The 72,089-nt window shown below is 39.6% G+C and overlaps 1 pseudogene; it reads right to left on the reverse strand.

The window, feature by feature from the left end:
- Positions 1-238: 238 nt before the first annotated feature.
- On the reverse strand, positions 239-30,307 carry LOC142436575 (DNA replication complex GINS protein PSF1-like; annotated as a pseudogene).
- Between the last annotated feature and the right edge of the window lie 41,782 nt (positions 30,308-72,089).

Consider the following 72,089-nt stretch of genomic DNA (forward strand, 5'->3'; position numbering starts at 1 on the left):
AAAGATATAGGTGCTATAGAAAAAACAAAACAAAAGAGAATGAAAAAACAACAAACAAAGCCCAAGTAATATACTCATAAAAATTATATCTGTTTGTAATTAATAGATAAAAATTTTACTAGTACATTGCTTAGAACACATGGTAGATAAATGGAATCACAGAATGGAATTTTCCCACTTTTTGCAGTCCATTGTATATTCAATATCTGTAAGTCTTAACATTTACAAAAAGTACAAAACAAGGTGATCTATATTAAACATAATGCCTGTGCTATAAATTGTCATCACAAGGTAATTATTTTACTATTGATTCAAACATTTTCTTCATTCAATACTTTTATTGAAGTTCAAAGTATACATTCTTAAGACAATAAATACCTGGCTGTTTTTTCTTAGTATCACAGAGGTACCATCATCAACTTCAAATTCTCCATAGTCTCTTAGACACCGTACCTGAAAAGAAAATCAGATATTTTATCCAAATTACCTTTTAAAATATGCAGTGATCATAACATGAAGTGGGATTATATAAATGCCCGAACAGTAAAAGTACTGTATTTTATGTGTCTGTTTCCTCCTCTGTGTACTTAGGACCCTTACTATTCCCAGATATTTACTGTGGTCCTAAACCTAAAGATCTCAATTTCCTACGTCACCGGGAAGGGAAACATAAGCTTTGCAAATGTATACATGGATGGTATTACCAATAAGGAAACCAGGGATTTAGATAAAAGGAGACTACATAGTTGGACGTTTTCCTCTCAAACAATGCACTATATTAATCAGAAGGAATAAAAATGAGGGACATAACAGTGGCAAACAAGAAAGAAAAGAGCATTTTACCTCAACTAGATTGACCAGATCCTTCCCATAATCCATCAGGATAAAAGAACATACATCTAAAAACAAACTGTTTTTCTTTTTAACAATTTATTGGGGCTCATACAATTCTTATCACAGTTCATACATATACGTACATCAATTGTATAAAGCACATCTGTACAGTCTTTGCCCTAATCATATTTTTCTCTTTTCCTTTTTTACATTTTATTAGGGACTCATACAACTCTTATCACAATCCATACATATACATACATCAATTGTATAAAGCACATCCATACATTCCCTTGCCCCAATCATTCTCAAGGCATTTGCTCTCCACTTAAGCCCCTTGCATCAGGTCCTCTTTTTTATTTTTTCCCCCTCCCTCCCCTTTCCCCCCTCCCTCGTGTGCACTTGGTAATTTATACATCGTTATTTTGTCATATCTTGCCCTATCCGGAGTCTCCCTTACCCCCCTTCTCTGCTGTCCCTCTCCCAGGGAAGAGGTCACATGTGGATCCTTGTAATCAGTACCCCCTTTCCAACCCACTCACCCTCCACTCTCCCAGCATCGTCCCTCACACCCTTGGTCCTGAAGGTATCATCCACCTTGGATTCCCTGTACCTCCAGCCCTCATATGTACCAGTGTACAGCCTCTGCCCTATCCAGCCCTGCAAGGTAGAATTCGTATCATGGTAGTTGGGGGGAGGAAGCATCCAGGATCTGGAGGAAAGTTGTGTTCTTCATCGGTACTACCTCGCACCCTAATTAACCCATCTCCTCTCCTAAACCCCTCTATGAGGGGATCTCCATTGGCCGACACTTGGGCCTTGGGTCTCCACTCTGCACTTCCCCCTTCATTTAATATGGTATATATATACATATATACATATACATATATACATATACACACATGTACACATACATACACACATATCTTTTTTTTTTTTTGCATGATGCCTTATACCTGGTCCCTTGGCACCTCGTGATCGCACTGGCCGGTGTGCTTCTTCCATGTGGGCTTTTTTGCTTCTGAGCTAGATGGCCGCTTTTTCACCTTCAAGTCTTTAAGACCCCAGACACTATCTCTTTTGATAGTCAGGCACCATCAGCTTTCTTCACCACATTTGCTTATGCACCCATTTGTCTTCAGCGATCCTATCATGGAGGTGTGCAGTCAATGATATGATTTTTTGTTCTTTGATGCCTGGTAACTGATCCCTTCGGGACCACTCGATCACACAGGCTGGTGTGTTCTTCCATGTGGACTTTGTTGCTTCTGAGCTAGATGGCCGCTTGTTTATCTTCAAGCCTTTAAGACCCCAGTCACTACCTCTTTTGATAGCCGGGCACCATCAGCTTTCTTCACCACATTTACTTGTTCACCCACTTTGGCTCCAGCCGTTGTGTCGGGAGAGTGAGCATCATAGAGTTCCAATTTAATAAAAGGAGATATTCATGCATTGAGTGAGTGAACAAACTGTTTTTCAAAGGAAATCAAGTCTTCCAATCTCTTGTTTCTCAGGAATACTTAAAAATACATTTAAAAGATTCAGTTTCATGCTCTTTCATTTTGCTTACACAGTAACTTAGCAATCAATTAATTTTCATTTAGTATTTTAAAAATAAAACAAAATTTATGGAAGATGGAATGTTAGATTACATTAAGATGCTTGAAATTAAAGTGCCAACATCCAATCATTTTTGACCTATAAAATGTAAGCTTAATATAGTTCAGCTCACACATCACTATTACCTTAAAACTGTGAATCAAAGTTTGTTGCAGAGAGGGCACTATAAGCATTTCCATACTCCTGTCCCTCTATAGCAGTGTTTCCCAAAGTGGGGATACTGCAATGATCCAGGAGGAGTACAAAGCAGATAGCTACACTTTATCCTGGAGTATAGGCTATTGTATAAAAGTTTTTAATTTTACACACACACACACACACACACACACACACACACCATAGTGAATGAAGGGGTAAGTGCAGCGTGGAGACTCAAAGCCCATTTGTCGGCCACTGGAGATCCCCTCATAGAGGGGTTTAGGAGAGGAGATGGGTCAGTCAGGGTGCGATGCAGTACCGATGAAGAACACAGCTTTCTCCCAGATCCTGGATGCTTCCTCCCCCAACTACCATGATCCGAATTCTACCTTGCAGGACTGGATAGGGCAGAGGTTGTACACTGGTGCATATGGGAGCTGGAGGCACAGGGAATCCAGGGTGGATGATAACTTCAGGACCAATGGTATGAGGGGCAATGCTGGGAGAGTGGAGGGTGAGTGGGTTGGAAAGGGGGAACTGATTACAAGGATCCACATGTGACCTCCTCCCTGGGAGATGGACGGCAGAGAAGGGTGAGGGGGGGGGGTAAGGGAGACCCCGGATAGGGAAAGATATGACAAAATAACAATGTATAAATTACCAAGGGCACATGAGGGAGGGGAGAAAAAAAAGAGGACCTGATGCAAAGGTAAAGTGAAGAGCAAATGCTTTGAGAGTGATTAGGGCAAAGAATGTAGGGATGTGCTTTATACAATTGATGTATGTATATGTGTTGATTGTGATAAGAGTTGTATGAGCCACTAATGAAATGTAAAAAAAGAAAGAAAAAAAAAAAGAACACAGCTTTCCCCCGGATCCTGGATGCTTCCTCCCCCCAACTACCATGATCCTAATTCTACACTGGTGCATATGGGAGCTGAAAGCACAGGGAATCCAGGGTGGATGATAACTTCAGGACCAATGGTATGAGGGGCAATGCTGGGAGAGTGGAGGGTGAGTGGGTTGGAAAGGGGGAACTGATTACAAGGATCCACATGTGACCTCCTCTCTGGGAGACGGACGGCAGAGAAGGGTGGGGGGGCGGGGGGTAAGGGAGACTCCGGATAGGGAAAGATATGACAAAATAACAATCTATAAATTATCAAGGGCTCATGATGGAGGGGGGCAAGGGAGGGAGGGGGGAAAAAAAGAGGACCTAATGCAAAGGGCTTAAGTGGAGAGCAAATGCTTTCAAAATGATTAGGGCAAAGAATGTAGGAATGTGCTTTACACAATTGATGTATGTATATGTGTGGATTGTGATAAGAATTTATGAGCCCCTAATAAAATGTAAAAAAATGATTAGGGCAAAGAATGTACAGATGTGCTTTATACAATTGATGTACGTGTATATATATGGATTGTGATAAGAGTTCTATGAGCCCCTAATAAAACAATTAGGAAAAAAACAGGCCCAAAGAACAAAAGAAAACTGGGTTAGCAATATATATACATAAATTAAAATATCTATAAAGAGATTCTATCACCGCCCTCTAGTTGATTCTAACTCACAATGACCCTATATTGGTTTTCCAAGGCTGTAAATCCTTACAGAAACTAAGAGTCTCATCTTTCTCCTGAGCAACAGTTGGTAAATTTGAACCTTAAGAACCTCAGAACCCTGGTGGTACAGCAGTTAATCACTGGGTTGCAATCTGCATGGTCGACAGTTCAAAACTACCAGTACCAGTAGGAGAAAGCCTGGGCTTTCTACTCAGAAACCCATAGGGGATCCCTAGGAATCAGCATTGACTCAATACCAGAGAGTTTGGTTCTGGAACCTTATGGTTAGCAGTCCAATCAATGCCTATCCTACAATGTCAGCAGGGATCCTAAGAAAGAGATGAAGAGATGTAGTCAATGAATAAGGCCCATCTAGCCATCATCTCTTATGCATTGTATTATCAATTCTAGCCTATATGGCTATGGTTAAAATCCCATTTTGGAGGGATGGTTATGTGGAAAAGCCATCTCAGAAGCAGGAACACAGAGAAATGCTGGACCATCAAGGTGTAAGAGGCCCTAGTGGGACATACTTGAGATCTTTGTCTGAAGTGGTAGAGACTGAGATGGAGGCATCAAAGGCTGCAGCACAGAGACCATGGGACAGAACAGAGGGACTAGGCCAAGACCAGAGGCTGAGGCAAGGCGTCCATGACATAAAACAGAGGAGCAATACTGAGACTATGATACTTTGACGCAGAGCAGTGGGCTGCCTTTCTGGCCCAAAGAGGCAAAGGGACTATGTGACTGAGAGGCTAAGGACTAAAGACTGACATGACTGCTGGATGACAGGAGAGGTACACTTACTGTTTCCTGATGCTGACTTGTGGTAACTAGTTACCTTCCTTAATAAGCCCACTAAATTGTGAATATTGTCTGTGAGTTCTGTGAGGCCAACTGGGACCGATAATTGAACCCGACAGAAAGGCAGTGTGTGAGGGAGGAGTGGGTGGTGTCAGAATAGATATTGAAGGATGAAGGATGGAGGCATGTCTGAACTCTGCCTCATGGAAACAGTGAAGCCAGAGAAAGTCAAATACGGCCCTCTGATATGTCTTCCTACATTTAAAGAAGCCAATCCAATTACTAGCACTAACAAATAAGAGAAACAACGTTACTGGATAACTCAACAGGATATTTGAGTTGGCAGAAGAACAGAACAGCTTATTGAGTCTGAGGAACAAAAGTAAAGAAACATGATCCCAAGGAACACCATCAAGCAAATCAATGCAAATATTATGGAAGTCCCAGAAGAGGGCAAAGGGTAACTAAATAAAACTTAATAGACAACAGCAGAACATTACCAAAACTTGACAAAGGACAAGAATGTACATATCAATGTCACTTAAGAATTTCCAAATCAGAAGAAAGCCTGAGAGATCCACACCAAAATATCTTATCATCAAACTCTTTAAAAAAAAGATAAAATCTTGACAATATCAAATAAAATGAAGTACCAATTTACATATATAGAAACCCTGGAAACCAGGAGGTAATAGAGTCACATATTTAAAATAATGAAAGAAATGAACAGCCATCCAAGATTCCTATAGCCAGCAAAACTTTCCTTTATAAATGAGGATAAAATTCAAGAAAACAAATAAAACCTGAGGGAATGTTGAGACATTCCTTTAGATTGAAATACAAGGAGAGTAGATTGCAAGATGAAGCAATATAGAGAAAAAGGTGTTAGGTTCCTGGATTCAGGTACCTGAAAGAATTCACACAGCAGAAGCAGGTTTGTAATCCAAGTGATTTTATGGGGAAAAGGGAAGTTTCAGGTATTACAGCCTCAAATAATACACATTGTTTTAAGAAAGCATACAAGGATCCGCAGAACTGCACATGGGTTCACTGCTGAATAGGGAAAAAACACATAGAAAGAACAGGAACACGTAACCCAGCACGTGGAACCAGGAAATCCCAGGGGCCAAAAGGGCTCCCACCCCCCACTTGTGGAGAATGCTGGAATGGAAGGAAGTCAAGGCAGGGTCTTTATTCCCTCCTTTCCACAACGGCTGGGGGAAGCATGGTTGAAGGTATTGGTTGGTTCCACTGGCTTGAGTTTAGGCCCACCTGTGTGAGGTAATGTAACTGAGCCTAATCTGTGTGCCCTGGTGGACCTCCCCTCGGGGCGGAGGGAGCTCTTGTCTGAGCATGCTCAGTTTGATTGTTCTAAAATTTAACGGATGCCTGATTTCTTCCAATCCTTTTGCTTTAGCCTTATGCAGTTAGTGCGGAGACAACCCCCTTGTGGTGCTTATGTAATCTGATGTCAATTTGGGACTTGAGAGGATTAAGAGTGAAGTGGTGGAGTCTAGTTGGTCAATCAGGATAGCCAGTGAGGCCTCTGTGTGGGCATTGCCTTCGCCTGAGAATTCTGGGAACTCCAGTATTTCCTCCTTAAACAGGAGACGCTTCTCTCTCTCAGCTCACTTCCTTGGAGATGCTCTACTGGCAAGACACATGGCACTACGTCCTGGTAGCTGGGAAAGCCACACGGACCTACCCTGATGCAACAGACCTCTGGAGCCAGAGAAGCTACATAGAGAAGAACCCTGCCAGCGCTGAGATGTTTACAATGCTACTGGATCCAAAAACTTTCTACTCGCTGGTTCAAGATCGTCCTGCAATAGGAGTCATTGCATGTTTCGTGAGTCTGACGAGGCCTTTACAGATTGGTATCAGACATATGGGCTAATATTGGGCTCACGGACTTGACCTGGACTGGGCTGGGACGTTTTCGCAATATTCAGTTGTTCTTCTATATAAACCTCTTTCTTATAAACATGAGTTTCTATGAATTTGTTTCTCTTGTCTACCCAGACTAACACTCCCCCTTTATGGCCCCTATTCTGGCTACCTAACATATTTAGCCAACACCTAAGTTGAATGCAAACATTTTTCTTTGGTCTACTTTATTCAATATTCAAAAGTATACAAAAGAGGATAATAAAGATGGTTCAAAATCCAAAAATTAACTAAGCGCCAAAGTACGTGGTACTACTGGAAGAAATGAGGAGCAAAGAGAGGATAACCCACTTAACAAGTAACAAAATGACAACTATATGACAGGGACTTCAAGTGTGTGCAAATATGGAATTTAAAAACTGAAAAAAGTCCCAGAAACATTTGAAGCTCCTTGGTAAGTACTTCCTTAGTGGTAGTAACTTTCAATATGAAAGTATTAAAATGTCCAGTGTAAAAGCAGAGACCTTGTGATATGCATATGATACAACTTTGCTTATGGAAAGCTAAGAGGATTCAACACATTAATGAAGAACTGAGACTAAAGCTTTCTGTAGGGATTATGGCTCGATGGAAAAAAAAAGCCTCATGCTCGGGCCAATAAACACAATGATAAAAAGAGAAAAAAATAAATTGACACGGATTTCATTTATTTCAATGCATAATCAACATTCATGGAATTAGTGAAGAAATCAAGCCATGAGATAAATGCTGCAAAAGACTTCTTTAAAGTGTTAAAGAGCAGCAGAGTCAGCAAAATGACTGTCAGACAACAAACTCGGACAACTCTCAGCAATTATAGAGAAGGTCCACTAGGAGCGATATCCTAAACTTCATGGAAGAGAATCTCAATATGAAGTACATCCAAGCTTCTTAAACTGAGAGAGCAGTAGCAACTACTAACAGATTCCCCTCTTTGTTATAGGCTGTCCACACGCTGGGGAAGCGTCCCTCCTGCCTGGCATAGCCAATTTTTTCTGGTCCCTGAGCTAACCCAGCTGACCAAGCCTCTTGGCTTGCTGTCCTCTGGTGAAGAACAGCTTTGCAGAGTCAGCTTGGTGCAGACAGTCACTAGCCAAGCTTAACTTTTGCTTTGTTCTACAGTTCCACCAGCCCTTGCTCAACATTCCTCACCTTGCCACCCCCAAGCAGGAAATGTGTTAGCAAAACAACACAATTAGGGGGCAAGGGGGAAAGAGAAGCCTAGCACTTCCCGCACCAATCTCAAAGTAGACTTGAGAGGTTTAATTTAACCCCCCCATTGGGTGAGAAATCCACACACCTGGCCTCTAGACCTGGCAGGAACCCCATCTTATCCCTCAAGGGGTGGAGTCAAGGGACAGAGTTTTTGTGGGTTTTGAACTGCGGACCATGCTGATCGCAACCCAATGTGTAACCACTGTACCACCAGGGGTCCTTTTATCTCAGTAAAACTATGAAAACTAGTCCTCGGTTTATCTGACCCCAGCCATGCTATTTTTTAATCACCTAATATGTATATGAAAGGTGAACAATGAATAAGACAGAGGTGAATTGATAACTATGAATTATGATATCGCAGAAAAGCACTGACAAAACATCAACAGCCAGAAGAGCAAACAAAGCTATGCTGGAAGAGCTACAGCGGGAGTGCCCCTTAAAGAGGCCGACTCCGTGTATATGTCATCTGGATGGCAAGTCCCTGGATGGTCAAAAAGAGGAAGCCTCTCAGTGGTACACATTGACACCAGGACTGCAATAATGGGCTCAAACAGCAATGTTTGAGAAGAGGGTGCGGGGCAAGGCAGTGTTTCATTCTGTTGTACATCTAGTTACTATGAATAGGACTTGGTGGCACCTAACAAAACTATATTCATATCCCCTTCTTACATAATAGGAGCATAATCCACACATTCAATAAAATCCATTCTCAAGAGGTAAAACTTACTTCAATATATAAGCTTTGGGAGGCTTCATATCCTGTGTTATGTCCAAACCTTCATTTCCTCCCAATGACCTCATGTAAGTAGCAAGGGACTTCTTATAACAATTGAACCATTCTATCTGAAAACAGAAAAATGGTCTTTTTACCAAGTGACAAAGAAAACAAGCTTGCCAACATTGTGTAATCGTGACTTCAAACAGCACATACGCCCATGTAGATCATGAGTGTGGCATTCCTGTATTTATATAGCGAACATTAATGGTTGTCTTCTACGAGTCAGGAACTGTCTGTGCACTTAGGATGGAGCATTCAACCAAAACAGACAAAATTCTTGTTATCACATAGCTTACAAACCAGTAGACCTAAGCACAGATCTAAAAAAACCATTCAACCAGAAACAACACTACGAAAAACACATGATTCAGTTATGGTCGCATTAAATACTGCACGGACTCTTTTTATAAGAATGGAACAACATGCTTGAGCAGACAATGCAAATGTCCCCAAAGAGAAGGAAGGACAAGCAAAATGAGGAGTGCACACAATAGAAGATAGTGAGGCTTACTTTGGAATTCAGTTCTAAGTTGTAGCTGACAAGGGTAAACCTTTATCACACGTAAAGTGGCGCAAGAGGTCACATTATTTTACGACTGCATTTGTAGGAAAGTCAGTCATCGGAATTCTATAAATGTAAAAAAGTAGATTAAGAGTTGCCAAAGGGCTGGGGGAAGGAAATAATAATAAAAGGCATTTGTTATTTTTTAAAGTCTATTATGGTTAGGGTGAAAGTTTACAGAGAAAACTCATGTTTTATACAGTAATTTATATATATTTTGTTTTGTGACATTAGTTGCAATCTCCTCAGAATCTTATTTATGTATAATTACAGAAAGGTAGGCAAAACAAAGATGTACAGGTTAATGACATTATTAAGAAACAGCCTGGTCAAGGAGTAACACATCCTCAGCCCCAAAATGGAGACTTATCATTTTGTTCCATTCTGAAAATTTTACATTATCACCCAAGAATGCATCCCTAAAACACTAGTTTAGTGCTGTTCATTATTTGTACTTTAAATAGATCCACACAGTATTTATTATTTTGTGACAAATTTCTTTCACTAAACATATTTTGGATTTCTGAAATTCTACTTTAAAGTGATGAAGAGCAAGGATGTCACACTTTGAGGACTGAGCAATGCCATGGGATTTTCCATTGACCTTAGCCATGGGATTTTCCATTGCCTCATAAGCATATGAAAGTTGGACAACAATTAATAAAGACCAAAGAATAGATGCCTTTGAATTAGCATGTTGGCAAAGAACACCGAAAGTACCATGGACTGCTAACTGAACAAACAAATCTGTCTCGGAAGATCACAGCCAGACTGATCCTTAGAGATGAGTATGGCAAGACTTGTCTCACAAGTTTTGGGCATGTTTTCAGGAGACCAGTCCTTAGAAAACGACACAATACTTGGTACAGTGCAAAGTCAGTGGGAAAAACAAAAACAACTCAAGGAGATGAATTGATACGGTAACTCAACAATGGGTTCAAACATAACAATTGTGAGGATGCAGAGTCCAGTAGTACTTCATGCTGATCTAGACAGGGCCACTATGAGGCGGAACTGACGAGAAGGCACCCACCACTACTATGTTGGTTAGTATTGGGTTATGTGTTGGCTAAAGCCAAGGTCAACAGTTTGACTCAACCAGTTACACCTAGGGAGAAAGGGGATTTCTGCTCCTATAAAGAAATACAGCTTCAGAAACCTAAAGAGCCAGTTCGACTTTGCTCATCCTTAAGGATTGTTAAAAGTCAATGGCAGTGGGTGTTTTACACAATTAATGTATGTATGTATGGATTGTGATAATAGTTGTATGAGCCCCAATAAAATGATTTTTAAAAAAGAAATTATGACATAAGATTATCTCTCTCTAAAGTGTCTTGGAGTCTCTAACTTGTAAACTACTATTTGTCTACCTTCATGGAAAAAAATAATACACTAATCTTTGTTAAAGATGGCATCACCTATCCCTTATCGGTGAGTTCAAAGTGAAATGTTCACATATAGAAACTGAATTTCGGTTTATGCTGTGAGAAGGAAAAGGCAGAGGCAGTGATTCTCTCCATAGACTAGACCTTGTAGAGACTCTATTAACACCGAATTTGGACCCCAGCTATAAGGGATTTCCATTGAACTCAAGGTCAAAATGAAGTCTAAAATATGGAAATCTAATCTCAAGACTAACATTATAATTCTTAATTATAATTTTCTGGTTCGAAAATCAGCATCTTGAAGTCTTACCTGTGTGCCTTGTCATGACTACCTTGTACTAAACTAAAAAAGTTTATGCACGACAAGTTCATGTATTTATGTTTAAAATAAAATCCTCATCTATTGGTTACTTAAATTTTAAGATAAAATCCTACAAGAACTATTACTCTTAAACACTCTATGTTTTTAAAAAAATACTATAGCTATTGTTATTAGAGAAAGAACATGTTCTGTTCATTTCACCATAATAAAGAGACACCCCTCAAGTCCACTTAATGTAAGATTCCGGCACAAAGACCATGGAAAAAGAACCTGAAAAATTAACTGGTAACGTAATTATTTAGTAGTTCCCTCAAGAAGCTGAGGTACTTTGTTTCTTTCTCCAGAACATGAACAGAATAAAAATAAAGCATGGAAATGTACTTAGCAATCCAAGATCAGAGGAGGCAATGGTATTAGAGATTAAAACCTGAGCAGACTGCGGATGACAGTGGAAGCCCAAACTCCATTTGCACAGTTCCCACACAGATTAAGCCTCCAGTGAATCTCCTTAGACCATGAACAAAGAATGGAAATAGTCTTGTTATACACTGAGTGCATTGGAAAGTAGATTAACACAGATAATTTTTAACGTTATTGTTTTTCTCTCTTTTGGTCCCTTTTAAATTTGTCCTAGTTTTTATATTTTCTTTTGGATTGAGGGCTGTTTTTTTTTGCATATGATTTTCTTTCTTTTTTTTGGAGTTTTCAGTGGTTTATTGAGCATTCAATATTTTGCCATGATGACTTAGGATAGTTAGGTGTTTTTTTTATTTTGTGTTTTACATTTTATTAGGGGCTCATACAACTCTTATCACAATCCATACGCATATGATTTTCTTTAAATAAAATCTAGGATAGGACTTAGTTACTGTGAAGACTATAAATGGATTAAGTTTCTTTGGGTTAGGACAGGGCAGGCTGGGGCAAATGGTGAGTTTAAGACTGAAGAAAATGTTCTAAAATTGATGGAGATCATAACTGCACAGCTCTTTTTAATATATTTAAACCACTGGGTTGTGTGGTATATGAATTATGTCAATTAAACTCAAGTTAAATTTTTTAAATGCAGTTAGCAAGTAAATTGTTTATAAAACTCATGGCAAATTTACTGAATACATGCCGTGGCAATTATATTATATCCTGTCAGCCTGTCAATAAAATTGCAGCTTGATGACCTCATTTTGAGGCATGACAGAAATAAGTAGCTCAATGGAGATCAAACCCAGTCTCTCTGCCTTCCTTTTCTGCGCTGAGACAGTCAGAGAGCTGGAGGAGACCCGTGCCAACACTGAAATGCATACACTGCCACTGGATCCACAAGACCTTCTACCCACTGGCCTGCGATATTCCTGCATTTGGCATCATTACATATACTGTGAATCTAAAGAGGAATTTATCGACTAGTACCGAACATATAGGCTAATATCGGACTTAGGAACTTGATCTGAACTGGGCTGAGATGTTTTCTCAATATATAATTGCTCTTTTATATAAAGTTCTTATACACATGAGTGTATGACTGTTCCTCTAGTCAACCCAGACTAACACTTTCTTTCATAAGTGATATACTATACCAAACTCACACAATAACAGCATTGATCACATTCCGTTCTATGCTATGTTCCAAATGGGCAGCCTTAATCATCCTGTAACAACCCTGTTAATACAGCAGTTCTCAACCTGTGGGTTACGACCTCTTTTGGGGTCAAAGGACCCTTTCACAGGAGTCACTTAAGACCATTGGAAAACATGTATTTCCAATGGTCTTAGGAACCAAGTCACTGCTCCTCTATCCATCTCCAGGAGGGTCTGCCCACATACGAGTACGCAGCGTAATGACATAATCAGACAACCCCATCACATTCAACTTGTACAAATAAAGGTGGATGTGACAGGGTTGGCACCACAATGTGTTTATGTGGACAAGTCACACATGCGTAGAGAGCAGCTGCTGTGTTAAAAGCAGCTACTGTGTTAAAAGCAGCGACAGTGTTAAAAGCAGCAGTATTGGTGGTAAATGACACTTCATGAATTATTATTTCTGGGTAAAATCATAAACTACTGCAAAAAATCGATATCTGTACCATGGGAACTTTATCTGGATGCTGATTGGTCTTTTTATATTCAGCTGTGGTTGATGTGAATACTGCTCCTTGTGATAGTAACAGGTATGTAAAAACACAACATAGAGAATGTTAAATCATAGGAAATTTTAATAAACTGTATTGACTAAATTGTGCCATGTATCATCTTTAGTACTATTTTTTTTTTAAATAAGAAATTTAAACAAGACGCTTGACTTGAAGGGAAAACTATCTAGGCTTCATTGAGAGTAATTTATGCCTACTTAAAGACAGATTGCCCTACATGTAATAGCTACATACAAAAATGTTATAAAACTGTCCTTGGTTTTACAATGATAAATGAAAAACATAAAAATTCTTCAATCGAACAAGGCATGCAAGGATTTTTTTCATGTCATTTTTTTTTGTTTTTGTTAAACAGTGAGAGCAAAATAACCTACTGAAATACAAAGAGAGAAGCTGAATGAGCAAGCCACTGATGGAGAAGGGGAGCTTTCACAGAACCAGTGTTTTCCCCATCCCATCTCCACCTGATGTTGATCAAAACATACCATTGGTGATTTAGTAAACGAATAAATAAACAAAGGGAAAAATTTAATATGCTTGTGTACATGCACCAGTTACTTTGTGTACAATAAAGGAATGAGGAAGGGGAAATGAAATAAAGAGAAAACTATACTGTAGTTGTCAGGAGGTGGTGGAATCAAACTGTGGTTTTCTAATCAAGAATGGATTCTTGGTCGGCTGGAAGAGAGTTCTGGAGGAAAGGAGCAGGCTCCCTTAGAAGATGCCTCCTGTCTGCTGCTGGAACACATCAATTGTATCTTCATCCTCCATTTCCAACTGTGCAGGTGTGTCTGTTTCATTGATTGGCTGTCTGTCGAATCAAATCAGATCTGACTCATTGACAAACCCTGTTCACAATAGGCTTCCATTAGCTTACTAAGTGGGTGTGCCTCTGAATCTTAAACTGCACCACAGAACCATCCTGCCCTACCACCTTCAAGTTAATCTGATCATTGTTCTCAGTCTTGACTCCTCCCTTGAGTTTTTTGTTGGCCAGGGTGAATGCTGAAGTCTTCTCAAAAGAGGTACCAGGTCCGCACCAAACGAGCACACAGGCAGCTGCAGGAACAGCAGGAGGAGGTGGCAGTGGTGGAGGAGGGAGAGCCATCTTTTGTATTATTAAAGCTATGGTTATATATTATTTTCATTAGCCAACCATCCCATGACAATGGATCATGTAGAAGAACGTTAAGAAAAGATAGTGAGGATTTTTTATGGTATGGTTTTACTTCAATGACAGCAGGAACTGAGAAACTACAATGTCTTACTTGTTGTGAAGTTCTATTAGTTGAATCTATGAAGCTGAACAAACTAATATGCCATTTTGATAGCAAATATCCGAGCTTTGCTGGCAAGGATACCAACTATTTTAAAAGCAAAGCTGATGATAAACTCAAGAAAGCCAGACTTGACACTGGTGGCAAGTACCACAAACAAAACGTAGCAGTCATTGAAGTTTCATATTTGGTGGCACTCAGAATCACCAGCGCTATGAAACCCTACACCATTGCTGAGGATTCACTGTTGCCAGGGGCCAGTAAATTGTTCGAGTTATGATCAGAGATGAATTTGTTACAAAATTGAGCGCAATTTTCTTATCAAATGACACTGCCTGCAGAAGAATAGCAGACAAGGCTGCTGATATTCTTGATCAGATAATCCAGGAAAGTAAATCTGCTCCACTTCCAATATTTAGCATCCAGCGTGATGAATCTACAGACGTTGCAAACTGTTCACAGTTACTGTTTACCTGAGGCATATTAATGATGGCGACTTTAAATATGAGTTTCTTTTTTTGCAAACCTCTTAAAATGGCAACTACTACACGTGATGTATTTGATAGTTGGTTCATTCTGAAAGAGCATAAGATCTCTTGGGAAAAGGTTTGTGGTGTTTGCAGATGATGCTCCACTATGCTAGGATGTCAATCTGAATTTCAACGTTTGGTACTGAGTCACCGAAAGTCACCGGAACTCACTGTATAACTCCTCAGAAAATATTAGCAACAAATGCACGGCCAAAAGAGTTATAAGAAGTAATGAGAAGCATCATAAATTCTGTCAATTTTGTAAAGGCGAGCACTTTAAACAGTCTACTGCTTTCGCAACTGAAGTGAGACGGTTGTCCAGAGGAAAAGTTTTAAAAGGTGTTTTTGAGCATGGTGATGAACTCAAAACGTTTTTTATCAGAAAACATGACCGCAGTTCAAAGCATTTTGCAGCGATAAAAGTGAGATACAGAAAATAGTTTGATTGCCATCTTTGCCATCTTGAATGAGTTACAATTTATTACTGCAAGGACAAAATGCAACATGCCTTGATTTATCTGAAAATATCTGATCATTCCAAAGGAAACATCAGCTTTGGGGGAAAAAATTGGATGAAAATAAAATTTACCAAAAAAATAATAAAAAGAAAATAAAATTTACATGCCTACCCTATCTGTTTTCTTTGAAGAACATGACACTGAACCAGACAAAAGGATTACAATTTCTGTGAAAGAACACTTGCATATGCTTGCAGATGAAATTTCATCGTACTTTCCAAATCTACCCGACACCTCATTTGCACTTGCCAGAAGCCCATTTGCAGTCAAAGTTGAAGATGTTCCTGAGATAGCACAAGAGACGTTTATTGAACTAACAGCGATGCAGCGAGAACTGATTTCTCTATAATGCCAGTTACAAAATTCTGGATCAAGTGTTTGCAGTCAGGTCCTGTTCTGTCTGAGACTGTGTTGCACCTTTTTCTTCCATTTCCAACAACTTATCTTTGTGAAACAGGGTTTTCCAGCTTGTTTGTTATCAAGTCTAAATAAAGAAGTAGATTTGTTGTGGAAGATGATCTTGTGCTCTTGCAAAGACTGTCTGGAGAATTTCTGATCTAGTGAGAAAGAAACTATCTCAACCTTCTGGCTTTTTACGCACACTGTCGCAAAATGTAGCAATGTAGTTCACTATTGTTATATTAAGACTGTTACTCATGCTACACCATGCTTCAAGACAAAATTTCATTTATTTATAATTAGAAATCAGTATTTCACAAGATATAATTACCTATTTTTGTGATTAATCACTATGCTTTAAATATGTTCAATTTGTAAACTAAAAATATATCCTACATATCAGATGTTTACATTATAATTCACAACAGTAGCAAAATTACAGTTATGAAGTAGCAACAAAAATGATTTTAAGATTGGGGATCACCACAACATGAGGAACTCTATTCAAGGGTCGTGGCATTAGGAAGGTTGAGAACCAAGGCTGTAGTAGGACACACTATGACCCCATTTTGTAAATAAAGGAGTGAACACAGAGCAATGAGGTTACTTGCCCAAGATTAGAAAGCAGTGTCAGGAGTTGAAACCAAGTGTTCTGACTCTAATGTTCTATCTTGAAATACTGGTCTAGCACCCTACCTTCAGTGACAAATACTCATCTTATTCTGAATATTTATTCATGCTGACTAGAAAACTACATATCTCCTAAGAATAATGTCGGCTTTTCAACTCCACTGATGAATCACTAATAAATAAAAGAAACTCCTTTTTTTATTGTTTGTCAGTTTTCCCTGTAGCACTAGAATTACTTACTACTACTCCCTTCCAGGAGGGTACCCCAATGGCAGTTGCCACATTTGTCACTATTAATGGAAAGGTTGGCAATTTGAATCCACTTAGCTACTCTGTAAGAGAAAAATATGGCAGTTGGTTTCCATAAAGATTGATAGTGTATATGGATTATGTGCCAAATAAGACAGTTCAAAACAAAAATAATGTATAGCCTTATAAACCTCTGAGGCAGTTTTAGTCACAATCGACTTGAGAGTAATGAGTTTGGTTTTATACTTCCCATGCCTATCGCAGTAAGTACTAACTGCTTAAAAAACGCTGAAAACTTATTGCTGAAAAGGTGATCAAATCATGGATCAAATGATAGCAACTCAAAAGATTAGCTAGGAATCTTGGAGTAGTAAGCTTATGCTAGTGAGGAATAACTCAGAAAAGTATGGTAAGAATGGTTGCTTAATTCAAAAAGTATGTGTCAATAAATTATATATACAAACTGCTGAGTTAGTAGTTTATATTTACCTCTACACATTCTCACAAACAAAATATAGAAAATTTACAGAAAACAGAGAAATACCAGTAAACATCATTGTAGAAAAAAAAAGCCAGGATCTCAGTATTTTCCCAAAATCATTAACTTGAAAAAGTGCTAACTTACTTCTTCAGCAGACATGTGAAATCGTAAAGCATTAGGCAACACACTGCCATATTCCCACCTAAGTGCACGAATCCGCAGTAACCGGTCATACCTAGGACATTGAGAGTATTAGCATAGAAACAAGCAGGAAATCAGACACTGTTCTATCAGTAAGGACTCAAGGATCTTATCAACTAAACTGTCATTTGTGGATTTTTTTTTTTTAAGATTCTGATGCAAATAGATCTACTCTAAGAAGACATCTTTGGGACTACCAGAAATCGGGAATAGGAACTGGGCTGATGCCCCTAGCACTGTTCATTGTCGTAACTGTGATGGTGACACAGCAGTAATGTGGAAAAAGATCAGAAAGGCCCTTATTTCTTAGAGATGTATCCTAAAGTATATAGTGGTAAAATGTTATCTGATGTTTAGTACTTAGTTTTAAGTAGCCTAACATACATATGTCATAAATTATGGAAAATGTATTGTTAAATTTATAAGACAACTCCAGGAGCTTCACTATATTATTCTCTCTGCTTTCAAGAATAGTGCAATCTTTTACAATACAAATTTTAAACTGGAAAAACGAAATTAAAATGCTTACATTAAATCAAACTTAAAAGAAATAACTCACTGCCACATGGAGTTGTTTGACTCATACTGACACTGTAAGGACAGGATAGAAGCGCACCAGTGAGTTTCCGAGATTGTAACTCTTTTTTAAGAGTAGAAAGCCTCATCTTTTCCCCGCAGAACAGCTGGTGGTTTTGAAATGCTGTTTCTGGTTAACAGTCCAGCGCATAAACACTGAAAACACTCTCACTTCCATCAAGCCAATGCTGACTCATAGCAAACCCCTGTGGGTTTCCGAGATTGTAATTATTTACAGGAATAGAAACACGGCCTTTTCCCCTCGGAACTACTAGTGGTTTTGAACTGTGGACCATGTAGATCACAGCCCAACAAGTAACCATGCTACCAGGGCTCCATGCATAACCACAGAGATAAATAAATCTGAGATCTGTTGCTATCAACCAGAAACTTAATTGAGAAACCCCATGGAAAACTCTTCTTTGTTTCCTGCTACTACAAGTAAAATCACAGCAGCTTACAAGTACGCAATAGTGCAGCGTCGATTTCTTAACAAAGAACAGTGCCGAAATTTGATGGTTGGTATCAAATTGCTTCTTCCGTCTGATTTTGCTTCATTACTCGGAAGAGAATTAAAGAGAAAATGGATAAATACATTGCAGAACAACAAAAATTTTTAAGTTTTATTGACATGTAACAATTCACATCAAACAATTCAATAGTTATTAAGAATTGTACAAAAAACTGTACAATTACCACTACAATCAATTTTAGAACATTTTCTTATTTCTTGTACTCATTGTTATTAGCTTCCTGTTTCCCACCAACCACCCCTACAATCCCCACAAGAAACCATTAAATCCAGTTCCTGGCACTACAGAACCAAAAAAATTAATGTTTCCATGATATTTTTCAAAGGACTGATACACGTACACATTTTTACCTATTTGTACGTAACAGTTTACCTAAGCAAATTGTGCTGCTTCTACTTCAGAACTTTTATTTACACATTACAAGATTAAAGTAAGAAAAAGCCAAGTTAACTAACTTGTCAATGCAATGATACTATAATAATTTAATCTCCTTTAACCAGTTGGTATTGTACAGTTTTGCACACTGATTGCTTTCTATTATTTCAAAAAACAAGTGTCCTATTTGTTCACTGAGGTAAGAGAAAACCTGACATCATGGCCCGAAGAAGGTGGTCTTACATGATGTTTCTATTGTATGAGCACTCCGCTTCTAGGAGCACTTCCGAATCCTCACCACACTACTGTAGCTGGACATGGAGTCAGCAGTTTATTCATTCAACAAATATTTGCTATTTCCCCATCTATATTTTTTACTATACTTTAGGGTTTTTTCATATACAGAGGAAGTAGTTTCACCCTATAAAATGCACATCTTCTTAGACACTTGATATGGATCACATTTTAAAACCAGAAGAACAAAAGGAGTAAGTATCTACTTTAGCATTTTAAAGCAATTAGATGAATATAAAAAGGGTCCACCATGCTTTGTTCCACATAATGCACTAGGCCCTGAAAACAGGAAAAATGCACACCCTGTGCTGTTACGTTTTTCTATCTGCTGTCACTCTATGGGTACCAGATTATGGTCTACATTGTACAAACTAAGCACAAATACACCTAATACCAAGTACTTAAAAACATACATCAAATGTCCTAAAAAAAATCACATTTATAGGTGGGTAAATAAAAAGATTTCTTTTGATATATAATTTAACCAGACATTGCTTACAGTGATTGTTTTCTCAGAAGGACATCAGGAAGATGGGGGACAAATTTTTAAAACAAGAATTTACAAGTGTTATGAATACAAGAAAGTAGTTCAAAGTGGAACACATCCTGGCCCACCAAGCCCTGAGGACGATATTTCCACTCAGAGAAGTCAAAGCACAGAGAGGACCATATGGCCAGTCCACTATGAGACACGATGTACCTCACTGACCCATAGTGCTACCAGGGGACAACACTGGAAACACAGTGTGGGAACTGTGCCCAATCTGACCCTATCACACTGAGGCAAAACACTAAGAGCCATGCAACAAAACAGCAAAGGAAGCAGAGCAAAGAAGTCTTGAGGGAGTAAAAAAATAGACTTTGGGGCCAGAGTGTGCCACCCCATCAGACTCAACTGGAAAACACTCCTAAAGGTCAACAAACAGACCTTGAACTATTTACAGGCTTTTCTTTTTTTTTTTTTTTTTGTCTTTTTTTGGTTTTCTTTTGTTGCTTCGTTTTGCTCTGTCTTGTTTTTTGTGCATATTATTATCTCTGCAATTCTATCTAGAAAAAATAGGCGGGATAAACAATCTGAAGGAGAAAACAACGGACTGCTGGTTCTGGGGAGATATGGGAGCAGGGGAGGCGGGGGTGGGGGGAAAGGAAGTGGGTGTTAACAAACCTAGGGACAAGGGAACAATAAGTGATTCAAAATCAATGGCCAGGAGGGTGCAGGAGGCCTGGTAGGGCTTGATCAAGAGCAGTATAACCTAGAGGAATTACTGAAATCCAAATGAAGACTGAGCATGATAGTGGGACAAGAAGAAAGCAAAAGGAAATAGAGGAAAGAATTAGGAGTCAAAGAGTATTTAAAGGTCTAAATACAGGTGTGTACATGCCAATATTTATATATGATGATGGAGAAGTAGATCTAATGTGCATGTATTTATAGGTTTAGTATTAAAGGACATTGGGACTCTACTCAAATACTCCCTCAATGCAAGAACACTTTGTTCTATTAAATTGGCATTCCATGATGCTCACCTTCCCTACATGATTGCTGAAGACAAAACAGGTGCATAAGCAAATGTGAAAAAGAAAGCTGATGGTACCAGCTATCAAAAGATATGGCCTCTGGGATCTTAAAGGCTTGAAGATAGAGACCCACATGGATGAAGCACACTAACCTGTGTGATCACGAGGTATCTATAGGAACAGGTACCAGTCATCAAAGAACAAAAAAAATCATCATTGTGAATGAGGGGGAGTGCGGAGTGGAGACTCAAAGTCCATCTGTAGGCAAGTAGACATCCCTTTACAGCAGGGTCACAGGGAGGAGACGAGCCAGTCAGTGTGCAGTATAACACTGATGAAACACGCAACTTTCCTCTAGTTCTTTAATGCTTCCTCCCCCAATTATCATGATCTCAATTCTACCTTACAAATCCGGGTAGACCAGAGGCTGTACACTGATACAGATAAGAGCCGGAAACACAGGGAATCCAGGGCAGATAAACCCTTCAGGATCAATGAGTGCAGCAATACCAGGAGGGTAAGGGGAAGGTGGGGGAGAAAAGAGGAACCAACGATCCACATATAACCCCCTCCCTGGGGGTGGAAAACAGAAAAGTGGGTGAAGGGAGATATTGGACAGTGTAAGACATGAAAAAAATTTTATAAATTATCAAAGTTTTGTGAGGTAGGGAGGGAGGGAGAAGAAGGGTAAAAAATGAGCGGATACCAAAGACTCAAGAAGAAAGAAAATGTTTTGAGAATGATGATGGCCACAAATGTGCTTGACATAATAGATGGATTTATGGATTGTGCAAAGAGTTAGTTATACAAGCCCCCAATAAAAGGATTTAATAAAATAAATAAACCTAACCAAACTCACTACCAAAAAAAAAAAATTTCCTGTATCCATTGCTGGTAGGAATGTAAAATGGTATCGCTAATGTAGGTAGTAGTGTCGCAGCTCAACAAAAATCTGATCTACTACACCCAGATTTGAAAAGACATGCAAACAGACTTGTACACCAACATTCCTTGCTATACTATTTGCAATGGGTGAAGATAAGAACCACCTAATGCCCATGAATAGGAAAATGTGATATATATGTGTACACACTACTGCTGCTGCTGATGTTACTCAGCCAATCGGAGAAATGAAGAATTGGCACAATCTATAATATGGATGGGACTCGATGTCATTAAACTAGTGAAAGAAGTCAACCACAGCACGGGACTTGGTTTCAATCTCTTGCCACCAAGAACAGTGGCCCAGAACTACCAGTCTGTTTTAATGCTTCTTTGCTTTTTATGGCAGGTGTGGCTCTGCTGTTGTAAATATTATTGGAACGTTTGCCCTATCACCAACTCCTGTTGTTTCTGTAAATAGTGCTCAGTCACTTAAAGGTTTAATTTACACAAGTCAACAATTCATGTATTGCAGTTCATAGCTGGCCCATACTTGTATAATTTCCCTTTCTCGACAATGTTCTAAATTCTGTAACATTGGCTAAACTAATGACACCATCAAAGTGTACCGGCTACACATTAGACTCCTAAGTGAAACATCAGCAGTTTAAAGTCACCAGCCAAGTCTGTGGGGGAAGGATGAGGCTTTTTACTCCTGTGATGATGTGCAGGCTGGGAGACTCACAGGACAGTTCTACCCTGCCCTATAAAGTTGTCATGAGTCAGCAAGGGGATGATAATTGATAATGTTCTGTAACATAAAATGACAATGATGTCTCTTAGGTGAACCAGAGTCATTTATAAACCATGAGTGGATTTTAGGCTTGTACTTAATTCTAGTCCCAATCTAAGAACAGCTAGTTCTTATGACATGGTCCTGCTTAGTGGTTGCCCTCATGAAGAAATCACTGAAGATATGAGTCTACAGCAAAATGTGGTGAAGAACCTAGATGGTGCCCAGCTATTAGAAAAAATAGTGTTGGGGATTTTAAAGGTTTGTTTTCAAACAAGCAGCCATCTAAGTGGGGTGTCACATGGAAGGAGCACATCAGCCTGTGTGAACATAATCCAAATCTAAAGGCTGGAATGATATCAAAGCTTAAATTGTGAACAATTGGTTTGTAGAAGGCTATGGTTGTCAGTGGAAGCCCAAAATCCATTTAGAGGGTCCACAAAGAGATCAAGCCTCTTGTGAATTCCCTCTCGTTATAGCTGAGGGATGTGAAGAGCTCTATTATCAGACACTGTAAATCAATATGTCAGACATAGATCAAAATGCAGTATATCTTATTTGATTTTCCTTTGGACCCATTTTAAAGCTGTTTCAATTTAAAAAAAAAGTGAAGGGAAAATACTCATGAAGCAAACCCTTGGAGCCTCACTGTGACCATGGACGAGGGGTGGAGGGCCTCGCTAGCATGCAGAGCGCAGTGGATTCCTGCGGATGCGGTTAGGTTCAAACTCAGCACCCCACCATTTGCTCTCCCTTATGAGCCATCTAAATGTGTTCTAGTTCTTAAGATACTTGTAGCTTTCTTTTGACTGAGGTTTTTGTTTTACTTTCATAGTCTTGTTAGTGTTGTTTTTATTGTTTTCACTGTTTTTCTGTATATAAAATCCAAGATAGGTGAATCAGAGGCAGTAACTGGATTCATGGTTCCTTGGGGCAGGGCAGGGGAGGTGGGGAGGAAATGGGGAGCTAATAACAATGAGTCCAAGAATGAAGAAAATATCTAAACCTGATTATGGTGATGATTCTACAACGATATGTGAATTATATACCAATAAACTGTTAAAAAGTCCATCGCAAATTATATAATTAAATGGTTCAATCATATTAAGAAGAGTTGTACAATCATTACCACAATCGAATTTAGAACATTTTCTTCCTTCTTGTACTCACTGTTATTATTGTACTCACTTCCTTCAAACCGCCCCGGCCACAACTCAGGAACCATTAATCAAGATATTGTCTCAATAGATATACCTACCCTAGATTTCATATACACTAAAACATTTAAAAACAGCAAAAAACCTACTAAAAATAACAAAGTAAAACAAAAGTATCCCAACTGAAAAGATAGAAAATATAAAAAACTAAAATCAATTTAAAATGGGTCAAAAAGGAGATCAATGGCTATGGTGCTAAATTTTAAAGGAATTGCATCTGCAATAATCCACTTTCCAATGCACTCTGCATAACAGCAAGGCTAACCACAACACTTGTCTATGCTCAGAGAGGACTCACAGAGCTTTATCCATACGTATTTCCCCTGCACTTTGTTTTTACTGAAGTAAAATGGGTCAAAACAGAGGTCAAATGATATCATGCTTTATTGTAATCATCTCTATAACACTCTCTGTCTGATAGCAAGACTACTGACATCCTTCAACTGAGTCAGAGAGGATTCACCGGAATCTTAAACCACTTGTGTGGAACTTGCAAATGATTTTGGATTTCCACTGTCATCCATATCCTTCTGCAAATCAGGTGTTCACAATTTAAGCTCTAATACTATTCCCTCCTTCATATTTGAGTTTTAATTATTCACACTCCTCTGGTCACAAAGGCTGATGTGCTTCTTCCATGTGGACTTAGGTGACATTTCACTCAGAAGGCTGCTTGTTGAAAAATAAGACCCCCATGCGCCATTCTTTCTAAAAATCATACCATCTAAATTTCTTTACTACACTTTGCTATAGCATCCATATCTTCAGTGAGCATCAAAAAGGGCCAAGTCACAAGAACTAATTCTCATATTGGGCTAGAATTAAATGCAAGTCTAAATCCCATTCATGTTATCTATGGTTTACGTACATCTCTGGTTAATCTTAAGAGACATCATTGTAATTTTATATTAGAGAACATTATCAATCACCCCCAGGGGCACATGGCAATTCTATTGATAGTGTGAACTTTCTGATTAAAGAATCTATAAACGAATGCTGATCAAAAGGGAAAAATTCAAAATTGAATTTCAAATTACCAAGAACTCTAGACTTTCTAGAGCCACGTAAACTGGAAAAACCCAAGTCCTAAAATAATCCTTAAACCAAAAATATCCTCCAAAGTGGGTCACTCCACAAAGAGGTGGGATATGGGATAAGACCATCCACCTGAGGGTCTACACCAAGACAAGGCTGGGGCAAATCCCCACAGAAATGAAAGAACCTTGCCAGGAAATCAAGTTTAGGCCAGGGGAGAGGAACATCACTGATAGTTCTGTTGGCGAGCATGGTAGGTGATTGGGGAGAAATATCCTCACATTGGGAAGGGGTGCTAAACAATGATTGTAGGGAACCTATAGGGACAGATTTTATGTTCCTGGGTAAACACTACAAATATGTCTCTAGCCAAAGCTCAATAAAACATGCCATGGACTAAACACCAAGATGTCACTGGATGCTGACCTTGTGGTACGGTAAACCTTGTGGTCAGCATGGCATCACTCGGGCTACACAAGCGCTTAACACAGAGGCCCAGCAGAATGAACTGAGCCTGGCCTCAAAGGTGCCTGTACCCTTGGACTGAGGACTGGGGTGCTTAGATAGAAGAGGAAGCAGAGTGGCTGCCCTGGACCTGTGGAAGTGATGGTCATTGGACCTTGGGGGGAACCCCATTTGGTTGGAGTCCATCAAAAGGGACTCAGAATCACCATATATTTAGTACCTTGATGCTCCCCTCTCAGTGATATGACTGGCTTTGATCTGTTGGGCAGGGATTTAAACTTGGAAGAATTGATCCAGGATGTTTCCCCTGGCATCGATCCCCCCTGCTTAGGGTAAACAGAATTCAACTGAATATGAGATCTAACTGTGTGGAGCAACAACTCATGGGTTTTGGCTCAAGTTAGAACTGTACTTGCAGACTCCTCAAACCTACAGCAGAATGATGTGTCATCGGAAAACTTGATGGTGTTGCCAGTGCAATCATCTTATACTCCAGGGGGAATGATTGACAATGTGTTACTTTTCTGTTTCTATGGGTTTTTTCCCTGCCTTTCATTTGCTTGTTTTGTTTGTGTTTCTCTTTAGTTGTCTGCTAGTTGTTTTGCTGCTGTTGGTGGGGTAGTTGGTCTTACAGGGTATTAATTTGTCATAGTATGGCTGTCAAAGTAAACCCGAGCTATGCATATCCCAGGGACAAGCAGATGGATTCTGGCCCCAATTTAACTTTAGTCCCAATCCAAAGACAGTTAGTTTGGATAACATGGCCTTGCCCACCTCATGTAATGATCACTGAAGATAAGGGTGCTATAGCTAAGTGTGGTGAAGAAAACAAATGGTGCTCACTATCAATCGGAATAGTGTGTGGAGTCTTAAATTCAAACAAGTAGTCATCTAAACGAGGAGTGAACTATGTCCACAAAGAAGAAGCACACCAGCTTGCGTGACCCAAAGGCACGCAAAACAAAATTCAAAAATGACAAAGGGAAAAGTATCAGAACCCAAATTTCGAAGACCCAATTTATAGAATGCTATAGAAGATAGGGGGGCCCCAAACCCATCTGCAGAGTATCTAGTCAGATTAAGCCACCAGCAGATCCCCTCTAGTCACAGGAAAGTGTCTCGAACAGCTTTTCTATCAGATAGAGATCATTGTAAGTGTGATTATGCTGGAATGAACTGGATACATGGTCAGATGACCTCCCTTCTAACCTGAACTTGTTCTTGGTCAGTGGTTTTCAACCTTCCTAATATACATTTACTACAGTCCCTCATATTGTGGTGACCCCCCCAACCATAAAATTATTTTTGTTGCTACTTCATAACTGTAATTTTGCTACTGTTATGAATCGTCATGTAAAACCTGATAAGCAGGAAGTATTTTCATTGTTACAATTTGAACACAATTAAAGCAGAGTGATTAATCACAAAAACATTTTCTATTGTGAAAGACTAATTTCTAACTACAAATGAAATTAATTTTGTTGTAAAGCATAGTGTAGCATGGGTAACAGTTTTCACGCCAGTTACTCGTATGTGGGCATATCTGCATATGGGCAGCCCTGCCTAGAGACAGCTAGAGGAACAGTGTCTTGGTTCCTAAGACCATTGGAAATGTGTTTTCAGGTCTTAGGTGACTCCTGTGAAAGGGTTGTTTGACCGCCAACGGGTCGTAACCAACAGGTTGACAACTGCTGTTTAGGTGAGAGCATTTCTTGCTTGTTCTAAGACAAGGTGGTCTTTTCTTTCTTACTCATTATTTGTAATTTTATCTCTAAAGAATTGATTGTGTTAATGATTATGTAAGTCTTCTTGATATGACTGAACTATTGAATTGTGTGATATATGTGGATTAAGTACCAATAAAACTGTTTTAAAAAAGGCTCAGAAACCCACACAGGCAGTCTATCCTGTCCCATAGAGTCACTATGAGTCGGCATTGACTCAATGGCAGTGAGCTTGGTTTGTTTTTTGACCAAATCACAGGGCACTATTACTTTGTCTTACAGCTCAAATTCTTCACTGTGCCAAATCCCAGGCTGAACTTTTACTATCTGTAAATCTAGAAACCTTTTGAGCTTTCTGCAGCACTAGTTCTGTATAAACTCCACTCCAACTATGAATAATCTCTACTGCGCCGATACTCAAACCAAACTCTGCCAGTGAGTTGATTTCCACCCAAAGCAGTTCTGCCCATAGGACAGGGTAGAACTGCCCCTCTGGATTTTTAAGACTGTCACTTTATAGGAGTAGAAAGCTTCATCTTTCCTCCTCAGAGTAGCTGATGGTTCCAAACAGCTGATCTTGCAGTCAGCAGCCCAACATGTAGCTATCATGTTGTCTATTGTCTATACTGCCTACTATATATTGTCTATTCTCTTTACTCAATGCATTAAAACATCTATTAATTTTTTTAAAAAGTAAAATGTATGTATTCCACTTTGTTAGTGCTTTTATTCACTTGTATCTCAATTTGGGTCTATCCTAATTCCGTCATATCAATCAACCAACAAATATGCATTAAAGCACCCAAAATGCAGATATAACAATAAGCAATATTAAGTCCTTTAGAGCTGGGCTAAATTATATAGTTAGAATATAATCAGGTGCACAGAGATTAAAAAAAACCCAAATATGATGCAAAATCAACTAGCTAATATTATTTCTAATTAATTCTTAACTCTGATAACTTAAAAAAAATCTTATGAAAACTTACACATCGGATTGGTTTTGTTCATATAAAGCCTTCATCTTCTCCAGAATTTGTCTGAGTCCATCCTCCTGGAATATATAAACTGCTTTTGATATATATCCATGGATTCCCCAATGCATTCAATTAATCCCCTAAATCTATCTGTACTACATTTATCCTCAATTTATATATATAATTTATTTAAAATCCATAGCCATTGCATAAATTCTGGCTATTTATGTACCTATATCAAAAATAAAGGCTTAATCGAGCATGAAAGTACACATTTTCACTGCAAAAACAACAAATACAAGTTTTAAAATATTTCTCCCAATTTTTCCCCCCAAAGACACAGTTTTGGTTTGTATTGCAAGAAAAGAAAAGCCAAAGGAATTTTTCCTACCATCTACCTTAAGATAGAAATTTTTCACTTAGACAAATAAAATGTTTTAATTCTAAAATTCATAAATGTTAATAAGATAGTTGACCATTTGAAAAGAAGTGACATCACATATTCTTTCAGCCAAAATACAGTCTTGGGTTCAACCAACCCTGTAGCCAATTATATGTTGAAAATATCTGATGATGATGAATAGCCTTGTTTACTCTTGATGTCATTTATTACCCATTTCATCTCCACAATTCTAAAAGTTACAAGTCCTGCTAGTCTTCAATCACTTAAAAAACTCATTTATCAATATCTGTAGAATTGAGTTTCAATCATCCACATTTCTCACCACTAGCTCATCTCTCTGCCTCCATTAGTTCTTCTCTTCTGATGCATTTTCCATATTGCCAATAACCAAAACCACTTCCATTAAGTACATTTTGATTAAATGACCCTATAGGACGGAGAAAATTGCTCCCTATGGTTTACACAGCTGTAAATCTTTACAGAAGCGGCTATCTTTCTCCCTTAGAATGGCTGGTGTGTTTGAATTGCTGACCATTAGGCTAGCAGCCCAATGCATAACTCCAGGCCTCATTTTACTGCCAATAAGTACTCCAAAATATAAAAACATCCCGCCACACCCCTACCTGAAAACCTCTACCTGATTCCAAATGCCTGTGGAATAATGCCGAAGTTTTTCTAATCCTAGAACCCACCATTGACATCTCCATACATAACCTTTCCAGTTGTGATCATGAGTCTTAAGCCATTGTTTATCACCTGCCTGTGTGAGGGCTAATACTTCATACAAGGCTCGAACACCCACTCCCAACCCCCCAGTAGCATTTCTCTTTATGCTCCCATCTACGCAACACCAGTTTCACTTACCACATTGCATTCTATTCACTTGTGTTTCTTGGTCCTCTCACTGACATCTATCTAGTTGCTGCCCTATGATTGTTTACTACGATGCTTAAACGTACAGGCTCTTGAGCCAGACTTCCAGGGTTCAAGCTCTAGCTCTGCTCTTTACTGGCTATATCACCACTGACAAATCTCCTAACTTCAATTCTCCACTCACATGTTTGAGGTGGGGGGAGACAGCTCAGATCTCACACAATTATGAGGAGAGACAATTGCAAGCTAAGTGCTGAACATCATTCCTACTTCCATGGTATTGTAGTGGACAAATAATCATAATAGTAACAATACGACTGTTAGCACTATTATTATTTCTTGTAGAAACAGCATACAGGGACTCAGCCCTGGGTGTGTCAGGTACAGTTCCTCACTACACCAAGAGCTGTGTACCATCATCATGCCCATTTTTGTTGGTGAGAACACTGGACGCACAGAAAGCCTGAGTCCACAGTGATCGAACAGAGTATGAATCTCAGTCTGGCACCAGAGGCCTACTTCATCATCACATTTTGCTCACTGAGTGCGTGCGCGCACACTAACGCGCATAAAACGCTAGATCCAATAAAAACGACTGGTTCTGTGGGTTTCTGAGGCTGTCAATCTTTAAAAGAACAGAAAGCTTCCAGCTTTCTTCGGCAGAATGGAGGTGGATTCGAATTTACTTTAGTTCGTATTGGCTAAGCAAAGGAAAAGCAACAAAGCTAAAAATGAAGCAAAACGGAAGGAAGTAGACTTTGAGGAAGCTCAATTGCTGAGTAGTACAGTAACTTCCTTCTTTCTCCCACAGTAACCTTTTGTTATGCTGTTACTTTCCCTTCGGGAACTTGGCTCACACCCTCAGGGGAATCTGAAGCAAACCGCGAAAAGAGCAGCCCAGGGGAGATCCCGCTCACCCTCCAGCCCCTTTCAGCCAAGCTCCCCGGACCTCCATCCCGCCCTCTGCCGTCCAGCCCGTCATATTAAAGGCGGGCAGCTGCCCTTCTGGCGTGTGGTGCAGTTCGCGGACCACCTCCGTCGCCTTTTCACAGAACATGGCGGGTAGACCTGGTACCGGGACCTCCTTGTCGGCCGCCCACTTGACCGAAGAGTCTGCGGGCTCCCTGCAGCCTAGTTCGCGCCGCGCTTATTAGCGCAGGTCTAGGAAATCGCCTGCGCTTTGGCGGTAAAAATCCCCAACCAATGGGAAGGCAAGGACGCAGGTTGCATGGCTACGGTGGTTGCAAAGGGACAATTCCATACGCGGTAGAGAAATATGACCGGAAGTGGGGAGGCGGTGACCGGTGCCTTCTTCCAGTGGAACGCGGCCCTCCGGAAAGAGTCCTTGGGGTTCCATTTGACTTTATCCATGAGGTGAGACGAATTTTCCAATACTAATCTGAGCACATAGTTTAGGGAGCAGCATAGCTTGGAATAGATGTACCACCCACACCCCCCGAAACTTCCTCTTTTCCCTTTTTTAAAAATAAAAATCATTCTATTGAGGGCTCATATAACTATCCATATGTACATACATTGTGTCACGCTCATTTGTACATTTTTGATATCATTCTCAAAACATTTGCTTTCTCCTTACTCCCTTTATATCAGCTCCTCACTTTTTCCCCTGCTTCATGGAACCTTGATCATTTATCAATTATTTTGTCATGTCTTACAGTGCCCACATCTCCCTTCATCCACTTTTCTGTTGTGCAACTCCATGGAGGGGGTTATATGTAAATCCTTGTAATCAGTCGCCCCCCTTTTTTTTTAAATCATTTTATTGGGGGCTTGTACAACCCTTATCACAATCAATACATCATTCCATTGTGTTTAGGACATTTGTGCATTTGTTGACCTCATCATTCTCAACACATTTCCTTTCTAATTGAGCCCTTGGTATCAGCTCCTCGTTTTTCTATCTCCCTCCCTACCCCCTCCCTCCTAAACCCTTGTTAATATTGATAGGTTTAGAATTAAGGTAGCAGATGGACATTGGACCTCCACTTCTTTTCTCCCTCAATTGCAAGAACACTTTGTTCTATTGAACTGGCATGCCGTGATGCTCACCTTATGAATTAAGGACATCAGGTATAATGAATAACTATACAGACAACTTACAACAAAGATACAAGAGATCTAGTAAAACTAGGTAATCTTGGAACCTTGAGCTTCAGAAGAAATTATAGAAAAGTGGACTAAAAACTAACTAGAAGATGAAGGGAAACAAAAGTGGTGCAAGAACAGACAGGTGAATTGTCAGCTAGCCTGACGCATTCCATCCAGACAGAAGCCTGGCACATTGGTAGCTGGCACTAAGAAAGGATCCTCACTTGTTTCCCACACCCTCCTGATATCACAATTGCCAGCCCCTACCTTCACCCATACACCAGACAGAGATATCCTTGTAAGTCCATTTCTGCTTGAAGACAAAGCTATGCCCTCATGGTTTAACATCCCCATGCCTAGAGATGGATTATCACCCCCATGCCCAGAAATGCTTGAGATTCTCCTCAAAGCACTAGCAAAAAATACACTGCTGGATCCCTCGCTGCTCTTGGACACGTGGAAAGTTCCCCCATGATTAGCCATTCTGACCCAGCTGCTTCTCTACCAGAAAGAATCCCCTCAGCTATCACCTAAGCTGTAAAAACGCCCTACTGGATCAGGTGCGTGGACCACAGAAAACAGATAGGCCTGCCAAGCTCCATCTGGAATCAATATTCAACCCCCTAGAGGCTGTGACCTATACAAAAAGGTCCTCACCCCAAGTTTTCTCTTTGTTTTTCCTTTTCCTTCACTTCCTTTTATTTATTTTAATCACGTCTGCACTCTGCTTTCTTCTTTATTTCTGCTTCTACTTCTATTCTTTCCATTTTAATTTACTTTTCCAGTTCCCTTCCTTTCCTTTTTTATGTTTTGATTAGCTTCTCTTTTATTTTTCTCTACCTTGGTTTTTGACACACACACACACACACACACACACACACACACACACTTCTAGTTATTAAATTCCTTTCACTTGCTCTTGTTTGTCCGCTGTCTCTTGCTGGTTTCTTTTTCAAAAATTATTTCTTCGTTGGCAATTTTTTTTGTCCCTTCCTGTTCTACCTGACAGTGGACAGCAATCGCAGGCCTAGCCACCTCTATGACTGTAGTCATACCTATACAGTGACAGACACTACATACTCCTGTACCACCTGATCATCTTTACGTAAGTGAGACCACCAAACAAACCATTGCTAACTGTGCTATAATAACAACAAACAGTACTACACACATTCTCAAATTATCCTTTACAACAACCAGTAGATAGGTGGAGTGTCTGCAGTCTCAAGATACTAAGATCAATTAAACACAAAAACACTAATACTACAACATCTCAGTGGCAAAGACAATTTAAGTTTATATGAAGAAACAAGACAGAACAGCTGAAGCACATGACCAATATAGAGCTAGAAGACCTTTTTTCAGGAAGAAAAGGCATTGAAATTACCTGATAAACTATTAAAAATTATACTTTTATACTATCAATGAACCGGGAGAAAGGAAAGATTGCGAAGCTAAAGAAAAACTGAACACACACACACACACACACACACACACACACACACACTAGAGTAATTCAGGAAAGCACTAAAATAACACATCAATTGAAACTAGAAACCGTACACCACAGCAAAGAGAAATTCAGAAGATTAATACTAAGATGAGAGAAACAGATAACGCATTAGAAGAGCAAAGGACTTTGCGAGTAGAAGGAGGCAGGGGAAGGGAGTGGTAAGCAAACAACGCCAAAGACGGGAATAACTAAGGAATTAAAATCAACAATGAGGAGGACATAGAGATCCTGGTGGTGTTGGGGTAACAGCAGTTTAGCTGAGAAGAACTACTAAGGTGGAAGAAGGGTGAGTGTGATGGTGAGGTAGAAGAAAGGTAAAAAGAAACAGGAAAGATCTAGGAAGCAAAGCTATAGATAGAGGTATAAGCATAAGTGTGTACCTATGTAAATACATTAATTCATAAAAATAGAGGTATTGGTCTATGTACATCATATATGGCAAGACATTGGTGTAGTAGATGGACGTTAGGTCTCTGCTCAGGGCCTGCCTTCAATACAAGAATACTTTGTTCTAAGAACCTGGCATGTTGTGATGCTCACCCTCCTGGCATGATCGGTGAAGACAAAATGGGTGCACAAGCAAATGTGGTAAAGAAAGCTGATGGATTGCCTGCAACAATGATGCAAAAATAGAGCGATACTGGGGATGGTTCAGGACTGGATGGGGTGTGCTCTCTTGTCTAGAGGGTCACTGTGAGGTGGAGCTGGTTCGACAGCACCCGACCACAACAACAACAGAAAACTAAGACTGGCTCTGACAAGTGTCAGATGCTGCTCACCCAGGCTTGGACATTAACTTTCCATCGCATTAAATGTAATCGCTTGGTGTCAGAGTTGGAGAAGCTGCTATTCATACTCTAGTGATCAAGTGTTATGTGAGAAAATTACTTGTACATTTACTAGTTTGCTATTCATACCTTATTTCAGTTTAGCTTAATAACCCATTCCCTTGTTTTCTTTATCTCTGGGGAAAATAAGTATCACTAATTGGAGCAGGATATGTGAAAGTACTGCAAAAATAAAACACACCATGCTAATATTAAAAAAAAAAAAGAAAGCTGATGGTACCTCTTCTATCAAAAGATATAGCATCTGGGATCTAAAAGGCTTGAGGTTAAACAAGCAGCTGTCTAGCTGATAAACAAACCCACATGGAAGAAGCACACCAGCCTGTGTGATCATGAGATGGGATCAGGTAACAGGCATCAGAAGACCCAAAACACACACACACACACACACACACCCCCAAATCCATCTGTAGATAATGGAACATCTCCTTGCAAAAGGGTCACAAGGGATGAGTCAACTAGGATGCAGTATAACACCAATGAAATATACAATATTCCTCTGGTTCCTTGAGGTTCCTCACCCCCCACTACCATGACTCCAGTCCTGCCTTTCACTGAGGGCTAGACCAGAACATGTACACAGATACAGATAAGGGCTCGAGACACACACTGAATCAAGGAATAACAATGGAAGTAGTGATACCAGGAGGGCAGGAGAAAGGTGACTCCAATGATTGACACATAACCACACCCCCACCCCAGGGGGACGATCAACAGAAACCAAGGGTGACAGGAGAGAGTGGTAGGTTAAGATATGAAAATAATAATAATTTATAATTTATCAAGGGGTCAAGGTGGGGTGGGGAGGGAGGGGAAAAAGAGGGACTGATATTTTGACCCTGGCCTCTAAACCCATGATAAGGCCTGACCGTGGCAGCCTGCTCTCTGCTGGCTCCTCTAAGCCCCATGTCCATCACATGGCTGGTTCATTTTCTGTCAGCGCCCACGTAACTGACATATCTCCCCCACTTGCCTGAAAAGACAGCCAGGAGATCACCTCGCTAGGGTTTGGGATCAACGGTGGCCTTCTCTCCTTTGGGGACTGCCTACACCAGCGGAGCTCTTAACACTGGTCTCACTTCATGCCCTGCCTTGCCCTAGGGGCTAACTGACCCTGGGGCACAGCAAGGCCAGTATCATCACAAGGGCATAAGGACTGCACCTCTTGGCCTCCTAGTACAATCCTGCCCCTTGAGAGTCCCTGGGGTCTAATAGTAAGGGCTCAAATAGAAAGTAAATGTTTAGAAAATAATCTTGGCAACATATGTACAAATATGCTTGATACAATTGATGTATTGATTGTTATAAGAGCTCTAAGAGCCCCTTTATTAGTCTAGGTACTTTGGAGAAGTAAATCTACAGCAACTTGTGTATAAGAGAGAGTTGTATGTAAAGGTTAAGTGCGCATCAAGAAAATATCCCAACCCAGTGCTGCCCAAGCCCACAAGTCCAACATTAACCCATTAGTCCAATAACAGTCCACAAAGTCCTGCTCCATCTCACAAAACAGACACAATGATGTCGACTGCAGAGGAAAGCTGAGTCAATGAATATGTAAGCATCTCAGCGCTGGCAGGGGTCTCCACGTGGGTGCTCCAGCACCCAGGGCTGCATCGGGGTACGTTCATGTGGCTTCTCCCTGGGGATGTCTTGCAGGAAGTCTGTCTTGCAAGCTGAAGCAGGGAACTGCGAAAGCAGTTGCACCCTGGTGTGACCACAAAGCAAGAGACCCGAGAACTAGAAAGGTGAGGCTCACTGAGCCATTTATCCCTCTGCCCTTCAATTAACCCCACATGTGTTTATCGGCCAGGTTGGCACAATAAACTAACTGAGTCCCCAGTAGTATGATCTTTTAATTTTAAAAAAGAGCAAATGGACTAGAATTGAATCAGAGAGAGTTCATCAGTGAGATTAAAGAAAATCTCTCAACCTAATTTGGTAAAGGAATAATTTTTAAAATAGACAAGAAAATCTAGAGAAAATCACAGAATTCTGTGGGACAACATCAAGTACATTATGTGTGATTGGACAAAAAAACAGGAAGAAACAAACAAAACAATCAAAAGAGCAGAGAGAAGGAAACTTCCTTAATATATCATGACATGGTAACAAATGTACTCATGAAGCTAAACAAACCAAAAGCAGGGCTGACTGAAATAAAATAATCATGACATATCATGATGAAAGTTACAAATGACAGGAATCCTGACAGCAATTGAGGAAAAATAAGTTACTTAAAAAGAGGAACTGAAAACAAAAATTGTCTTAGAAAAAGTGCATCCAGAAGGCTCTGTAGCAGAAAATGACGAGACTTGGTTTAATGTACTTTGGACATGTTGTCCAGGGAGACAGACCTTGGAGACGTGTCCCACGCATGATAAAAGTACCGGGTTTTAGAACCGAGGAAAACCTTCAACAAGATGGATTGACACAGTAGCTGCATCACTGGGCTCAAAGATAAGAACAATAGTGAGGACTGCACAGTATGGGGCAGGGTTTTGCTCTATTGTCCATAGGAACACTGAGTTGGAATAACTCCACAGCACCTTCCAATAACAGCAACAACACCACCATCTATCATACACGAACACACTGAAGCAGGAAAAGTAAACATACATATTGAAAAGAGAAACAAGTCATGCAATTAAAAACTCCCAATACATTCAAAGAAGAGTTGACACCAATTTTATTCAAACCATTGTAGGACATAATAAAAATGGAAAGTCCCCAAATTCATTTTATGAAACTTGTAAAATCATTATACCCAAATCAGACAGAAACATAGCCAGGAAAGAAAATAATACAGCAATATCCCTTATGAACATAAATGTAAAAATATCTCAACAAAACCCTACCTAATAAAGCCAACAATAAATATCTCAGTAAAGTAAATCATCATGACCAACATGAATTCATAACAAGGGTGCAATGATGGTTACATATTAGAAAAACAATCAATGTTATCCACTATATAAACAAAACAACAGGAAAGAACTTTATAACCATATTAGAAAAATTCAAATCCTACAATCCTGAGAAGAAAATGGGACCGACGGTTCCAGGGGATAATAGAAAGGGAGAGCTAGGGAAGGGGGAGGGGAGCCAACAGACCCACGGACAGGGAACAACAAGAGATCTAAAATTGATGGAGAGGAAGGTGTAGAATGCCTGGTGGGGTTAGATCAAGTGCAATGTAGCTGAAAGAGGAATTACTGAGAGCCAAATGAAGGTCAAACATGATAGTGGGACAGGAGGAAAGTAAAGGGAAATAGAGGAGGAAAGGAGGCAAAAGACATTTTTTTTTACATTTTATTAGGGGCTCATACAACTCTTATCACAATCCATACAAATACATACATAAATTGTATAAAGCACACCCCTACATTCTTTGCCCTAATCATTTTCAAAGCATTTGCTCTCCACTTAAGCCCTTTGCATCAGGTCCTCTTTTTTCCCCCCTCCCTCCCCGGTCCCCCCTCCCTCATGAGCCTTTGATAATTTATAGATTGTTATTTTGTCATATCTTTCCCTATCCGGAGGCTCCCTTCCTCCCTTTCTCTGCCGTCCATCTCCCAGGGAGGAGGTCACATGTGGATCCTTGTAATCGGTTCCCCCTTTCCAACCCACTCACCCTCACTCTCCTAGTATCACCCCTCAGACCCCTGGTCCTGAAGGTATCATCCACCCTGGATTCCCTGTGTCTCCAGCTCCCATATGCACCAGTGTACATACAACCTCTGCCCTATCCAGTCCTGCAAGGTAGAATTCGGATCATGGTAGTTGGGGGAAGGAAGTATCCAGGATCTGGGGGAAAGCTGTGTTCTTCATCGGTACTACATCGCACCCTGACTGACCCATCTCCTCTCCTAAACCCCTCTATGAGGGGATCTCCAGTGGTTGACAAATGGGCTTTGGGTCTCCACTCTGCACTTCCCCCTTCATTCACTACGGTATATATATATATATATATATATTTTTTTTTTTTTTGCATGATGCCTTTGGCACCTCGTGATTGCACAGGCTGGTGTGCTTCTTCCATGTGGGCTTTATTGCTTCTGAGCTAGATGGCCGCTTGTTCACCTTCAAGCCTTTAAGACCCCAGACACTATCTCTTTTGATGGCCGGGTACCATCAGCTTTCTTCGCCACATTTGCTTATGCACCCGTTTGTCATTGGTGATCGTATCATGGAGGTGTGCACCCAATGATATGATTTTTTTGTTCTTTGATACCTGATAACTGATCCCTTCAGGACCACGGGATCACACAGGCTGGTGTGTTCTTCCATGTGGGCTTTGTGCCTTCTGAGTTAGATGGCCGCTTGTTTATCTTCAAGCCTTTAAGACCCCAGACCCTATCTCGTTTGATAGCCGGGCACCATCAGCTTTCTTCACTACATTTACTTGTTCACGCACTTTGGCTTCAGCAGTTGTGTAGGGAGGGTGAGCATCGTAGAGTGCCAACTTAATAAAAGAAAGTATTCATGCATTGAGGGAGTGCTTGAGTAGAGGTCCAAGGTCCTTCTGCCACCTTAAAACTAAACCTATAAATACAGAAACATAGATCTATTTCCCCATCCTCATATATATATTTGCATGTACATGTCTTTGTCTAGACCTCTATAAATGCCCTTTGACTCCTAGCTCTTTCCTCCATCTCCCTTGACTTTCCTCCTGCCCTACTACCAAGCTCCATCCCCACCTGGGTTACAGCTATACCTCTTCTTTATGTAACCTTACCCTTGATCATTCCCTACCAGGCCTGCCACTCCCTCCTCACTACCATTTTGGGTCCCATGTTGTTCCCTTGTCCCTGGGTTTGTTAACACCACTTCCTTACCCCCCCACTTCCCCTATCCCAAGCCCCCCCCGGAACTGTCGGTCCATTGTTTTTCCTCCAGATAGTTCATCCAGCCTGTCTTATTTAGACAGACCTGTGGAGACAATAACATGCACGAAAATAAGACAGAGGAAAACAAAGCAACAGTATACAACCAGACAACAAAACAACAACAAATCACTGACAAAGAACAAAACAAAACACATCAAGAAAGAAAACTTGTAGTTAGTTCAAGGATCGTTTGTTGGAGGCAAAAGACATTTATAGAGGTGTAAATATACACACATATATAAAAATATACTTATATAATGATAGGGATATGGGTCTATGTTCATATATTTATGTTTAATATTAAGGTTGCAGATGAATATTGGTTCTCTATTCAAGTCCTCCCGCAACGCAAGAACACTTCCTTCTAATAACCTGGCATTCTGTGATGCTCACCTTCCTGACATGATAGCTAAAGTCAAATGGGTGCATTAGCAAATGTGGTGAAGAAAGCTGATGGTGCCTAGCTATGAAAAGATACAGTGTTTGGGGTCTTAAAGGCTTGAAGTTAAACAAGCGGCCATCTAGCAGGGAAGCAATAAAACCCACATGAAAGAAGCACACAGCCTGTGTGATCACAAGGTGTCAACAGGATCAGGTATCAGATGACCCAAAACAAACCATCATATAGATATGAATTGGGGGGGGTGGAGTGGAGACCCAGGGCCCATTTGTAAACAATTGGACATCTCTTCACAGAAGGGTCAAGTCAGTCAGGGTGAAGTTTAGCACCAACAAAATACACACTACTCTAGCTCTTTAATTGACCTTGGCACCCCACTATCCTGACCCCAGTTCTAGCTTACAAATCTGGCTTGACAGGAACATGTACCCTAGTACATATCAGAGCTCTTGGTACACGGAATCCAGGACAGATAAATCCCTCAGGAACAGTAATGGGAGTAGCAATACCATGAGGGGAAGGGGAAGATGGGAGAGGAAAGGGAGAAAAGGAAAACCAGTCACAATGATCGACATATAAGCCACTCCCCACCTGCAGGGGACAAGCAACAGAGTAAAGGGAGACTGCAGACAGTGTAAAATATGAAAATAATAATAATTTATAATTTAACAAGGAGTCATGAGGGTGAGGGAGGGAAGGAGGGAAATAAAACAGGAGCTGATACCAAGGCCTCAATTAGAAAATGTTTTGAAAATAATGGTGACAACATATGTACAAATGTGCTTGATACAATTGATATATGGGTTGCTATAAGAGGTGTAAGAGCCCCTAGTAAAATGATATTAAAAAATACATCTACCTCTCCGTCTCTCTGCCACCCCGAGTGTGGTGGTGCTCCGACTTCACCATGTCATCTCATAAGACTTTCAGGATCAAGAGATTCCTGGCCAAGAAACAGAAGCAGAATCTGCCCATTCCCCAATGGATTCGAATGAAAACCGGTAATAAAATCAGGTACAACTCCAAGAGAAGACATTGGAGAAGAACCAAGCTGGGTCTGTAAGGAGCCCCCTGAAGGATGGCACGCATGGCCGCATTTTCCCAGGCTCATATCATGAATTAAGATTTTTGTCCCCATCTGATGAATTGAACTTCAATCGGCAAATAATCTGGTTTATTCCTTGTTTTTTTACTTCCTAATCAAGTTTAACAATAAATAATGTAAGGTTGTTGTTGTGAGAAAAAAAATACATCTATACTACTATAATACCTCAAGTAGAAAAAGACAGAAAATGGGGTAAGATGGCCACCATATAACAAGCCCGGGAAGATGTGCTCAGCAACTACCAAAGAGTTTCCACTATGAGAGAGATTCTGCACTTCCTGGTAGCAAGAAATTCAACTTAAAAGCCAAGTTGACCCAAGTTTCTCAAAGTGGAAAGCAGCAAGGCCTGCTGACAGACTCCCCTTTACGGATGAGCAGCAACATGAGTTGCTTCTACAAGCATCGTGATTCTTCGTGGCCCCTGAGAAAAGACAGTCAGCCAGCCAACCCTCTACCTCCCTGGCCTCTAGGGACACAGATAGCTAGCAGATCACTTGGGCAGCTTGGTACACACATGCTCAGTACCCAAGGTACGCTTTGTACCATTTCCCCATCTTCCTCCTCTTTTCCTGCTTTGTTCTACAAGGCATTCCATCCCGTGTGCCAGCGCCGTGATACCGCATACATGTACACACAGACTACTAAAAGAGCAGGAATCCCCACCCACAAGGTAGCTTTATTATATATAATTTTGGATTTTGTACTTTTGTTCTATTTTAATACTCTCTCTCTCTTTTTTGATCTCCTACTTCCTCTTCTGGAGTGACTCCACCCTCCTGAGAATCCACATTCCTCCCAGGAAGAGACAGGTCTGTGTATCCCAGCATACCCACTCTAGCATGGGCTTTCCAGGACCTCCTACGTGCACAGATATGCTCACATTCATTCACATTGCCACAATAGCAGAATCTGGTACCCACAACCATACCCAAGTTTTTTTTTTTTTTGATCCTTGTACTTCTATCAATTATCTTTCTATTTTCTTGCTGTTCTCTCATTAAATATCTTTCCATGAAACCTATTAATTGAGATTAACTCTCTGCCCGCAAGTGTCAACTCACAGTGATCCTATAGGACAGGGTAAAACTGTCCGGTGAGTTTCTGAGACTGTAACTGTTTATGGGAATAGAAAGTCTCCTTTTTTTGGCGGAGCAGCTGGTGGTTTTAAAATGTTGACCTTTCGGATTACAACTCAATACATAACCATTATGTGACCAGAGCTCCTTATTGTGATTACCCCTCTGAAAATATTTTCCCATTATTTTTGCAAGTCTGTTGGCTTATTCACAGTCACTTATTACTATCATTACTTTATTCTTATCATTACTTTTATTTTATTCTATTTTTCCCAGCCACTATCCCCACTTAGGCACCTTTCCCCTTCTTTTCATTTCACCACTGTATGTTTTCCAGCTCCTATTAGAACTCACCTGTGTCACTAGACAAACTCTACCTCTGTATGACCAGCAGCTCACACACCACAATGCTGAAGAAACAGCAGTCAAGCACAGAAAGCTTCCAAATTCAAGAAAAACAAACATGAACAACCAAGTAGCACTCAAACCAATGGAATAGTCTGAAGATGTGATTGTGAACCACCAGTAACAGAATTCAGAAGAATGATGCTTAGGTCAAGAGATCTGGGGAATGTTCATGAGAAAAACAGAAGAAATTGAGAAACTAACATCCTTAAACCAAAGGATTCTAGAAGATAAGCAATGAGATAACTGAATTAGGCAACATAGTAAAAGGCTAGAGGAATAAAATGGAAAAGGAAAATAAAATAAATGAGCTTGAAGACAATTACCCTCACGACAGTAGACAAGAGAAGCAATCAACAAAAAAACCCGGAAGCATTCAAATAAATCCTGTAGGACACTATCATAAGAACCCATCTAAGAAAAGAAAAAAGAAAAGAAATGCTGGGAAAAGAACACCACCAAAAAAAAAAATCTACAGAGAATAGTACAAGAAACCATGGAAGAAAATTTCAACATACTATTCAACAAGCTGAGAAGAATGGACAACCAAAGAGAAAACATCAAGACATAAAGAAAAGGAGAGAATCTGAGGGCAGGTAGAGAAAAAGGAAAAGTCATCTACAAAGGAAAGTTGAAAAGGATAAATTCAGACTTCTCAGCAAAAGACCTGCAGGCAAGAAGACAATGGAATGACATATATACAATTGTGACGGGTGGAAGGGGGGGTGGGGCGGAAGGAAGCCAGCCAAGAATATTATACTGAACAAAAATATCCCTCAAATACAAGGGAGAAATAAAGGTTATTTCCTGAGGAGGAAAAAATAAAGGAATTTTGAATTCAACAATTCATTTTCTCAGATCACAATGTTATAAAACTGGAAATCTACAACAGAAAGAAAAGGAACAAAAAGACAAACACATGGAGACTGAACAACATACCATTTCAAAATGACTGGACACTAGAGTAAACGAAAACGAGAAATTAAGAAACTCCTTAAAACAAGCAAACCTATAACACATCATACCAAAAACTCGGATACAACAAATGCAGTTATCTGAAGTCAATTTATAGCAATCAATACACACACGAAATATGAGAGAAATCCAAAACCAATACTAATAAAACACTTCCAAGAAGTAGAAAGAGGGAAACCACATAAGTCCTTCAACAATAAAGGGAAAGAACTAATAAAAATTGAAGCAGAAATAAATGAACTGAAAAATGGGGGGGAAATCAACAAGACAAAAAGTTGGTTATGAAAAGATTAACAAAATCGACAAACTGCTAGAAAACTTAACAAAGGAAAAGAAAGATGCAAATATCTAGAATTTGAGATGAAAAGGGTGCCATCACAAAAGATCCAAATGAAATAAAAAGATACATGTAGAGCAAAAGAAGAATTAGAGGTCACCAAGAGACTTCCAACCAAGAAAGATTCTAAAGAAGTATGTATGTTGCCTTCACAGGAGAATGCTAGCAAGTATTCAGGGAAGAGCCATAACTAATTCTGTGCAGACTATTCCAAAATATAGAAACTGACAGCAAACTCCCACACGCATTCTATGAAATGAGCATAATCCTCAAAACCTGATCACGATCATTTAGAAAAAATGAAAACAGGAAGTAGATAAGAGTGTCCCTCATCAATATTCTTATTCAACATTGTACTACAATAAACATCTTAGCCAGACAGACAGCAAAAAAATTTTAAAATAAAAGGAATATAATTGGGCAAAAAATAGGTCAAGGTGTCACTATTTGCAGATAGTATGATTTTACATAGTGAGAGCCCCAAGGACTCCACAGAAAGATTGTTGGAAAGTACTAACGAATCTGTTAAAGTAATGGCATACAAGATTAATAAGCAGAAATCAATTTTAATATGCTATTGAAGAGCTCCAAAATAAAAACATCAAGAAAAAAAATAAAAAAGAGAAAACAATATCATTTATAATATCCATACAAAAGATGAATACCTGGGAATAAACTTAACCAAAGAAACAAAAGACCTGTACAAAGGAAACTACAGAAAAATCAAAATGTGAATATTACTGAAAGCAATAAATCTATAGATAGAACACAATTCTGATCAAAATCATTTTCTTGGGGGCTCATACAGCTCTTATCACAATCTATGCATCCATCCATTGTGTCTAGCACATTTGTTCATTGTTGCCATCATCATTTTCAAAACAATTTCATTCTACTTGAGCCCTTGGCATGGGCTCCTCATTTTTCCCTCTTCCCTTCTTCACGAACTCTTAATAATTCATAAATTGTTATTAATTTTTCATGTCTTACACTGTCCGAGGTCTCTCTTTACCCTCTTTTCTACTGCCCATGCCCAAGGAGGGGTTACATTGTGATCAGTGCCCCCTCTTGTTACCACTACTCTCACAGCTGTCTACAAATGGGTTTGGGGTCTCCAGTCCACCCTCCCCCTCAATCACATCAATAAGGCTTTTTGTTCTGGGTCTTTGATGCCAGATACCTGATCCCTTCGACACCTCTTTATCACACAAGCTGGTGTGCTTCTTCCATGTGGGCTTTGTTGCTTCTTAGAGAGAGTCACTTGTTCATCTTCAAGCCTGTAAGACCCCAGATGCTATATCTTTGCATTGCTGGACACCATCACCTTTCTTCATTACATTTGCTTATGCACCCATTTGTCTTCAGCAATTCTGGCGGGAAGGTTATCACAGAATGCCAGGTGACTAGAACAAAGTGTTCTTGCGTTGAGGGAGTACTTGAGTAGAGGCCCACTTAATTGGACCTTTTGGACCTACTTTCTATCCAGCTCTTGGTAATCCAGGGTGTGTGCTACAGACTCGTGGACTTAATATTGTTCTTTGGAGGCACACAATATCTTTCATAGGCCACACCAGAAAGAATCCTTGTGGAAGCTACATTCACTGGAGTTTGTAAACTGGGCTTTCATTCAAACTCATCAGGAGCCCTTTGATTTAAGACTGAAATTCATCAGTGTGAGAAGATGATGACTGCTATCCCAAGTTATGGAATTGGCAGTTATTGGACTTTGGTTTGACTCTCTGGCCTTCAGGGTGCCTAATGAATGGTGATCCAGGAATACCAAATATTTACTACTTTAATGCTCTTCTTATTTTGTTATGACATGTATTAGTCAGGTATGCATGTTGCTACCTTTTGGAATGAATTTTGTTGAAAGTTTTGTTCCAACATCAACCCTAATTATTTGTGTAAATAGTGTCCAGCCCAGCCTGTGTGATCACGAGGTGTCAATGGGATCAGGTATCAGGCATCAAAAAACAAAAAGTCCTATCACTGTGATGAGTGGGAGTGCGAAATGGGGACACAAAACCCATCTATAGGCAACTGGACATACCCTTACAGAAGGGCCTTGGGGAGGAGACAAACCAGTCAGGGTATAGTATAGTAAAGATAAAACATACAGCTTTCCTCTAGTTCTTTAATGCTTCCTCCCTCCCACTATCATGATCCCAATTCTACCTTACAAATACGGGTAGACCAGAGGATGTACACTGGTACAGACAGGAACTAGAAACAGAGGCAATCCAGGACAGATGACCCTCTGAGGACTAGTAGTGAGAGTGGCGATACCGGGAGGGTGGAGGGAAGGTAGGGTAGAAAGGGGCAAGGGATTATAAAGATCTACATATAAACTCCTCCATGGGGGACAGACAACAGAAAAGTGGGTGAAGGGAGACGTTGGACAGTGTGAGATATGCCAAAATAATAATAATTTATAAATAATCAAGGGTTCGTGAGGGAGGGTGGGGGAAGGAGGGTGAAAATGAGGAGCTGATACCAAGGGCTCAAGTAGAAAGAAAATGTTTTGAAAATTATATGGCAACAAATGTACAAATGTGCTGGACACAATGTATGTATGGATGAATTGTAATAAGAGCTGTATGAGTCCCCCCAGAAAAGATTTTTTAATAAATTGTTCAGAAACTTGAATTTAATCTATATAAGTCAACAATTCGAGCATGAATTGATGTCTGAAACCAGCCTATACTTCTATATGCTTTTCTCAACCGTGTTTTAAATTCTGTATCATTAGCTAAATGAATCACACTATCGTTACCTTATGTCCCAGGAAGATGGTTTGAAAAGTTTTCGTTATCATAAAATGATAATGTTGTTTCTAAAGTGAACCAGAGACATATATAAACCACAGATATGTGAATGGATTTTGTGCTCCCATTTAAATCTAGCCCCAATCTAAGAACTATGAGTTCTTAGGATGTGGCCCTCTTTAATGCTTAAAGAAGTCACTAAAGATATAGGTGCTATAGAAAAAACAAAACAAAAGAGAATGAAAAAACAACAAACAAAGCCCAAGTAATATACTCATAAAAATTATATCTGTTTGTAATTAATAGATAAAAATTTTACTAGTACATTGCTTAGAACACATGGTAGATAAATGGAATCACAGAATGGAATTTTCCCACTTTTTGCAGTCCATTGTATATTCAATATTTGTAAGTCTTAACATTTACAAAAAGTACAAAACAAGGTGATCTATATTAAACATAATGCCTGTGCTATAAATTGTCATCACAAGGTAATTATTTTACTATTGATTCGAACATTTTCTTCATTCAATACTTTTATTGAAGTTCAAAGTATACATTCTTAAGACAATAAATACCTGGCTGTTTTTTCTTAGTATCACAGAGGTACCATCATCAACTTCAAATTCTCCATAGTCTCTTAGACACCGTACCTGAAAAGAAAATCAGATATTTTATCCAAATTACCTTTTAAAATATGCAGTGATCATAACATGAAGTGGGATTATATAAATGCCCGAACAGTAAAAGTACTGTATTTTATGTGTCTGTCCTCCTCTGTGTACTTAGGACCCTTACTATTCCCAGATATTTACTGTGGTCCTAAACCTAAAGATCTCAATTTCCTACGTCACCGGGAAGGGAAAAATAAGCTTTGCAAATGTATACATGGATGGTATTACCAATAAGGAAACCAGGGATTTAGATAAAAGGAGACTACATAGTTGGACGTTTTCCTCTCAAACAATGCACTATATTAATCAGAAGGAATAAAAATGAGGGACATAACAGTGGCAAACAAGAAAGAAAAGAGCATTTTACCTCAACTAGATTGACCAGATCCTTCCCATAATCCATCAGGATAAAAGAACATACATCTAAAAACAAACTGTTTTTCTTTTTAACAATTTACTGGGGCTCATACAATTCTTATCACAGTTCATACATATACATACATCAATTGTATAAAGCACATCTGTACAGTCTTTGCCCTAATCATATTTTTCTCTTTTCCTTTTTTACATTTTATTAGGGACTCATACAACTCTTATCACAATCCATACATATACATACATCAATTGTATAAAGCACATCCATACATTCCCTGCCCCAATCATTCTCAAGGCATTTGCTCTCCACTTAAGCCCCTTGCATCAGGTCCTCTTTTTTATTTTTTCCCCCTCCCTCCCCTTTCCCCCCTCCCTCGTGTGCACTTGGAAATTTATACATCGTTATTTTGTCATATCTTGCCCTATCCGGAGTCTCCCTTACCCCCCTTCGCTGCTGTCCCTCTCCCAGGGAAGAGGTCACATGTGGATCCTTGTAATCAGTACCCCCTTTCCAACCCACTCACCCTCCACTCTCCCAGCATCATCCCTCACACCCTTGGTCCTGAAGGTATCATCCACCTTGGATTCCCTGTACCTCCAGCCCTCATATGTACCAGTGTACAGCCTCTGCCCTATCCAGCCCTGCAAGGTAGAATTCGTATCATGGTAGTTGGGGGGAGGAAGCATCCAGGATCTGGAGGAAAGTTGTGTTCTTCATCGGTACTACCTCGCACCCTAATTAACCCATCTCCTCTCCTAAACCCCTCTATGAGGGGATCTCCATTGGCCGACACTTGGGCCTTGGGTCTCCACTCTGCACTTCCCCCTTCATTTAATATGGTATATATATACATATATACATATACATATATACATATACACACATGTACACATACATACACACATATCTTTTTTTTATTGCATGATGCCTTATACCTGGTCCCTTGGCACCTCGCGATCGCACTGGCCGGTGTGCTTATTCCATGTGGGCTTTTTTGCTTCTGAGCTAGATGGCCGCTTTTTCACCTTCAAGCCTTTAAGACCCCAGACACTATCTCTTTTGATAGCCAGGCACCATCAGCTTTCTTCACCACATTTGCTTATGCACCCATTTGTCTTCAGCGATCCTATCATGGAGGTGTGCAGTCAATGATATGATTTTTTGTTCTTTGATGCCTGGTAACTGATCCCTTCGGGACCACTCGATCACACAGGCTGGTGTGTTCTTCCATGTGGACTTTGTTGCTTCTGAGCTAGATGGCCGCTTGTTTATCTTCAAGCCTTTAAGACCCCAGTCACTATCTCTTTTGATAGCCGGGCACCATCAGCTTTCTTCACCATATTTACTTGTTCACCCACTTTGGCTCCAGACGTTGTGTCGGGAGAGTGAGCATCATAGAGTTCCAATTTAATAAAAGGAGATATTCATGCATTGAGGGAGTGAACAAACTGTTTTTCAAAGGAAATCAAGTCTTCCAATCTCTTGTTTCTCAGGAATACTTAAAAATACATTTAAAAGATTCAGTTTCATGCTCTTTCATTTTGCTTACACAGTAACTTAGCAATCAATTAATTTTCATTTAGTATTTTAAAAATAAAACAAAATTTATGGAAGATGGAATGTTAGATTACATTAAGATGCTTGAAATTAAAGTGCCAACATCCAATCATTTTTGACCTATAAAATATAAGCTTAATATAGTTCAGCTCACACAACACTATTACCTTAAAACTGTGAATCAAAGTTTGTTGCAGAGAGGGCACTATAAGTATTTCTATACTCCTGTCCCTCTATAGCAGTGTTTCCCAAAGTGGGGATACTGCAATGATCCAGGAGGAGTATAAAGCAGATAGCTACACTTTATCCTGGAGTATAGGCTATTGTATAAAAGTTTTTAATTTTACACACACACACACACACACACACACACACACACACACACACACCATAGTGAATGAAGGGGTAAGTGCAGCGTGGAGACACAAAGCCCATTTGTCGGCCACTGGAGATCCCCTCATAGAGGGGTTTAGGAGAGGAGATGGGTCAGTCAGGGTGTGATGCAGTACCGATGAAGAACACAGCTTTCCCCCAGATCCTGGATGCTTCCTCCCCCAACTACCATGATCCGAATTCTACCTTGCAGGACTGGATAGGGCAGAGGTTGTACACTGGTGCATATGGGAGCTGGAGGCACAGGGAATCCAGGGTGGATGATAACTTCAGGACCATTGGTATGAGGGGCAATGCTGGGAGAGTGGAGGGTGAGTGGGTTGGAAAGGGGGAACTGATTACAAGGATCCACATGTGACCTCCTCTCTGGGAGACAGACGGCAGAGAAGGGTGGGGGGGGGGGGTAAAGGAGACTCCGGATAGTGAAAGATATGACAAAATAACAATGTATAAATTACCAAGGGCACATGAGGGAGGGGAGAAAAAAAAGAGGACCTGATGCAAAGGTAAAGTGAAGAGCAAATGCTTTGAGAGTGATTAGGGCAAAGAATGTAGGGATGTGCTTTATACAATTGATGTATGTATATGTGTGGATTGTGATAAGAGTTGTATGAGCCACTAATGAAATGTAAAAAAAGAAAGAAAAAAAAAAAGAACACAGCTTTCCCCCGGATCCGGGATGCTTCCTCCCCCCAACTACCATGATCCTAATTCTACACTGGTGCATATGGGAGCTGAAAGCACAGGGAATCCAGGGTGGATGATAACTTCAGGACCAATGGTATGAGGGGCAATGCTGGGAGAGTGGAGGGTGAGTGGGTTGGAAAGGGGGAACTGATTACAAGGATCGACATGTGACCTCCTCTCTGGGAGACGGACGGCAGAGAAGGGTGGGGGGGCGGGGGGTAAGGGAGACTCCGGATAGGGAAAGATATGACAAAATAACAATCTATAAATTATCAAGGGCTCATGAGGGAGGGGGGGCAAGGGAGGGAGGGGGGAAAAAAAGAGGACCTAATGCAAAGGGCTTAAGTGGAGAGGAAATGCTTTCAAAATGATTAGGGCAAAGAATGTAGGAATGTGCTTTACACAATTGATGTATGTATATGTGTGGATTGTGATAATAATTGTATGAGCCCCTAATAAAATGTAAAAAAAATGATTAGGGCAAAGAATGTACAGATGTGCTTTATACAATTGATGTACGTATATATATGGATTGTGATAAGAGTTCTATGAGCCCCTAATAAAACAATTAGGAAAAAAAACAGGCCCAAAGAACAAAAGAAAACTGGGTTAGCAATATATATATACATAAATTAAAATATCTATAAAGAGATTCTATCACCGCCCTCTAGTTGATTCTAACTCACAATGACCCTATATTGGTTTTCCAAGGCTGTAAATCCTTACAGAAACTAAGAGTCTCATCTTTCCCCTGAGCAACAGTTGGTAAATTTGAACCGTAAGAACTTCAGAACCCTGGTGGTACAGCAGTTAATCACTGGGTTGCAATCTGCATGGTCGACAGTTCAAAACTACCAGTACCAGTAGGAGAAAGCCTGGGCTTTCTACTCAGAAACCCATAGGGGATCCCTAGGAATCAGCATTGACTCCATACCAGAGAGTTTGGTTCTGGAACCTTATGGTTAGCAGTCCAATCAATGCCTATCCTACAATGCCAGCAGGGATCCTAAGAAAGAGATGAAGAGATGTAGTCAATGAATAAGGCCCATCTAGCCATCATCTCTTATGCATTGTATTATCAATTCTAGCCTATATGGCTATGGTTAAAATCCCATTTTGGAGGGATGGTTATGTGGAAAAGCCATCTCAGAAGCAGGAACACAGAGAAATGCTGGACCATCAAGGTGTAAGAGGCCCTAGTGGGACATACTTGAGATCTTTGTCTGAAGTGGTAGAGACTGAGATGGAGGCATCAAAGGCTGCATCACAGAGACCATGGGACAGAACAGAGGGACTAGGCCAAGACCAGAGCTGAGGCAAGGCGTCCATGACATAAAACAGAGGAGCAATACTGAGACTATGATACTTTGAGGCAGAGCAGTGGGCTGCCTTTCTGGCCCAAAGAGGCAAAGGGACTATGTGACTGAGAGGCTAAGGACTAAAGACTGACATGACTGCTGGATGACAGGAGAGGTACACTTACTGTTTCCTGATGCTGACTTGTGGTAACTAGTTACCTTCCTTAATAAGCCCACTAAATTGTGAATATTGTCTGTGAGTTCTGTGAGGCTAACTGGGACCGATAATTGAACCCGACAGAAAGGCAGTGTGTGAGGGAGGAGTGGGTGGTGTCAGAATAGATATTGAAGGATGAAGGATGGAGGCATGTCTGAACTCTGCCTCATGGAAACAGTGAAGCCAGAGAAAGTCAAATACGGCCCTCTGATATGTCTTCCTACATTTAAAGAAGCCAATCCAATTACTAGCACTAACAAATAAGAGAAACAACGTTACTGGATAACTCAACAGGATATTTGAGTTGGCAGAAGAACAGAACAGCTTATTGAGTCTGAGGAACAAAAGTAAAGAAACATGATCCCAAGGAACACCATCAAGCAAATCAATGCAAATATTATGGAAGTCCCAGAAGAGGGCAAAGGGTAACTAAATAAAACTTAATAGACAACAGCAGAACATTACCAAAACTTGACAAAGGACAAGAATGTACATATCAATGACACTTAAGAATTTCCAAATCAGAAGAAAGCCTGAGAGATCCACACCAAAATATCTTATCATCAAACTCTTTAAAAAAAAGATAAAATCTTGACAATATCAAATAAAATGAAGTACCAATTTACATATATAGAAACCCTGGAAACCAGGAGGTAATAGAGTCACATATTTAAAATAATGAAAGAAATGAACAGCCATCCAAGATTCCTATAGCCAGCAAAACTTTCCTTTATAAATGAGGATAAAATTCAAGAAAACAAATAAAACCTGAGGGAATGTTGAGACATTCCTTTAGATTGAAATACAAGGAGAGTAGATTGCAAGATGAAGCAATATAGAGAAAAAGGTGTTAGGTTCCTGGATTCAGGTACCTGAAAGAATTCACACAGCAGAAGCAGGTTTGTAATCCAAGTGATTTTATGGGGAAAAGGGAAGTTTCAGGTATTACAGCCTCAAAAAATACACATTGTTTTAAGAAAGCATACAAGGATCCGCAGAACTGCACATGGGTTCACTGCTGAATGGGAAAAAAACACATAGAAAGAACAGGAACACATAACCCAGCACGTGGAACCAGGAAATCCCAGGGGCCAAAAGGGCTCCCACCCCCCACTTGTGGAGAATGCTGGAATGGAAGGAAGTCAAGGCAGGGTCTTTATTCCCTCCTCTCCACAACGGCTGGGGGAAGCATGGTTGAAGGTATTGGTTTGTTCCACTGGCTTGAGTTTAGGCCCACCTGTGTGAGGTAATGTAACTGAGCCTAATCTGTGTGCCCTGGTGGACCTCCCCTCGGGGCGGAGGGAGCTCTTGTCTGAGCATGCTCAGTTTGATTGTTCTAAAATTTAATGGATGCCTGATTTCTTCCAATCCTTTTGCTTTAGCCTTATGCAGTTACTGCGGAGACAACCCCCTTGTGGTGCTTATGTAATCTGATGTCAATTTGGGACTTGAGAGGATTAAGAGTGAAGTGGTGGAGTCTAGTTGGTCAATCAGGATAGCCAGTGAGGCCTCTGTGTGGGCATTGCCTTCGCCTGAGAATTCTGGGAACTCCAGTATTTCCTCCTTAAACAGGAGACGCTTCTCTCTCTCAGCTCACTTCCTTGGAGATGCTCTACTGGCAAGACACATGGCACTACGTCCTGGTAGCTGGGAAAGCCACACGGACCTACCCTGATGCAACAGACCTCTGGAGCCAGAGAAGCTACATAGAGAAGAACCCTGCCAGCGCTGAGATGTTTACAATGCTACTGGATCCAAAAACTTTCTACTCGCTGGTTCAAGATCGTCCTGCAACCGGAGTCATTGCATGTTTCGTGAGTCTGACGAGGCCTTTACAGATTGGTATCAGACATATGGGCTAATATTGGGCTCACGGACTTGACCTGGACTGGGCTGGGACGTTTTCGCAATATTCAGTTGTTCTTCTATATAAACCTCTTTCTTATAAACATGAGTTTCTATGAATTTGTTTCTCTTGTCTACCCAGACTAACACTCCCCCTTTATGGCCCCTATTCTGGCTACCTAACATATTTAGCCAACACCTAAGTTGAATGCAAACATTTTTCTTTGGTCTACTTTATTCAATATTCAAAAGTATACAAAAGAGGATAATAAAGATGGTTCAAAATCCAAAAATTAACTAAGCGCCAAAGTACGTGGTACTACTGGAAGAAATGAGGAGCAAAGAGAGGATAACCCACTTAACAAGTAACAAAATGACAACTATATGACAGGGACTTCAAGTGTGTGCAAATATGGAATTTAAAAACTGAAAAAAGTCCCAGAAACATTTGAAGCTCCTTGGTAAGTACTTCCTTAGTGGTAGTAACTTTCAATATGAAAGTATTAAAATGTCCAGTGTAAAAGCAGAGACCTTGTGATATGCATATGATACAACTTTGCTTATGGAAAGCTAAGAGGATTCAACACATTAATGAAGAACTGAGACTAAAGCTTTCTGTAGGGATTATGGCTCAATGGAAAAAAAAAGCCTCATGCTCGGGCCAATAAACACAATGATAAAAAGAGAAAAAAATAAATTGACACGGATTTCATTTATTTCAATGCATAATCAACATTCATGGAATTAGTGAAGAAATCAAGCCATGAGATAAATGCTGCAAAAGACTTCTTTAAAGTGTTAAAGAGCAGCAGAGTCAGCAAAATGACTGTCAGACAACAAACTCGGACAACTCTCAGCAATTATAGAGAAGGTCCACTAGGAGCGATATCCTAAACTTCATGGAAGAGAATCTCAATATGAAGTACATCCAAGCTTCTTAAACTGAGAGAGCAGTAGCAACTACTAACAGATTCCCCTCTTTGTTATAGGCTGTCCACACGCTGGGGAAGCGTCCCTCCTGCCTGGCATAGCCAATTTTTTCTGGTCCCTGAGCTAACCCAGCTGACCAAGCCTCTTGGCTTGCTGTCCTCTGGTGAAGAACAGCTTTGCAGAGTCAGCTTGGTGCAGACAGTCACTAGCCAAGCTTAACTTTTGCTTTGTTCTACAGTTCCACCAGCCCTTGCTCAACATTCCTCACCTTGCCACCCCCAAGCAGGAAATGTGTTAGCAAAACAACACAATTAGGGGGCAAGGGGGAAAGAGAAGCCTAGCACTTCCCGCACCAATCTCAAAGTAGACTTGAGAGGTTTAATTTAACCCCCCCATTGGGTGAGAAATCCACACACCTGGCCCTAGACCTGGCAGGAACCCCATCTTATCCCTCAAGGGGTGGAGTCAAGGGACAGAGTTTTTGTGGGTTTTGAACTGCGGACCATGCTGATCGCAACCCAATGTGTAACCACTGTACCACCAGGGGTCCTTTTATCTCAGTAAAACTATGAAAACTAGTCCTCGGTTTATCTGACCCCAGCCATGCTATTTTTTAATCACCTAATATGTATATGAAAGGTGAACAATGAATAAGACAGAGGTGAATTGATAACTATGAATTATGATATCGCAGAAAAGCACTGACAAAACATCAACAGCCAGAAGAGCAAACAAAGCTATGCTGGAAGAGCTACAGCGGGAGTGCCCCTTAAAGAGGCCGACTCCGTGTATATGTCATCTGGATGGCAAGTCCCTGGATGGTCAAAAAGAGGAAGCCTCTCAGTGGTACACATTGACACCATGACTGCAATAATGGGCTCAAACAGCAATGTTTGAGAAGAGGGTGCGGGGCAAGGCAGTGTTTCATTCTGTTGTACATCTAGTTACTATGAATAGGACTTGGTGGCACCTAACAAAACTATATTCATATCTCCTTCTTACATAATAGGAGCATAATCCACACATTCAATAAAATCCATTCTCAAGAGGTAAAACTTACTTCAATATATAAGCTTTGGGGAGGCTTCATATCCTGTGTTATGTCCAAACCTTCATTTCCTCCCAATGACCTCATGTAAGTAGCAAGGGACTTCTTATAACAATTGAACCATTCTATCTGAAAACAGAAAAATGGTCTTTTTACCAAGTGACAAAGAAAACAAGCTTGCCAACATTGTGTAATCGTGACTTCAAACAGCACATACGCCCATGTAGATCATGAGTGTGGCATTCCTGTATTTATATAGCGAACATTAATGGTTGTCTTCTACGAGTCAGGAACTGTCTGTGCACTTAGGATGGAGCATTCAACCAAAACAGACAAAATTCTTGTTATCACATAGCTTACAAACCAGTAGACCTAAGCACAGATCTAAAAAAACCATTCAACCAGAAACAACACTACGAAAAACACATGATTCAGTTATGGTCGCTTTAAATACTGCACGGACTCTTTTTATAAGAATGGAACAACATGCTTGAGCAGACAATGCAAATGTCCCCAAAGAGAAGGAAGGACAAGCAAAATGAGGAGTGCACACAATAGAAGATAGTGAGGCTTACTTTGGAATTCAGTTCTAAGTTGTATCTGACAAGGGTAAACCTTTATCACATGTAAAGTGGCGCAAGAGGTCACATTATTTTACGACTGCATTTGTAGGAAAGTCAGTCATCGGAATTCTATAAATGTAAAAAAGTAGATTAAGAGTTGCCAAAGGGCTGGGGGAAGGAAATAATAATAAAAGGCATTTGTTATTTTTTAAAGTCTATTATGGTTAGGGTGAAAGTTTACAGAGAAAACTCATGTTTTATACAATAATTTATATATATTTTGTTTTGTGACATTAGTTGCAATCTCCTCAGAATCTTATTTATGTATAATTACAGAAAGGTAGGCAAAACAAAGATGTACAGGTTAATGACATTATTAAGAAACAGCCTGGTCAAGGAGTAACACATCCTCAGCCCCAAAATGGAGACTTATCATTTTGTTCCATTCTGAAAATTTTACATTATCACCCAAGAATGCATCCCTAAAACACTAGTTTAGTGCTGTTCATTATTTGTACTTTAAATAGATCCACACAGTATTTATTATTTTGTGACAAATTTCTTTCACTAAACATATTTTGGATTTCTGAAATTCTACTTTAAAGTGATGAAGAGCAAGGATGTCACACTTTGAGGACTGAGCAATGCCATGGGATTTTCCATTGACCTTAGCCATGGGATTTTCCATTGCCTCATAAGCATATGAAAGTTGGACAACAATTAATAAAGACCAAAGAATAGATGCCTTTGAATTAGCATGTTGGCAAAGAACACCGAAAGTACCATGGACTGCTAACTGAACAAACAAATCTGTCTCGGAAGATCACAGCCAGACTGATCCTTAGAGATGAGTATGGCAAGACTTGTCTCACAAGTTTTGGGCACGTTTTCAGGAGACCAGTCCTTAGAAAACGACACAATACTTGGTACAGTGCAAAGTCAGTGGGAAAATCAAAAACAACTCAAGGAGATGAATTGATACGGTAACTCAACAATGGGTTCAAACATAACAATTGTGAGGATGCAGAGTCCAGTAGTACTTCATGCTGATCTAGACAGGGCCACTATGAGGCGGAACTGACGAGAAGGCACCCACCACTACTATGTTGGTTAGTATTGGGTTATGTGTTGGCTAAAGCCAAGGTCAACAGTTTGACTCAACCAGTTACACCTAGGGAGAAAGGGGATTTCTGCTCCTATAAAGAAATACAGCTTCAGAAACCTAAAGAGCCAGTTCTACTTTGCTCATCCTTAAGGATTGTTAAAAGTCAATGGCAGTGGGTGTTTTACACAATTAATGTATGTATGTATGGATTGTGATAATAGTTGTATGAGCCCCAATAAAATGATTTTTAAAAAAGAAATTATGACATAAGATTATCTCTCTCTAAAGTGTCTTGGAGTCTCTAACTTGTAAACTACTATTTGTCTACCTTCATGGAAAAAAATAATACACTAATCTTTGTTAAAGATGGCATCACCTATCCCTTATCGGTGAGTTCAAAGTGAAATGTTCACATATAGAAACTGAATTTCGGTTTATGCTCTGAGAAGGAAAAGGCAGAGGCAGTGATTCTCTCCATAGACTAGACCTTGTAGAGACTCTATTAACACCGAATTTGGACCCCAGCTATAAGGGATTTCCATTGAACTCAAGGTCAAAATGAAGTCTAAAGTATGGAAATCTAATCTCAAGACTAACATTATAATTGTTAATTATAATTTTCTGGTTCTAAAATCAGCATCTTGAAGTCTTACTTGTGTGCCTTGTCATGACTACCTTGTACTAAACTAAAAAAGTTTATGCACGACAAGTTCATGTATTTATGTTTAAAATAAAATCCTCATCTATTGGTTACTTAAATTTTAAGATAAAATCCTACAAGAACTATTACTCTTAAACACTCTATGTTTTTAAAAAAATACTATAGCTATTGTTATTAGAGAAAGAACATGTTCTGTTCATTTCACCATAATAAAGAGGCACCCCTCAAGTCCACTTAATGTAAGATTCCGGCACAAAGACCATGGAAAAAGAACCTGAAAAATTAACTGGTAACGTAATTATTTAGTAGTTCCCTCAAGAAGCTGAGGTACTTTGTTTCTTTCTCCAGAACATGAACAGAATAAAAATAAAGCATGGAAATGTACTTAGCAATCCAAGATCAGAGGAGGCAATGGTATTAGAGATTAAAACCTGAGCAGACTGCGGATGACAGTGGAAGCCCAAAAACTCCATTTGCACAGTTCCCACACAGATTAAGCCTCCAGTGAATCTCCTTAGACCATGAACAAAGAATGGAAATAGTCTTGTTATACACTGAGTGCATTGGAAAGTAGGTTAACACAGATAATTTTTAACGTTATTGTTTTTCTCTCTTTTGGTCCCTTTTAAATTTGTTCTAGTTTTTATATTTTCTTTTGGATTGAGGGCTGTTTTTTTTGCATATGATTTTCTTTCTTTTTTTTTGGAGTTTTCAGTGGTTTATTGAGCATTCAATATTTTGCCATGATGACTTAGGATAGTTAGGTGTTTTTTTTAATTTTGTGTTTTACATTTTATTAGGGGCTCATACAACTCTTATCACAATCCATACGCATATGATTTTCTTTAAGTAAAATCTAGGATAGGACTTAGTTACTGTGAAGACTATAAATGGATTAAGTTTCTTTGGGTTAGGACAGGGCAGGCTGGGGCAAATGGTGAGTTTAAGACTGAAGAAAATGTTCTAAAATTGATGGAGATCATAACTGCACAGCTCTTTTTAATATATTTAAACCACTGGGTTGTGTGGTATATGAATTATGTCAATTAAACTCAAGTTAAATTTTTTAAATGCAGTTAGCAAGTAAATTGTTTATAAAACTCATGGCAAATTTACTGAATACATGCCGTGGCAATTACATTATATCCTGTCAGCCTGTCAATAAAATTGCAGCTTGATGACCTCATTTTGAGGCATGACAGAAATAAGTAGCTCAATGGAGATCAAACCCAGTCTCTCTACCTTCCTTTTCTGCGCTGAGACAGTCAGAGAGCTGGAGGAGACCCGTGCCAACACTGAAATGCATACACTGCCACTGGATCCACAAGACCTTCTACCCACTGGCCTGCGATATTCCTGCATTTGGCATCATTACATATACTGTGAATCTAAAGAGGAATTTATCGACTAGTACCGAACATATAGGCTAATATCGGACTTAGGAACTTGATCTGAACTGGGCTGAGATGTTTTCTCAATATATAATTGCTCTTTTATATAAAGTTCTTATACACATGAGTGTATGACTGTTCCTCTAGTCAACCCAGACTAACACTTTCTTTCATAAGTGATATACTATACCAAACTCACACAATAACAGCATTGATCACATTCCGTTCTATGCTATGTTCCAAATGGGCAGCCTTAATCATCCTGTAACAACCCTGTTAATACAGCAGTTCTCAACCTGTGGGTTACGACCTCTTTTGGGGTCAAAGGACCCTTTCACAGGAGTCACTTAAGACCATTGGAAAACATGTATTTCCAATGGTCTTAGGAACCAAGTCACTGCTCCTCTATCCATCTCCAGGAGGGTCTGCCCACATACGAGTACGCAGTGTAATGACATAATCAGACAACCCCATCACATTCAACTTGTACAAATAAAGGTGGATGTGACAGGGTTGGCACCACAATGTGTTTATGTGGACAAGTCACACATGCGTAGAGAGCAGCTGCTGTGTTAAAAGCAGCTACTGTGTTAAAAGCAGCGACAGTGTTAAAAGCAGCAGTATTGGTGGTAAATGACACTTCATGAATTATTATTTCTGGGTAAAATCATAAACTACTGCAAAATATCGATATCTGTACCATGGGAACTTTATCTGGATGCTGATTGGTCTTTTTATATTCAGCTGTGGTTGATGTGAATACTGCTCCTTGTGATAGTAACAGGTATGTAAAAACACAACATAGAGAATGTTAAATCATAGGAAATTTTAATAAACTGTATTGACTAAATTGTGCCATGTATCATCTTTAGTACTATTTTTTTTTAAATAAGAAATTTAAAAAAGACGCTTGACTTGAAGGGAAAACTATCTAGGCTTCATTGAGTGTAATTTACGCCTACTTAAAGACAGATTGCCCTACATGTAATAGCTACATACAAAAATGTTATAAAACTGTCCTTGGTTTTACAATGATAAATGAAAAACATAAAAATTCTTCAATCGAACAAGGCATGCAAGGATTTTTTTCATGTCATTTTTTTTGTTTTTGTTAAACAGTGAGAGCAAAATAACCTACTGAAATACAAAGAGAGAAGCTGAATGAGCAAGCCACTGATGGAGAAGGGGAGCTTTCACAGAACCAGTGTTTTCCCCATCCCATCTCCACCTGATGTTGATCAAAACATACCATTGGTGATTTAGTAAACGAATAAATAAACAAAGGGAAAAATTTAATATGCTTGTGTACATGCACCAGTTACTTTGTGTACAATAAAGGAATGAGGAAGGGGAAATGAAATAAAGAGAAAACTATACTGTAGTTGTCAGGAGGTGGTGGAATCAAACTGTGGTTTTCTAATCGAGAATGGATTCTTGGTCGGCTGGAAGAGAGTTCTGGAGGAAAGGAGCAGGCTCCCTTAGAAGATGCCTCCTGTCTGCTGCTGGAACACATCAATTGTATCTTCATCCTCCATTTCCAACTGTGCAGGTGTGTCTGTTTCATTGATTGGCTGTCTGTCGAATCAAATCAGATCTGACTCATTGACAAACCCTGTTCACAATAGGCTTCCATTAGCTTACTAAGTGGGTGTGCCTCTGAATCTTAAACTGCACCACAGAACCATCCTGCCCTACCACCTTCAAGTTAATCTGATCATTGTTCTCAGTCTTGACTCCTCCCTTGAGTTTTTTGTTGGCCAGGGTGAATGCTGAAGTCTTCTCAAAAGAGGTACCAGGTCCGCACCAAACGAGCACACAGGCAGCTGCAGGAACAGCAGGAGGAGGTGGCAGTGGTGGAGGAGGGAGAGCCATCTTTTGTATTATTAAAGCTATGGTTATATATTATTTTCATTAGCCAACCATCCCATGACAATGGATCATGTAGAAGAACGTTAAGAAAAGATAGTGAGGATTTTTTATGGTATGGTTTTACTTCAATGACAGCAGGAACTGAGAAACTACAATGTCTTACTTGTTGTGAAGTTCTATTAGTTGAATCTATGAAGCTGAACAAACTAATATGCCATTTTGATAGCAAATATCCGAGCTTTGCTGGCAAGGATACCAACTATTTTAAAAGCAAAGCTGATGATAAACTCAAGAAAGCCAGACTTGACACTGGTGGCAAGTACCACAAACAAAACGTAGTAGTCATTGAAGTTTCATATTTGGTGGCACTCAGAATCACCAGCGCTATGAAACCCTACACCATTGCTGAGGATTCACTGTTGCCAGGGGCCAGTAAATTGTTCGAGTTATGATCAGAGATGAATTTGTTACAAAATTGAGCGCAATTTTCTTATCAAATGACACTGCCTGCAGAAGAATAGCAGACAAGGCTGCTGATATTCTTGATCAGATAATCCAGGAAAGTAAATCTGCTCCACTTCCAATATTTAGCATCCAGCGTGATGAATCTACAGACGTTGCAAACTGTTCACAGTTACTGTTTACCTGAGGCATATTAATGATGGCGACTTTAAATATGAGTTTCTTTTTTTGCAAACCTCTTAAAATGGCAACTACTACACGTGATGTATTTGATAGTTGGTTCATTCTGAAAGAGCATAAGATCTCTTGGGAAAAGGTTTGTGGTGTTTGCAGATGATGCTCCACTATGCTAGGATGTCAATCTGAATTTCAACGTTTGGTACTGAGTCACCGAAAGTCACCGGAACTCACTGTATAACTCATCAGAAAATATTAGCAACAAATACACGGCCAAAAGAGTTACAAGAAGTAATGAGAAGCATCATAAATTCTGTCAATTTTGTAAAGGCGAGCACTTTAAACAGTCTACTGCTTTCGCAACTGAAGTGAGACGGTTGTCCAGAGGAAAAGTTTTAAAAGGTGTTTTTGAGCATGGTGATGAACTCAAAACGTTTTTTATCAGAAAACATGACCGCAGTTCAAAGCATTTTGCAGCGATAAAAGTGAGATACAGAAAATAGTTTGATTGCCATCTTTGCCATCTTGAATGAGTTACAATTTATTACTGCAAGGACAAAATGCAACATGCCTTGATTTATCTGAAAATATCTGATCATTCCAAAGGAAACATCAGCTTTGGGGGAAAAAATTGGATGAAAATAAAATTTACCAAAAAAATAATAAAAAGAAAATAAAATTTACATGCCTACCCTATCTGTTTTCTTTGAAGAACATGACACTGAACCAGACAAAAGGATTACAATTTCTGTGAAAGAACACTTGCATATGCTTGCAGATGAAATTTCATCGTACTTTCCAAATCTACCCGACACCTCATTTGCACTTGCCAGAAGCCCATTTGCAGTCAAAGTTGAAGATGTTCCTGAGATAGCACAAGAGACGTTTATTGAACTAACAGCGATGCAGCGAGAACTGATTTCTCTACAATGCCAGTTACAAAATTCTGGATCAAGTGTTTGCAGTCAGGTCCTGTTCTGTCGGAGACTGTGTTGTACCTTTTTCTTCCATTTCCAACAACTTATCTTTGTGAAACAGGGTTTTCCAGCTTGTTTGTTATCAAGTCTAAATAAAGAAGTAGATTTGTTGTGGAAGATGATCTTGTGCTCTTGCAAAGACTGTCTGGAGAATTTCTGATCTAGTGAGAAAGAAACTATCTCAACCTTCTGGCTTTTTACGCACACTGTCGCAAAATGTAGCAATGTAGTTCACTATTGTTATATTAAGACTGTTACTCATGCTACACCATGCTTCAAGACAAAATTTCATTTATTTATAATTAGAAATCAGTATGTCACAAGATATAATTACCTATTTTTGTGATTAATCACTATGCTTTAAATATGTTCAATTTGTAAACTAAAAATATATCCTACATATCAGATGTTTACATTATAATTCACAACAGTAGCAAAATTACAGTTATGAAGTAGCAACAAAAATGATTTTAAGATTGGGGATCACCACAACATGAGGAACTCTATTCAAGGGTCGTGGCATTAGGAAGGTTGAGAACCAAGGCTGTAGTAGGACACACTATGACCCCATTTTGTAAATAAAGGAGTGAACACAGAGCAATGAGGTTACTTGCCCAAGATTAGAAAGCAGTGTCAGGAGTTGAAACCAAGTGTTCTGACTCTAATGTTCTATCTTGAAATACTGGTCTAGCACCCTACCTTCAGTGACAAATACTCATCTTATTCTGAATATTTATTCATGCTGACTAGAAAACTACATATCTCCTAAGAATAATGTCGGCTTTTCAACTCCACTGATGAATCACTAATAAATAAAAGAAACTCCTTTTTTTATTGTTTGTCAGTTTTCCCTGTAGCACTAGAATTACTTACTACTACTCCCTTCCAGGAGGGTACCCCAGTGGCAGTTGCTACATTTGTCACTATTAATGGAAAGGTTGGCAATTTGAATCCACTTAGCTACTCTGTAAGAGAAAAATATGGCAGTTGGTTTCCATAAAGATTGATAGTGTATATGGATTATGTGCCAAATAAGACAGTTCAAAACAAAAATAATGTATAGCCTTATAAACCTCTGAGGCAGTTTTAGTCACAATCGACTTGAGAGTAATGAGTTTGGTTTTATACTTCCCATGCCTATCGCAGTAAGTACTAACTGCTTAAAAAACGCTGAAAACTTATTGCTGAAAAGGTGATCAAATCATGGATCAAATGATAGCAACTCAAAAGATTAGCTAGGAATCTTGGAGTAGTAAGCTTATGCTAGTGAGGAATAACTCAGAAAAGTATGGTAAGAATGGTTGCTTAATTCAAAAAGTATGTGTCAATAAATTATATATACAAACTGCTGAGTTAGTAGTTTATATTTACCTCTACACATTCTCACAAACAAAATATAGAAAATTTACATAAAACAGAGAAATACTAGTAAACATCATTGTAGAAAAAAAAAGCCAGGATCTCAGTATTTTCCCAAAATCATTAACTTGAAAAAGTGCTAACTTACTTCTTCAGCAGACATGTGAAATCGTAAAGCATTAGGCAACACACTGCCATATTCCCACCTAAGTGCACGAATCCGCAGTAACCGGTCATACCTAGGACATTGAGAGAGTATTAGCATACAAACAAGCAGGAAATCAGACACTGTTCTATCAGTAAGGACTCAAGGATCTTATCAACTAAACTGTCATTTGTGGATTTTTTTTTTAAGATTCTGATGCAAATAGATCTACTCTAAGAAGACATCTTTGGGACTACCAGAAATCGGGAATAGGAACTGGGCTGATGCCCCTAGCACTGTTCATTGTCGTAACTGTGATGGTGACACAGCAGTAATGTGGAAAAAGATCAGAAAGGCCCTTATTTCTTAGAGATGTATCCTAAAGTATATAGTGGTAAAATGTTATCTGATGTTTAGTACTTAGTTTTAAGTAGCCTAACATACATATGTCATAAATTATGGAAAATGTATTGTTAAATTTATAAGACAACTCCAGGAGCTTCACTATATTATTCTCTCTGCTTTCAAGAATAGTGCAATCTTTTACAATACAAATTTTAAACTGGAAAAACGAAATTAAAATGCTTACATTAAATCAAACTTAAAAGAAATAACTCACTGCCACATGGAGTTGTTTGACTCATACTGACACTGTAAGGACAGGATAGAAGCGCACCAGTGAGTTTCCGAGATTGTAACTCTTTTTTAAGAGTAGAAAGCCTCATCTTTTCCCCGCAGAACAGCTGGTGGTTTTGAAATGCTGTTTCTGGTTAACAGTCCAGCGCATAAACACTGAAAACACTCTCACTTCCATCAAGCCAATGCTGACTCATAGCAAACCCCTGTGGGTTTCCAAGATTGTAATTATTTACAGGAATAGAAACACGGCCTTTTCCCCTCGGAACTACTAGTGGTTTTGAACTGTGTGGACCATGTAGATCACAGCCCAACAAGTAACCATGCTACCAGGGCTCCATGCATAACCACAGAGATAAATAAATCTGAGATCTGTTGCTATCAACCAGAAACTTAATTGAGAAACCCCATGGAAAACTCTTCTTTGTTTCCTGCTACTACAAGTAAAATCACAGCAGCTTACAAGTACGCAATAGTGCAGCGTCGATTTCTTAACAAAGAACAGTGCCGAAATTTGATGGTTGGTATCAAATTGCTTCTTCCGTCTGATTTTGCTTCATTACTAGGAAGAGAATTAAAGAGAAAATGGATAAATACACTGCAGAACAACAAAAATTTTTAAGTTTTATTGACATGTAACAATTCACATCAAACAATTCAATAGTTATTAAGAATTGTACAAAAAACTGTACAATTACCACTACAATCAATTTTAGAACATTTTCTTATTTCTTGTACTCATTGTTATTAGCTTCCTGTTTCCCACCAACCACCCCTACAATCCCCACAAGAAACCATTAAATCCAGTTCCTGGCACTACAGAACCAAAAAAATTAATTTTTCCATGATATTTTTCAAAGGACTGATACACGTACACATTTTTACCTATTTGTACGTAACAGTTTACCTAAGCAAATTGTGCTGCTTCTACTTCAGAACTTTTATTTACACATTACAAGATTAAAGTAAGAAAAAGCCAAGTTAACTAACTTGTCAATGCAATGATACTATACTAATTTAATCTCCTTTAACCATTTGGTATTGTACAGTTTTGCACACTGATTGCTTTCTATTATTTCAAAAGACAAGTGTCCTATTTGTTCACTGAGGTAAGAGAAAACCTGACATCATGGCCCGAAGAAGGTGGTCTTACATGATGTTTCTATTGTATGAGCACTCCGCTTCTAGGAGCACTTCCGAATCCTCACCACACTACTGTAGCTGGACATGGAGTCAGCAGTTTATTCATTCAACAAATATTTGCTATTTCCCCATCTATATTTTTTACTATACTTTAGGGTTTTTTCATATACAGAGGAAGTAGTTTCACCCTATAAAATGCACATCTTCTTAGACACTTGATATGGATCACATTTTAAAACCAGAAGAACAAAAGGAGTAAGTATCTACTTTAGCATTTTAAAGCAATTAGATGAATATAAAAAGGGTCCACCATGCTTTGTTCCACATAATGCACTAGGCCCTGAAAACAGGAAAAATGCACACCCTGTGCTGTTAGGTTTTTCTATCTGCTGTCACTCTATGGGTACCAGATTATGGTCTACATTGTACAAACTAAGCACAAATACACCTAATACCAAGTACTTAAAAACATACATCAAATGTCCTAAACAAAAATCACATTTATAGGTGGGTAAATAAAAAGATTTCTTTTGATATATAATTTAACCAGACATTGCTTACAGTGATTGTTTTCTCAGAAGGACATCAGGAAGATGGGGGACAAATTTTTAAAACAAGAATTTACAAGTGTTATGAATACAAGAAAGTAGTTCAAAGTGGAACACATCCTGGCCCACCAAGCCCTGAGGACGATATTTCCACTCAGAGAAGTCAAAGCACAGAGAGGACCATATGGCCAGTCCACTATGAGACACGATGTACCTCACTGACCCATAGTGCTACCAGGGGACAACACTGGAAACACAGTGTGGGAACTGTGCCCAATCTGACCCCATCACACTGAGGCAAAACACTAAGAGCCATGCAACAGAACAGCAAAGGAAGCAGAGCAAAGAAGTCTTGAGGGAGTACAAAAAATAGACTTTGGGGCCAGAGTGTGCCACCCCATCAGACTCAACTGGAAAACACTCCTAAAGGTCAACAAACAGACCTTGAACTATTTACAGGCTTTTCTTTTTTTTTTTTTTTTTGTCTTTTTTTGGTTTTCTTTTGTTGCTTCGTTTTGCTCTGTCTTGTTTTTTGTGCATATTATTATCTCTGCAATTCTATCTAGAAAAAATAGGCGGGATAAACAATCTGAAGGAGAAAACAACGGACTGCTGGTTCTGGGGAGATATGGGAGCAGGGGAGGCGGGGGTGGGGGGAAAGGAAGTGGGTGTTAACAAACCTAGGGACAAGGGAACAATAAGTGATTCAAAATCAATGGCCAGGAGGGTGCAGGAGGCCTGGTAGGGCTTGATCAAGAGCAGTATAACCTAGAGGAATTACTGAAATCCAAATGAAGACTGAGCATGATAGTGGGACAAGAAGAAAGCAAAAGGAAATAGAGGAAAGAATTAGGAGTCAAAGAGTATTTAAAGGTCTAAATACAGGTGTGTACATGCCAATATTTATATATGATGATGGAGAAGTAGATCTAATGTGCATGTATTTATAGGTTTAGTATTAAAGGACATTGGGACTCTACTCAAATACTCCCTCAATGCAAGAACACTTTGTTCTATTAAATTGGCATTCCATGATGCTCACCTTCCCTACATGATTGCTGAAGACAAAACAGGTGCATAAGCAAATGTGAAAAAGAAAGCTGATGGTACCAGCTATCAAAAGATATGGCCTCTGGGATCTTAAAGGCTTGAAGATAGAGACCCACATGGATGAAGCACACTAACCTGTGTGATCACGAGGTATCTATAGGAACAGGTACCAGTCATCAAAGAACAAAAAAAATCATCATTGTGAATGAGGGGGAGTGCGGAGTGGAGACTCAAAGTCCATCTGTAGGCAAGTAGACATCCCTTTACAGCAGGGTCACAGGGAGGAGACGAGCCAGTCAGTGTGCAGTATAACACTGATGAAACACGCAACTTTCCTCTAGTTCTTTAATGCTTCCTCCCCCAATTATCATGATCTCAATTCTACCTTACAAATCCGGGTAGACCAGAGGCTGTACATTGATACAGATAAGAGCCGGAAACACAGGGAATCCAGGGCAGATAAACCCTTCAGGATCAATGAGTGCAGCAATACCAGGAGGGTAAGGGGAAGGTGGGGGAGAAAAGAGGAACCAATGATCCACATATAACCCCCTCCCTGGGGGTGGAAAACAGAAAAGTGGGTGAAGGGAGATATTGGACAGTGTAAGACATGAAAAAAATTTTTATAAATTATCAAAGTTTTGTGAGGTAGGGAGGGAGGGAGAAGAAGGGTAAAAAATGAGCGGATACCAAAGACTCAAGAAGAAAGAAAATGTTTTGAGAATGATGATGGCAACAAATGTGCTTGACATAATAGATGGATTTATGGATTGTGCAAAGAGTTAGTTATACAAGCCCCCAATAAAATGATTTAATAAAATAAATAAACCTAACCAAACTCACTACCAAAAAAAAAAAAATTTCCTGTATCCATTGCTGGTAGGAATGTAAAATGGTATCGCTAATGTAGGTAGTAGTGTCGCAGCTCAACAAAAATCTGATCTACTACACCCAGATTTGAAAAGACATGCAAACAGACTTGTACACCAACATTCCTTGCTATACTATTTGCAATGGGTGAAGATAAGAACCACCTAATGCCCATGAATAGGAAAATGTGATATATACGTGTACACACTACTGCTGCTGCTGATGTTGTTACTCAGCCAATCGTATAAATGAAGAATTGGCACAATCTACAATATGGATGGGACTCGATGTCATTAAACTAGTGAAAGAAGTCAACCACAGCACGGGACTTGGTTTCAATCTCTTGCCACCAAGAACAGTGGCCCAGAACTACCAGTCTGTTTTAATGCTTCTTTGCTTTTTATGGCAGGTGTGGCTCTGCTGTTGTAAATATTATTGGAACGTTTGCCCTATCACCAACTCCTGTTGTTTCTGTAAATAGTGCTCAGTCACTTAAAGGTTTAATTTACACAAGTCAACAATTCATGTATTGCAGTTCACAGCTGGCCCATACTTGTATAATTTCCCTTTCTCGACAATGTTCTAAATTCTGTAACATTGGCTAAACTAATGACACCATCAAAGTGTACCGGCTACACATTAGACTCCTAAGTGAAACATCAGCAGTTTAAAGTCACCAGCCAAGTCTGTGGGGGAAGGATGAGGCTTTTTACTCCTGTGATGATGTGCAGGCTGGGAGACTCACAGGACAGTTCTACCCTGCCCTATAAAGTTGTCATGAGTCAGCAAGGGGATGATAATTGATAATGTTCTGTAACATAAAATGACAATGATGTCTCTTAGGTGAACCAGAGTCATTTATAAACCATGAGTGGATTTTAGGCTTGTACTTAATTCTAGTCCCAATCTAAGAACAGCTAGTTCTTATGACATGGTCCTGCTTAGTGGTTGCCCTCATGAAGAAATCACTGAAGATATGAGTCTACAGCAAAATGTGGTGAAGAACCTAGATGGTGCCCAGCTATTAGAAAAAATAGTGTTGGGGATTTTAAAGGTTTGTTTTCAAACAAGCAGCCATCTAAGTGGGGTGTCACATGGAAGGAGCACATCAGCCTGTGTGAACATAATCCAAATCTAAAGGCTGGAATGATATCAAAGCTTAAATTGTGAACAATTGGTTTGTAGAAGGCTATGGTTGTCAGTGGAAGCCCAAAATCCATTTAGAGGGTCCACAAAGAGATCAAGCCTCTTGTGAATTCCCTCTCGTTATAGCTGAGGGATGTGAAGAGCTCTATTATCAGACACTGTAAATCAATATGTCAGACATAGATCAAAATGCAGTATATCTTATTTGATTTTCCTTTGGACCCATTTTAAAGCTGTTTCAATTTAAAAAAAAAGTGAAGGGAAAATACTCATGAAGCAAACCCTTGGAGCCTCACTGTGACCATGGACGAGGGGTGGAGGGCCTCGCTAGCATGCAGAGCGCAGTGGATTCCTGCGGATGCGGTTAGGTTCAAACTCAGCACCCCACCATTTGCTCTCCCTTATGAGCCATCTAAATGTGTTCTAGTTCTTAAGATACTTGTAGCTTTCTTTTGACTGAGGTTTTTGTTTTACTTTCATAGTCTTGTTAGTGTTGTTTTTATTGTTTTCACTGTTTTTCTGTATATAAAATCCAAGATAGGTGAATCAGAGGCAGTAACTGGATTCATGGTTCCTTGGGGCAGGGCAGGGGAGGTGGGGAGGAAATGGGGAGCTAATAACAATGAGTCCAAGAATGAAGAAAATATCTAAACCTGATTACGGTGATGATTCTACAACGATATGTGAATTATATACCAATAAACTGTTAAAAAGTCCATCGCAAATTATATAATTAAATGGTTCAATCATATTAAGAAGAGTTGTACAATCATTACCACAATCGAATTTAGAACATTTTCTTCCTTCTTGTACTCACTGTTATTATTGTACTCACTTCCTTCAAACCGCCCCGGCCACAACTCAGGAACCATTAATCAAGATATTGTCTCAATAGATATACCTACCCTAGATTTCATATACACTAAAACATTTAAAAACAGCAAAAAACCTACTAAAAATAACAAAGTAAAACAAAAGTATCCCAACTGAAAAGATAGAAAATATAAAAAACTAAAATCAATTTAAAATGGGTCAAAAAGGAGATCAATGGCTATGGTGCTAAATTTTAAAGGAATTGCATCTGCAATAATCCACTTTCCAATGCACTCTGCATAACAGCAAGGCTAACCACAACACTTGTCTATGCTCAGAGAGGACTCACAGAGCTTTATCCATACATATTTCCCCTGCACTTTGTTTTTACTGAAGTAAAATGGGTCAAAACAGAGGTCAAATGATATCATGCTTTATTGTAATCATCTCTATAACACTCTCTGTCTGATAGCAAGACTACTGACATCCTTCAACTGAGTCAGAGAGGATTCACCGGAATCTTAAACCACTTGTGTGGAACTTGCAAATGATTTTGGATTTCCACTGTCATCCATATCCTTCTGCAAATCAGGTGTTCACAATTTAAGCTCTAATACTATTCCCTCCTTCATATTTGAGTTTTAATTATTCACACTCCTCTGGTCACAAAGGCTGATGTGCTTCTTCCATGTGGACTTAGGTGATATTTCACTCAGAAGGCTGCTTGTTGAAAAATAAGACCCCCATGCGCCATTCTTTCTAAAAATCATACCATCTAAATTTCTTTACTACACTTTGCTATAGCATCCATATCTTCAGTGAGCATCAAAAAGGGCCAAGTCACAAGAACTAATTCTCATATTGGGCTAGAATTAAATGCAAGTCTAAATCCCATTCATGTTATCTATGGTTTACGTACATCTCTGGTTAATCTTAAGAGACATCATTGTAATTTTATATTAGAGAACATTATCAATCACCCCCAGGGGCACATGGCAATTCTATTGATAGTGTGAACTTTTTGATTAAAGAATCTATAAACGAATGCTGATCAAAAGGGAAAAATTCAAAATTGAATTTCAAATTACCAAGAACTCTAGACTTTCTAGAGCCACGTAAACTGGAAAAACCCAAGTCCTAAAATAATCCTTAAACCAAAAATATCCTGCAAAGTGGGTCACTCCACAAAGAGGTGGGATATGGGATAAGACCATCCACCTGAGGGTCTACACCAAGACAAGGCTGGGGCAAATCCCCACAGAAATGAAAGAACCTTGCCAGGAAATCAAGTTTAGGCCAGGGGAGAGGAACATCACTGATAGTTCTGTTGGCGAGCATGGTAGGTGATTGGGGAGAAATATCCTCACATTGGGAAGGTGTGCTAAACAATGATTGTAGGGAACCTATAGGGACAGATTTTATGTTCCTGGGTAAACACTACAAATATGTCTCTAGCCAAAGCTCAATAAAACATGCCATGGACTAAACACCAAGATGTCACTGGATGCTGACCTTGTGGTACGGTAAACCTTGTGGTCAGCATGGCATCACTCGGGCTACACAAGCGCTTAACACAGAGGCCCAGCAGAATGAACTGAGCCTGGCCTCAAAGGTGCCTGTACCCTTGGACTGAGGACTGGGGTGCTTAGATAGAAGAGGAAGCAGAGTGGCTGCCCTGGACCTGTGGAAGTGATGGTCATTGGACCTTGGGGGGAACCCCATTTGGTTGGAGTCCATCAAAAGGGACTCAGAATCACCATATATTTAGTACCTTGATGCTCCCCTCTCAGTGATATGACTGGCTTTGATCTGTTGGGCAGGGATTTAAACTTGGAAGAATTGATCCAGGATGTTTCCCCTGGCATCGATCCCCCCTGCTTAGGGTAAACAGAATTCAACTGAATATGAGATCTAACTGTGTGGAGCAACAACTCATGGGTTTCGGCTCAAGTTAGAACTGTACTTGCAGACTCCTCAAACCTACAGCAGAATGATGTGTCATCGGAAAACTTGATGGTGTTGCCAGTGCAATCATCTTATACTCCAGGGGCAATGATTGACAATGTGTTACTTTTCTGTTTCTATGGGTTTTTTCCCTGCCTTTCATTTGCTTGTTTTGTTTGTGTTTCTCTTTAGTTGTCTGCTAGTTGTTTTGCTGCTGTTGGTGGGGTAGTTGGTCTTACAGGGTATTAATTTGTCATAGTATGGCTGTCAAAGTAAACCCGAGCTATGCATATCCCAGGGACAAGCAGATGGATTCTGGCCCCAATTTAACTTTAGTCCCAATCCAAAGACAGTTAGTTTGGATAACATGGCCTTGCCCACCTCATGTAATGATCACTGAAGATAAGGGTGCTATAGCTAAGTGTGGTGAAGAAAACAAATGGTGCTCACTATCAATCGGAATAGTGTGTGGAGTCTTAAATTCAAACAAGTAGTCATCTAAACGAGGAGTGAACTATGTCCACAAAGAA

Source organism: Tenrec ecaudatus, unplaced genomic scaffold, assembly GCF_050624435.1.
Source record: "Tenrec ecaudatus isolate mTenEca1 unplaced genomic scaffold, mTenEca1.hap1 Scaffold_421, whole genome shotgun sequence".
NCBI classification, from domain to species: domain Eukaryota; kingdom Metazoa; phylum Chordata; class Mammalia; order Afrosoricida; family Tenrecidae; genus Tenrec; species Tenrec ecaudatus.